Source organism: Hemitrygon akajei, chromosome 30 (genome assembly GCF_048418815.1).
Source record: "Hemitrygon akajei chromosome 30, sHemAka1.3, whole genome shotgun sequence".
Taxonomy (NCBI): domain Eukaryota; kingdom Metazoa; phylum Chordata; class Chondrichthyes; order Myliobatiformes; family Dasyatidae; genus Hemitrygon; species Hemitrygon akajei.
In genome coordinates this window covers 32,643,282-32,715,370 of record NC_133153.1, presented here as the reverse complement: position 1 = coordinate 32,715,370, position 72,089 = coordinate 32,643,282, and positions in this window count along the sequence as shown.

Here is a 72,089-nt window from a genome sequence, read left to right as displayed (position 1 = left end):
GTACTTCCTTAGAAGGTTGGCGTCATTCAATGTCTGTAGTGAGATGCTGAAGATGTTCTATAGGTCAGTTGTGGAGAGCGCCCTCTTCTTTGTGGTGGCGTGTTGGGGAGGAAGCATTAAGAAGAGGGACGCCTCACATCTTAATAAGCTGGTAAGGAAGGCGGGCTCTGTCGTGGGCAAAGTACTGGAGAGTTTAACATCGGTAGCTGAGCGAAGGGCGCTGAGTAGGCTACGGTCAATTATGGATAACTCTGAACATCCTCTACATAGCACCATCCAGAGACAGAGAAGCAGTTTCAGCGACAGGTTACTATCGATGCAATGCTCCTCAGACAGGATGAAGAGGTCAATACTCCCCAATGCCATTAGGCTTTACAATTCTACCGCCAGGACTTAAGAACTTTTTAAAAGCTATTATTAATGCTTTTTGAGATAGTGATTTAGATGCATATCATATTCTTTACTGAGTTAAGTATTGTATGTAATTAGTTTTGCTACAACAAGTGTATGAGACATTGGAAAAAAGATGAATTTCCCCATGGGGATGAATAAAGTATCTATCTATCTATCTATCTATCTATCTACTGGCTGTGTGGTGGAAAAGGCATGACAGCACCTAAATAAATAGACAATAGGTGCAGAAGTAGACCATTCAGCCCTTCGAGCCTGCACCGCCATTCTGAGATCATGGCTGATCATCTACTATCAATACCCGGTTCCTGCCTTGTCCCCATATCCCTTGATTCCCCTATCCATAAGATACCTATCTAGCTCCTTCTTGAATGCATCCAGAGAATTGGCCTCCACTGCCTTCTGAGGCAGTGCATTCCAGACCCCCACACCTCTCTGGGAGAAGAAGTTTTTCCTTAACTCTGTCCTAAATGACCTACCCCTTATTCTCAAACCATGCCCTCTGGTACTGGACTCTCCCAGCATCTGGAACATATTTCCTGCCTCTATCTTGTCCAATCCCTTAATAATCTTATATGTTGCAATCAGATCCCCTCTCAATCTCCTTAATTCCAGCATGTACAAGCCCAATCTCTCTAACATCCCTGCGTAAGACAATCCGAACATCCCAGGAATTAACCTTGTGAATCTATGCTGCACTTTCTCTATAGCCAGGATGTCCTTCCTTAACCCTGGAGACCAAAACTGTACACAATACTCCAGGTGTGGTCTCACCAGGGCCCTGTACAAATGCAAAAGGATTTCCTTGCTCTTGTACTCAATCCCCTTTGTAATAAAGGCCAACATTCTATTAGCCTTCTTCACTGCCTGCTGCACTTGCTCATTCACCTTCAGTGACTGATGAACAAAGACTCCTAGATCTCTTTGTATTTCTCCCTTACCTAACTCTACACCGTTCAGATAATAATCTGCCTTTCTGTTCTTACTCCCAAAGTGGATGACCTCACACTTATTCACATTAAACATCATCTGCCAAGTATCTGCCCACTCACCCAGCCTATCCAAATCACCCTGAATTCTAAATTGTTGACGTAAATCGTAAACAGCTGTGGTCCCAATACCGAGCCCTGTGGCACCTCACTGGTCACCACCTGCCATTCCGAGAAACACCCATTCACCGTTACCCTTTGCTTTCTGTCTGCCAACCAGTTTTCTATCCATGTCAATATCTTCCCCGCAATGCCACAAGCTCTGATTTTACCCACCAATTTCCTATGTGGGACCTTATCAAATGCCTTCTGAAAATTGAGGTACACTACATCCGCTGGATCTCCCTTGTCCAACTTCCTGGTTACATCCTCGAAAAACTCCAATAGATTAGTCAAGCATGATTTGCCCTTGGTAAATCCATGCTGGCTCGGCCCAATCCTATCACTGCTATCTAGATATGCCACTATTTCATCTTTAATAATGGACTCTAGCATCTTCCCCACTACTGATGTTAGGCTGACAGGATGATGGTTCTCTGTTTTCTCCCTCCCTCCTTTTTTTAAAAAGTGGGATAACATTAGCCATTCTCCAATCCTCAGGAACTGATCCTGAATCTAAGGAACAATGGAAAATGATTACCAATGCATCCGCAATTTCCAGAGCCACCTCCTTTAGTACCCTAGGATGCGGACCATCTGGACCTGGAGATTTGTCAGCCTTCAGTCCCATCAGTCTACTCATCACCGTTTCCTTCCTAATGTCAATCTGTTTCATTTCCTCTGTTACCCTATGTCCTTGGCCCATCCATACATCTGGGAGATTGCTTGTATCTTCCCTAGTGAAGACAGATCTAAAGTACTTATTAAATTCTTCTGCCATTTCTCTGTTTCCCATAACAATTTCACCCAATTCATTCTTCAAGAGCCCAACATTGTTCTTAACTATCTTCTTTCTCTTCACATACCTAAAAAATCTTTTGCTATCCTCCTTTGTATTCCTGGCTAGCTTGCGTTCGTACCTCATTTTTTCTCCCCGTATTGCCTTTTTAGTTAAGTTCTGTTGTTCCTTAAAAATTTCCCAATCATCTGTCCTCCCACTCACCTTAGCTCTGTCATACTTCCTTTTTTTTAATGCTATGCAATCTCTGACTTCCTTTGTCAACCACTGTGGCCCCTTCCCCCCTTTGAATCCTTCCTTCTCCGGGGGATGAACTGATTTTGCACCTTGTGCATTATTCCCAAGAATACCTGCCATTGCTGTTCCACTGTCTTTTCTGCTAGGATATCCATCCAGTTAACTTTGGCCTGCTCCTCCCTCATGGCTCCATAGTTTCCTTTGTTCAACTGCAACACTGACACCTCCAATCTGCCCTTATCCTTCTCAAATTGCAGATAAAAACTTATCAGATCGCTTATCAAATCCTGTTCATTACACAACACTAAATCCAGAATAGCTTTGTCCCTGGTCGGCTCTCGTACAAGCTGTTCCAAGAATGCATCCCATAGGCACTCTACAAACTCCCTATCCTGGGGTCCATCACCAACCTAATTCTCCCAGTTCACCTGCATGTTGAAATCCCCCATAACTACTGCGACATTACCTTTGAGTGGACTGTCACACAATCACTTTCTCCAGCAAGACAGAGTATACTCATCCCTCCTTAACATTCAGGAACATTTTAATTGTCAAAGGCTGTCACTGTAAATTAACTGGACTCTGATAACTGGCACACGTTCATCAATCACACTTTATTTTCTTGTGCACAGTGAGAACGGCTTGGCCCTGTTGCCAAAACATTATGAAGTTTGAATAAAGAAATACAGTTCTGATACAGAAATTGACTAGGTGTATGCAGATATTGATCCAATACAATCATTGTACAGTTCTGAATCCTATCATTTGCATATTTAAGTACCAGTCATAATACATATTTCAGATGTTAAAAGACAAGTAAATCTATGTGTTATAAGCCAATTAATCTGAGAATTAGTAAAATAACTGTCCAATAATAAGTTTTGCCCTAGAATTTTCATTTGCATCTTTATCTTCATCTCCAGCACGAGAGAGTTGCCTCGTTATTCCCTTACATTCAATGACACTTTGATCATCAAACTTTGACCTCCAAAGACAGTCTTGGAATGAGGATGTAAGATATGTAAGATTTATTTAATACTTAAGATGTAAAGTCAGAATAAGAATCAGATTCAGAATCAGGGTTATCACTGAAATCCATCATGATTTTTTTTGTTTTTGCAACAGCGGTACAGAGCATTATGTAAAAAAAGTTCCTCCAATCAGCTTCACTGTAACCTTTCTACTAAAGTCAAAAGTATTTAACTAGTGGGATGGTGGAAGTGTTCAAAGTAGGATCCTGGGAGTGGGACAGTGATTATAGGATCCTCCCAAAAGGGGGGCTGTGGTCACAAAGGTTCCCAAGTATGGAAATATACTCAAGGCATCAGCAGGGAGTGGGTCAGTGTTTACAGGAACTCAGTTTCAGATTCAAAATCAGTTATTTATCACGTGCAAAGAACCATACAGTGAAATGTGTTAATTTCATTAACAACCAACACAACCAAAGGATGTGCTGGTACAGCCTGCAAGTCATCAGTAACATCACTGTGTTTTCCAGGGGACTGCAGGCAGTGCGACAACGTTCACAAGAAGTCTTCGCAAATGTCCTTTCCATAATTCATTCATGTTTCTCTCTACAGTATTCCACTTTATTCCAAACTCATTAAACTGGGAAGAATGATTTAAATATTTTCAGCAAAATCTCAACCCAGAGAAGTGAACAAGGAGAATGAACAATCCTATCTCCATCTAGGAGATGCAATTCATTCCCAAGGTCACAGCACAGAGACACCATGGAAACCAGTTACTACTTACACACATTTCATCTCATCATAACTCAGAAAATGACATTGTGACCCGGAAGGGACTTTTACTAAATATGGAGGTGTCAAGGTTTAACCAAACAGAGGGAGGTCAAACCTTGACATCACAAAGCCACTGTGACACCAGTGGACACATCACAATAGCATTATAACGGTTTTCAAACTCTGGCCACCTAGTGACCAGAGGCAGAACGACCACCTTCTGCACAGCTGGAGAATGGTTTTCTGATCTGGTGGCTGGTGTAAACATGATGAGTTAGAAATGCCTCCTTCTGGGCTGCAGATTTCACTGAACTTCTGATGGTGACATTGAAATTTGCCTGGCCCCTAAGTGAGTAATCTGGTCCTAGGATCTTCCTGCTCACTGGCCGTCCCAGCGAAGTGGCTCTGATCATGTCAGGGCTTGGTGAATTCAAGGACCTAGTAGCACCACAATGGGATGAAAAGCCTCCTCTTAGACTCTGGAATTATTTTTCTCAGTGAGATTTTATTGTGGCCTTGATTACTTATCTTGAATAGAAATGTCCATAATGGATGTCTGACACTTGGAAAGATTTGACAAGTAGAGTGGAAGAGAACACATCCTGTTGAAAGAGGAGGAACTGGAAAAGGGAGGAAATGGGCAGAGCAGGAGATGGAGCATTTATTAGAGCATTACCACAAGGGGCTGAAATTTAGAGTCCTGGTCCTTGGTGAGATTTTATCCCAGCCTTGACTGACTTTTTTGATCCTCTGTTTTTGTGCCCTCAGCCTCCATGTTGCTCACAATGTGGATTGGTTTGGCTATGGAAACACTGGTTGGTGATGTCATGGTCTCCAATCTTCCACATCAAGAGAGAGCCATCCTGAAGTCTCAGAATGGCCCTCCCTCCACTGGCAATGTGTCCATGGATCTCCTGTGTTGCTCCACCCAAATGACCCGGGGTTCTGGGAGCCCAGCCTTCACCATGCTATGTCCTTTGGGCTCTTTAGAAGTTTTAGCATCTATGTGGAGGCCACATTTAGGAATGATGGCCTTCTGAGTTGCTGGACCTGGATGTGCTCAACTGGCATTTCCACAGGCTCGGAGAGTGAAGGGAACAACACATCATTGTCCAATTACAGACTTGGAGCAGGGTTAAGTCAGTGTATCTCCAGACAGAAAGAATGACCAGAGTCCTGGAGTCTGCTGATATGGCAGGACCCCATCCTTGATGTCTCTGTCTAGGCGACGCATTGCGTCTCATTGGTGTCTGAGTGAAACGGTGAAAAGGTAACACCTTTGGGCACATCTGCCGAGGTCGGACAATGCAACAGCTGGCTCCCTAAGCTTCTCTGACCTTCACCTTCATGAGTGGATGATCCACATGGAGGCAGGCCAGAATCCCTTCTGGACTCAGGAAGGGGTTACCAGTCCAGCGAGCTACTCACATCCCTGGACAATCACTGTTCAGCTTGGACCGCTGGTGGACAGGTTGGAGGCTCCATAGTCTGGTTACTTTCCAGCTGCTGTTACCTGATCTCCAGGATGTTACAGAAAGCTGAAATGGTTATCCCTTTCCTGGCCTCACACACTGTTGTCATGCACCCTTCAGCTTCATTATTGCTGGGCCAGCTTAAGAGCCTGCAGGAGAATGCCAAGTCAGCTGACATTTAAAGCTTATCTTCTGCAGGGAATCTCTTCATTGCAAAATACCCCGTACAGTGCTGGGCACAGGGTGAGAAGGATGGACACTATGAGGGAACTGATTCTGGCTCATGGGATAAATTGATGTAAGAGAGGGTTATTCCCAGACACAGTCACCATAACCTAAAAGGATCTGAACAGTCAGCACATGCACATGGACCTTCCATGTGAACTAATGATCTACCTGTCCTAAGATGGAACTCCCATCAAATTAGGAAACCACAGCCGTGTGATGTTGATGGCAAACACTAATTTTGATCATGTCTGTACAGGACGCTTTATGTGTCTCCCCTCATCCACTGGGCTGCTTGGTTAGTCACCAGCGGTGTGTGAAGAATACCTGCGCTGAAGATCAGGTCCTTCTCTCATTGTTCTCTTGTAAACGTCTCCTCTTTCAGGTAATGCGCCATTTTCTACCCACCTGGATGTCCAATTGAGTGTTGTGGCAGGTGATGGTTCTGATCAATTTGATCAAAGTAAGGGTCAGGATGTGAACCTTGACTTTTCAGCTTCTGACTGATGCTCTGGCTACCTTAAGTTGGAACATCCATCAAATAATGGATTTCTGGTTGTGTGGCAGTTATGGGAATCGCCCACTCTGATCATTTTGGTCCAGGACACTTTAAGCCTTCCCAGTCAGGTTCTCCTCACTCCTCATCCTCCGGGCTGTTTGCTTAGTTGCCAGCAGTGTCAGGAGAATGTCTGGGGTGAAATTTAGCTCATTTGTAAGCTGGTTCTTTGCTCACTGTTCCCTTGTAAAGTTCTCCTCATTCTTCAGGTGATGCACTATTCCCACCCAGATGGATGTCTCTTGGGGATTCTGGGGAGTGTTGGGTCTGTTCCTCCTCCTGGGCTGGCTTTGGGCATCAACAAGCTGAGTTCTGGAGCGGGCTCACAGTTCCTCCAGCGTTGGAGTCGCAGAGCTTAGTTAAAGAACAAGGGTGTGGCCTCCAAAGAAAGAGCATCAAAAAATATGTCTTCCAACAGAGGTCACACCTGGAGACTTTTCCCCAAACTGTACCAATGCTCTCCTTCTCCCACCTTCCCACCCACCAGTCTTTAGGAGCTGATGTTTCATTCAATCACTGCTGGCTCTGGAGTTCTGGTCCATTCAGCCCAGCCTTTCTGAATGAATGGCATCAGTCTTCTGTCAATCACCGGCTGTCATCGTTAACACCATGAGACAGGATGGGGAAGGTTTCGGACCGTCGATAGACATTGAGCTTCTGTCTTGCAGTTGGCGGAATAGTGGGACTAAGACCATTAAGCTCAGATGGAAAGAGTTTGGAACACATCACATGCAATATCATTTTAAAGACCCATTGTAATTTAGCATCAGGAAGCAAAGTGGACTTTACTTCTCTGGAGTGTTTGCTGACTTGTACACTTTTACATGGAGCCATGAGAAAGCAGTATCCATCATCCAGACCATGCTATCTTCCATCAGGCAGGAGGTGAGGGAGCCTTAGGTCCTACACCACCAGGTTCAGGAACTATTATTACCCTACAACCACCAGGCTCCTGAAATGGTGTGGATAACTTCACACACCTCAACTCTGAACTGAATACACAAACTACAGGCTCACTTTCAGGGCTTTCGGCTCAGTTTCTCAGTATTATTTTTTTTAATTTGCACTATCTGTCTTCTTTTGCACATTAGTTGTTTGTCAGTCTTTGTTTATGCATTGTTTTTTTAATAAATTGTAATATATTTCTTTATTTTCCTGCAAATACCCACAAGATAATGAATCTCATGTTAGTATACAGTAATGTGTGTAGTTTGATAATAACTTTTACTTAGATTTTGAATTTTCAGTGATTGGGGGTGGCAAACGACTGCTGACTGACCCAGAATCAGCTGACTTTCTAAACAATAGGACCAGATCCAATCCTCAGTCTATGCAAGTGTTGATGCTTAAACACACACACACACACACACACACACACACACACACACACACACACACACACACACACACACACACACACACACACACACACACACACACACACACACACACACACACACACTCACTTTAGATCAGCATAAAAGAGTCATCAAACTGTTGCTGTTCTATTCTAGTGACATGCGACCACCCAAGTTGAGCATGGTGTTCTTCTAAGGGGTTGTCTCTTGGTGGGTCCTCAGGCGGCTGTAGATGTTGAACTGGGATCTGTATATTCTGGTTCGGCGTGAACAAGGGTTAGTGGTGGCTGTTGGCAGTGGTTGGATCTTTTTGTTGGTCAGATTCTCCTTTCACTGCTGACATTTGTTCTCTGCAGCACAGCGGAGATCATCCTCGTTGATCAGATTTCTCCAAGTGGATCTATTGAGTGCAATGTCTTCCCAGTTTTGGGATGTAATGTTGAATTTCCTCAAGCTGATTTTGATGCTATTTTGAAGTTATCTTAACCCACCAGGGGCTCGCTGACCTTCCTTCAACTGGGAGTAAAGGACTTGTTTGGGGAGATGTGAGTTAAGCATCCGGACGCCATGACCTTATCCATTGGAGTTGGTACTATTTTATTGTGGTGGAGGTGCTGTTCAGGTGGGTCTCCTCCATTGCACTGGTGTTAGTGAGTCTGCCTTCCAGCTGATGTTCGAAATCTTTTGTAAGGATCTTAGGTGGTATTGTTCCAGTGCTTTCAGGTACTCATTGTAGGTGGCTCATGATTACACTCCGTAGAGTAATATAGGAAGGTTATCTGCTCAAAAATCTTTGGTTTGTCCTGTAGGCGGTGGTCTTCAAAGAGTTTTTAGATTTAATGTTGAATTTCTTCAGGCTGATTTTCATCTTATGTATGAAGCATTTCCTGACCTTCCTTCAACTGGGAGTAAAGGACCTGTTTGAGGAGATATGAGTTAGGCATCTGAATGAAATGTCTTATTCATTGGAACTGGTGTTGCTGTATTGTGGTGGAGATGCCTCTCATTTTAGCCTCCTCCAGTTCCCTGATGCAAGTGTTCGGTCCTTCCAGCTGATCATAAAAAATTTCCATAAGGCTCTTTGTTGGTACTCTTCCAGGGCATTCAAATGCTTTCTGTAGGTGGTCCATGATTCATATCCGTACAGTAATGTGGGAAGGATGACTGCTATATTGACTGCAAAGTTTTTCTTTGAACATGTGGGGCATGGTTTTCTAAGACTCTCTTCATCTTCAATAGCACTACTAAGTACATTACCCAAATAAAAACAGTGGACTGTTACACACTCACTATCTCCAGCAAAACAGAGTATACTCATCTCTCTTTAACATTCAGTAACATTTTCATCATCAAATGCTGTTGTCAGCAATTAACTAGACTCTGACAACTGGGACCTGTTCGTCAATCACACTTTATTTACTTTGAACCATACTTCATTTTACTTGCGCACAGTATGGCCCTGTCACAACACTGCTTTGAATTCTGAACAGTGAAATGTCATTTTTATACAGAGTTGACTACCAGTCACAGCTATTGGCCATTTGCTAAACAGTGTATATTTGATTTCCTTACTTGAAAGGAAAATCACCATCATAATGCAGCTGCTAAAAGTCAATAAAAACTACAAACTGACAATCAATGGTAATTTCAAGTTAGTAAAGCAATTTTCCCTTAGATAGTGTGCGCCTTGGATCACTTGTCTCCCCTCCAACCCCTAGTGTGCAAAAGGAAGCTATGCTCTTCAAAGGTATTTCATTCCTGGGTTGTCTTCCTTCACCTATCGCCTTCTAGCTATCCTCCTTCTCCTCCCACCCCCTGCCTTTTTAATTTGCAGTCTTCTCCCTTTCTCTTCAGTCCTGAGTAAGTGTCTCAGCTGAAAAACTGTTTATTCATTTCTATAGCTGCTGCCTGACCTGATGAGTTCTTCCAGCATTTTGTGTGTTTTGCTCTGGACCTCCGGTATCTGCAGAATCTCTTGTGCTTTTTTAATTAGTTCTAATGAACTTTGGATGACAAGTGGGGAGCACCTGGAGCTTCAGAAAGTAGGAACTCTGGGTCAGAGTTCATCAGAATTCAGAGTTCATAACAGCACAGTATGGCCTTTTGAGTTCATGCTGGCCTAATACTACCTATGAGCAGAGCCCTCTAACCCTCTCTCATCCATGTGCCTATCCAATAATCGCACCAGCAATGAAGAAGATCCCCCTTAGATTCCCCTTAAATTTTCATCTTTCACTCTCAACCTAATGGCTTCCGTTTCAAGTCATACAAAACCTGAGGGGAAAAAGCCTGCAAACATTCACCTTGTCTATACCCGTCATAAATTTGTATTACTCTATACAATCTCTCCTCTTTCTCCAGTGTTCCAGGGAAAAAAGTCTTAACCTTTCCAGCCTCTCCCTATAACTGAGGTCCTCAACTCCCTGTTACATCCTTTTAATATTCTCTGCCCTCTTTCAAGCTTATTGATCTTTGTTATAGGCAAGTGACCAGAAATACACTCAATACTCCAAATTTGGCTTTACCAAAATATTACCGTATACTATTTCTACATGACACCCCAGATCTTTTACTCAGTGCTTTGACTTTTGAAAGCCAATGTGCCAAAAGCTCTTTTTACCATCCTATCTACCTTTAGTAAGACTTTCAATGAATTATGGATCTAGGTTACCAAGTTAACACACACAAAGTTCTCAACAGGTCAGGCAGCATCTGTGGAAATGTATAAACAGTCGATTTTTTCAGGTCAAGATCCTGCATTAGGACTGGAAAAGAAGGGAAAGATACAAGAATAAAAAGTTGGGAAGTAGGGGACAAAGGACAACCTCTAGCTGCTGGAAGGTGATAGGTGAAGCCAGGTGGGTGGAGAAAGTTAAGGGCTGGAGAAGAAGGAATCTGATAAGAAAGGAGAGTGGAACATTGTAGAAAAGAAAGGAGAGCAATGGGGAATGTGATAGGGAGGTAGGGAGAAGAGGTAGGAGACCAGATTGGGGAATAGCAGAAGAGGGAATGTGAAGGAATAAAGAAAGAAAAAATACCAGAAGGAGAAATTGATGTTTGTCCCATCAGGTTGAAGGCTACCTAGCTAGAAAATGAGGTGTTGCTTCTCCATTCTGAGTATGTCTTCATCATGGCAAAGGAGGATGTCATGGACCAACATGTCAGAACAGGAATGGGAATAGAAAGTAAAATGGTTGGCCACCAGGAAATTCTGCTTATGGTGGATGGATAATCCCTGGTCACTTTGTTCCAAGCAAATCTCAGTGACCTGCTATTCAATGTGTAAGTTTTCTACTGGTTTTGCCAGACAAAGTGCAATTATAAATCTTCTTACATCTGCTATTTTCAGCCTGTTTCCCCAGTTGGTCCAGATCCTACTGCAAGTTTTGATAGCCTTCATCCCTGGTCACTGCACTGTCAATCTTGGTATAATCTACAAATATGATGATCCAGTTTACTGCATTACCATCCAAATCATTAATATAGATGATAAATGACAATGGACCCATCACCAGTTCCTGTGCCACTCCATTAGTCATTAACCTCCAGTCAAAGAGGCAACTTACTACCACTCTCACACTTCGCCTGCTAAGACAGTGTTGAATCCAACTGACTACTTCATTCTGAATGTCAAGCAGCTGAACCTTCTGGACCAGCCACTGATCTCATGTGAGATCATTTAAGATCTTCCCCATTTCTTTTGACTCCATGTATAGATGACCACACTGATCTTCCTCTAGGACTAATCTTGTCCCTTGCTTTTTTTTCCAGAATCAGAATTAGAATCAGAATCAGGTTTATTATCACTGGTATGTCATCAAATTTGTTAACTTAACAGCAGAAGAAAATAATAATAATAAAGTAAATCAATTACTGTATATGTATATTGAATAGATTAAAATCATGCAAAAAGCAGAAATAATGTATATTAAAAAAGTGAGGGAGTGTTCACGGGTTCAATGTCCATTTGGCAGAGGGGAAGAAGCTGTTCCTGAATTGCTGAGTGTGTGCCTTCAGGCTTCTGTACTTCTTACCTGATGGTAACAGTGAGAAAAGGACATGCCCTGGGTGCTGGAGGTCCTTAATATTGGACGCTGCCTTTCTGAGACACCACTCCTTGAAGATGTCCTGGGTACTTTGTAGGCTAGTACCCAAGATGGAGCTGACTAAATTTACAACTCTCTGCAGCTTCTTCCGGTCCTGTGCAGTAGCTCCTCGCCCCCCATATCACACAGTGATGCAGCCTGTCAGAATGCTCTCCACCATATATCTATAGAAGTTCTTGAGTGTATTTATTGTCAAACCAAATCTCTTCCAACTCCTAATGATATATAGACACTGTCTTGCCTTCTTTATAACTGCATCAATATGTTAGGACTAAGTTAGGTCCTCAGAGATTTTGACACCCAGGAACTCGAAACTGCTCACACTCGCCACTTCTGATCCCTCTATGAGGATTGGCATGTGTTCCTTCATCTTACCCTTCCTGAAGTCCACAATCAGCTCTTTCATCTTACTGACGTAGAGTGCAAGGCTGTTTGCTGTGACATCACTCCACTAGTTGGCACATCTCACTCCTGTATGCCCTCTGATCTCCATCTGACATTCTACCAACAATGGTTGTATCATCAGTGAATTTATAGATGGTATTTGAGCTATGCCTAGCCACACAGTCATAGGTATAGAGACAGCAGAGCAGTGGGCTAAGCACACTTCTTGAGGTTCACTAGTGTTGATTGTCAGTGAGGAGGAGATATTATCACCAATCTGCACAGATTGTGGTCTTCCAGTTAGGAAGTCGAGGATCCAATTGCAGAGAGAGGTACGGAGGCTCAAATTCTGTAACTTCTCAGTCAGGATTGTGGAAATGATGGTGCTAAATGCTGATCTATAGTCGATGAACAGCATCCTGACATAGGTGTTTGTATTGTCCAGGTGATCTAAGGCCACCTTAATGAACAGTAGCATAGTGGTTTGTGTTACACAGTGCCAGTGACCCGAGTTCAATCCCTGGCACTGCCTGTAAGGCAGGGGTTCCCAGTACGAGGTCCACAGACCCGCTCAGTTAATTGCAGTGGTCCATGACATTAAAAAAAAGGTTGGGAACCCTTGTTGTAATGATTGGGTCTACTGCAAGGAAGGAAGTTTTCAAGAAAAGGATTGGAGAATAATGTCTCGGGAAAAAAAAGGGATATGTTGCAGAAGATTGGGAATAGTAGAAATGAGCAAAAATTGAAAGACTCCTTTAAACTCTGTCATCAAGGAGGCAGAAGTGGGAACTTATGACCTTCATTGCAGGTATCAGGCTGAAGTGCACCAACATTTTTATTCTTTTGAGGACAACTACGTCAGAAGAAGAATGGAGTTTGTGTGGCAATGTGGAAGAAATAACATGGCTCCTTTACAAACACCAAATTTGTTGATGCAAGTATCTTCAAAAATTGCCACAATTTTACCATCAATTAACATTCATATTTGCTAACTCTAAAGGTAATATTCAAGTACAATATACATGAAGCAGCAATCATATGCATATCTGTTTTGACTGGTGTGGCCACCATTGGGAGCTATGCCTGCTCAGTTGTTCAATAATATTTTTAATGTCATACACGATTTAGCTATTTTAGAAGTACATTTGGCAGTCCTGAGGGCTTGGTGACATCATTAGATGTCAACTATAACCTTTCAAACTAATTAGGCCTCAACATAATCATTTAGGCTCCCTGTAACCATGGTGATAACTGTCAAGATGGAAGATGTGATCTTGGGTAATTGAGAAGAGAAGTTTACAGAAAGGTTGTTGAGAAAGGGGAGATGGAAAAAGCTGTGTTGATGTCTCATTCAGCAAAATATTACATGGATGACCTGTGCTCTAAACATTTGACTGGTTTAAAAGCAAAATAAGATACAAAATGTAAAACAAAAGCGAAAGATAGCAAAAATATTCAACAGGTCAAGCAGCCAGTTCTGTAAAGCAATACGCTAACTGTTATACTGGATATGGTTATATAATGGTTAATTCTAATTTCCTGGATTTCCAACTATTCTATATATAAGGCAAGTTGTCAGCATATATTATCTGAGATTCATTTTCTTGTGGACATTCATATAAACAGAAAGAAATACAACAGAATAAATGAAAAACCAGACACGTCAGAGAGGGACAAACAACCAATGTGCAAAAGAAAACAAACTGTGCAAACACAAAAGGAAAAGAAAAATAATTAATAATAATAAATAAATAAGCAATAAATATTGAGAACACGAGTTGTAGAGTCCCTAAAAGTAAGGTTGTGGAATCAGTTCAGTGTTGGGGTGGGTGAAGTTATCCCCTCTGGTTCAGAAGCCTGATGGTTGAGGGGTAATAACTCTTCCTGAACCTGGTGATGTGGGACTTGAGGTGTCCTGTCATTCTTTAATGAATGCAGCAGCGAGAAGAGAACAAGAGTAGAGAACATTGGTTGGAATCCGGGGGGGTCAATGATGGACGCTACTTTCCTGTGACAGTTCTTCCATGGAGATGTGCTCGGTGGTGGGGAGGGCTTTACCCGTGATAGACCGGGATGTAACCACTGCTTTCTGTCAGATTTTCTGTTCAAGGGCATTGATGTTTCCATTCCAGGCCATGATGCAGTCAGTACACTCTCCACCACGCATCTATTCAAGTTTAAGATGAGATGCTGAAACTTTGTAAACTTCGAAGAAAGTAGAGGCACTGTCATGCTTTCTTTGTAATGGTAGTTATATGCTGGACCCAGGACAGATCCTCTAAAAGTATAATGCTGTGGAATTTAAAATTGCTGACTCTCCCAACTTCCTATCCTCCAATGAGGACTGGCTCCAGGATCTCCGGTTTGCCCCTCCTGTAGTCACAATCAGCTCTTTATTGAGATCATTGTAGGACCATTCAGCCAAGTTCTCAATCTCCTTCGTACTTGCTTATTCGTCACCACCTTTGATTCGGCCCACAGCCTTCTGGTTTCCTCCTCCTGTAGTCAATAATCAGCTCTTCGGTCACACTGACAGTGGTGCCATCAGTAAGTTTAAATGTTGCATACAGCCACACTGTCATAAGTATAAAGCGAGTAGAGCAGGAGGGAATTTAAACAGTCTTGTGGTGCACCTGTGCTGGTGGAGATTGTGCAGGTGTTGTTGCCAATCTGAACTGATTGCTCTTTGCAAGTGAGGAAATCATGGATCCAGTTGCACAAGGAGGTGTCGAGGCCTAGATCTTGGAGCTTATTGATTAATTTTGAGGAGCTGATAGTATTGAATGCAGAGCTGTAGAGTCAATGAAGAGTATCCTGATGTACGCATCTCACTGTCCAGAGCTGAGTACAGAGCCAATGAAATGGCATCTGACGTTGTCGTTAAGCAAATTGGAACGGATCCAAGTCACTCCTCAAGCTAGAGTTGATATGCCTCATCACCAACCTCTCAAAACGCCTCATCACAATGGATGTAAGTACTACTGGATGATCACCATTGAGATAGCAATTAAGGAATTGAAGTGCAGTCTGTCACAATTTTATCTGTAAATCATTTAACAAGTCAAACAAAATCACTGAGAAAATTTATACCACGAGCTGTGTGACAATTGGAGCAGGTTTCAGTTTCCCTTGTGTATCTTACTCAGTATTGTCTGTATTCGACATGATCACTTCCAAAAGATTCCTTGGACGTTAGATTGTATGGGGAGAGATTGAATGGAGCAGGCCTGAATACGCCCACTTTCAAAGGGCGATCGAGAATGTCCAGCATCCTCTCTTTTTTCTCTTCTACCTTCTTGGAGATGTTACAGGACGTCCGGACTCCAGGGCAATGTCTTCCCAGCTGCTGGAAAGAGTTCTGAAACAATCACCTCATCACACCCACATCCTGGTGACGCAGGCACGTTCTCGCTCCCTACATTGTTATTGTCACTCGAGCATTTCTCTTTGCACTGCTACGGGCTGCACCATTCCATTGTTTTGTGCTCTTTATTGTATTTATTTTTATTTTTATTATTATAATTATACATGGACATAGATCCAGTGGGCTGCCAGAGGCTTCTTCCCAGGGCAGAAATGGCCCATTGACAACGGCATAATTTTCAGGTGATTGGAGGGAAGTATAAAGGGGATGTGGCAGATAGGATCTTTACAGTGAGAGTGGTGGTTGCATGAAATGCACTGCCGGGGCGGTGGTTGAGGCAGATAAATTAGGGACATTTAAGAGACTTGTAGATAGGTGCGTGGATGAAAGAAAAATAGATGTCTATCTCAGAGGGAAGAGTTAGATTGATCTTAGAGTGGCCTAAAACATTGGCACGATGTTGTGGTGTGAAAAGCCTGTACTCTGTTGTACTGTTCTGTGTCCTGTGTTCTCTATTGTTTATTTAGTGAGCTTCACATAAGCAAGGAAATTCATTGCATTGTAGTGAACACAACCATAAGCTAATCTGACCTGATCCGATCTGATCTCTTTATAGTTTACACAATTCAGGAATGGCTTGACAGGTTGGATCCAAGGGACATACTTTTCCTGGCTCGGAGTCTGGAACCAAGTCTCGTTGTCACACATATGAGTCCAGACGTTCACTCAGGGGATACCAAACTTCTGGAATTCAATACCATAGAATGATATGGAGGTCAGGCTGCTCAAGGAGAAGGTAGATGGATTGATCTATACAAAGGACATCAAGGAGTATGGAGAAAAGCAGAAGTATCATATAGTGAAAACCATGAATAGGTATTGACAGTGCGACAGGGCCAAATGGACAACTCTTCTTCCATAACACCGTAACACCATAAGACATGAGCAAAATTAGCCCATTTTGGCCCATCGAGCCTGCTTCAGCATTGCTGATTGATTATCCCCCGCCAAGCTCCATTGCTAACTGATACCATCCGTCAGGAAACAGCACTGGAATTTCTGGGACATGTACTGAGGAAAGAGAAGCTCGAACATTTTGCAGTGACACGAAAACCAGATGGAAGAAAAAGTCGCGGTCGACACTGCATGACATTCATGAGTTACATCAAAAGTTTTGACAGGCTAAAGTTTTGTAGAGCTTATTAAAACTTCTCAGATTTAAGACAGATGGAAGGCCATAATCGCCCATGTCATACGACACATGACGATGATCAACCCCATTTTCCTGCCTTCTCTCCATGTGCTTTGATACCCTTACTAATCAAGAACCTAGCAACCTCCACTTCAAATATACCCAATGACTTGGCCTCCACAGCTAGCTGTGGCAAAGAATTCCACAGATTCTCCATCCTCTAGCTAAAGAACTTCTCATCTCTGTTCTAAAAGGCCATCTTTGTATTCTGAGGCTGTGCTTTCTAGTCCTAGACTCCCCCACTATAACAAACGTCCCCTTCATGTGGACTTCATCTAGACCTTTCAATATTCAATTGTAATCTCCCCTCATTCTTCTAAACTCCAGTGAATACAGGCCTTGGGCCATCAAATGCTCCTCATACGTTAATCCTTTCTTTCTGGGACCATTCTCCTGAACCTTCTCTGGACCCTCTCCAATACCAGCACATCTTTTCCTTGATAGGGGACCCAAAATTGCTCACCATATTACAATTGATCCTGGATTTCAATGTTCTGTGTTTCCAGACAAATAAATGTGAGATCATGTCAGATAATGCAATAGAACAGTGGAATCCTATCTCAGATCTAACAAACTGGTGAAGACAAAATGACAGGTGTGAATAAACGGGTCTGCTTTGCATCTGAGTTTATGAAACTTTAATGTGTTTAAAAGTTTTTGAAGGTGACTGATAAAAGGTTTTGCTCTGTGATATCTGTCTCAAAATACTTGTATCTTCCATGTGAGCGGTGATGTAGCTTGAAGTGATGGGTCATCAATGACATATGCTAAATAAATGTTTGGTAAGGAATGAAAATGAGTCAGGAACAGGTCATGCCACAAGATTTAATGCATAGCTGCTGAAAACCAACTCGCTGCTAAAATTGCATCTAATCTGTATGAACAATCTGAACAACCAATTGATTCAGTATAGTAATTGGCTGTTATTGATGCAGCACAAAGGCATTGTTAGTTGCACCATTGCCTTGCAGTCTTAGTGACATGGGTACAATCCTGACCTTTGGTGCTGTATATGTGGAGTTTGCATGTTCTTTCAGTGACTACTTGGGTTTCATCCAGGTGTACTGACTGGCCCCACATCCTAAGGATATGCAGGATGGTAGATTAATTGACTTCTGTAAATTGTCTCTGATATGTAGGTGATTGGTCAGATATAGTGAGTACATGAGAACATAGGAGAATTTTTTACACGGGATAAATGTACAATTAATATAACAGTGGCATTTAAGGCCGGTTAGATAGACACACTTCACGTAACTTTAATTTCCCCATTATTGAAATGTTCCACAGCCTATGAAGTCACTTTCAAGGACTCTTCATCTTATATTCACGATAATTATTGCTTATTTATTTATTATTATTATTTGCTTCTTTTTATATTTGCACAGTTTGCTGTCTTTTGCACATTGGTTGAATGCCCACGTTGGTGCTCCCTTTCATTGATTCTATTATGGTTATCATTCCATTATGGATTTATTGAGTATGCCTGCAAGAAATACATGGTTGTATATGGTGACCTATATGTAGTTTGATAATCAATTTGCTTTGAACTTTGAATGGAATCAGGCACAGGCAAAGGAGATTTGGGTTAATTCAACATCATGTTCATTGTGGACAAAATGATTGAGATGGCAAGAAGAATCCCTGATTCTGTGCTGCTCTAGAAGAACACTCGCCTTATCCATGAAGTTCTCTGCACTCTTATTCTTGTTCTATGTTCGCTTTATTGTATAATTCCTTTGTCTAAACCAAACTACTCACTTTTCGCAGCAAATTGAAGCCAGATTTTCTCTCTTCTCTAGTTCTGATTACATTTGAAACACTAACTCAGATTTTCTGTCGACAGATATTGCCCGACGTGTTGAGTGATTCCAGCATTGTTGATTTGTGTTGTGAAAGGTGTCATTATTTGTGTCATCTGATGGTGTAACTTCAAAGCTGGTTGCTCAGCCACTGGTTTATGCATCCATTACCTGCACCAAAGGAAGCCATGAGGGGATGTCCAATCCCTTCTTTCAGAAGGACAAAGGACATGGGAAGCTACCAGTCCAAAGTTTCATACCATGTCTTTGTCCATGTATATGTCACCATACACTCCCTAGGATTCATCTTCTTGCAGGCATTTACAGTTGAACAAGGAAATACAATGTCCGTGCTGGTGGCGTAGAGGCATCCACACCTGGACTTTGGGGCGAGAGGTCCCACGTTCGAATCCAGCTGGCTCCTTGCATGAGTCCCACCCGTGCTAGGTTGAGCTAGCAGCTCAGCCTCTTAACACAGACAAACATGAAAGAAACAACAAAGTTGCAGCCCAACGCACCAAATGAAAAACTAGACACAAAGACTGACGAGCAACAAAAGACAAACTGAGTAAATGCAAAAATATAATTATAATGATGATAACAATAACAACTAAAACATACTTACAGAAAAGCAGAAAGGATATTGTAAGGGTATGAATGGATATAAGGAGCAACTGATAATAGATTCTGTACTTCTAAATTAAGACCAGCGGGAAAGCAGAAATTTTTCATTCCATATATTGAGTACCAAAAGGCATTTGATTCTGCCCACACTCATGGTTAATAGAAGTTCTTAATATATATAAACTACACCAATGCTTGTGAATTTCCTACAACATCTGGTGAAACATTGGTGTACCATAATCACCATATCTAACAACCAAAATGAATAACCACACCTATCAAAATAAACCAAGGCATTTTCTGGGCTGAACCCATTATGACTTTGCTTAGCTTTATGCTTGCTCTCTTAATTTACTGAATTCGACAAAAGTAGGATATCGAATCAGGAATAACCAAATAAGTTATACCTTGACACATCTTCTATACATGAACGATTTGAAATGTTCCCTCTTTGGTAAAGCTGAAACAATTAATTTAAATAGTAGAGCTATTTTCTAAAGATATAAACATGAACTTTGGACTAGATAAGTAATGAATATTAAAGATAAAGAAAGGTGCAATAGAACTAGCAGAATATAAAAAGAGCAGCAGGATACAATACAACAAATAGATGAGTATGAAACATATACTGTAAGTATCTAAATCAACAAGCAACAAAAATAGGTCATAAGTGAATAAAGGGAAAACGTTCAGTAGAACTTACTTCAAGGCTTAAGAAAATCTGCCATACAGAGCTTAATAGTAAAAACATAACAAAGGCAATAAACACTTTCTCTACACCCATATTAATGTATTATTTTGGCATATCTTTGTCCGAAACCGATCTGGAAAATTTACAAAGAAAAATAAGAACTGAAATTACAAATTTTAGGAAAGATTATGTACTTTTGAATGCACTTAGATTAACACCACCTATGACAGAAGGAGGACGAGAAATAACACAGACATAAAGAATTTACACAACACTCAGAAAAAATAATTCTAAGGATACACTTCCATCATCGAAAACAGGAATCAGCGCTCCACGCAAGCATATGCAATTTTGATAAGAAGTAAACACCACTAAGCTTAAATGAAAGTGCAGCCCAGAGAAATGAAGAAATTATCACTACAGAAGGAAAAGTTAACCATTGGAAGAGCATGGAAGAGAAACCAAGACGTTACAGGATTCTGCAGCAGTTTAACTCAGTCTGTTACTTCCACAAGCACAATCAAGAGGCAAACTTCATTCACCAAAACCTTGCCTTAAAACACAAACCCATACAAGACACTGTTCCTTATTATATCCAGATCAAGTTTTAGAGTCAGAGTCCTACAAATTATATTAAGACCAATCTATTGATGCAGATAGGACAATCCAATCTAACCTTCCGGATATAATATTACAGGATAAACAAGCAAGCACAACTTCCTTAATAGATTATAGCCATTCCAAACACACACAACTGTAATGCCTTGGCTATGCTGTGAGGTAGTTTATATTAGCAGTTTTCTGTAAAAGCAGTGTGCCATGCGGGACAGTGTATTTTGGCTTCAGCTAAGCACCCATGTTGTCCAACTTGGGCATGTGTGTGATGCACCATCAATAACTCTTGGAGACGTGAGGCGAGATATAGGCTTTGATTGGCTGGAAGAAAGAACAAGCAGCAATTGACCACCACACTGCATCCTGGAGACTGAGGCCGGGGCGGTGTCCCCAATCGCCTTTATACCGGGGTCCGTGGGAGGGGCCACGGTCAGTGGGAGGAGCCACAGGAGCAGTCAGCGGGGGGGGGGGGGGGCGTGTTCAGACAGGTATATGTAGTTCACCACAGTGTGTCAGCGAATCAGGATTGTGGGATGTGAGAGAAGGTTCTAGAGAGTTGTGGGGAAGAGATTCCTGAAGGACAGTAGTCCGGTTTGGGGACTTTTGCTGGGAGCTGTGGAGGGGGACAGAGGACAGTCCCCGTTTCAAGATGAATGTTGCAGATGAATGATTTCTATGTGTATACCTCAGATAAATATTATGTGGAGATTTGTGGCAAATATGACTCTATGATATACATGTACAATATCTGAAATACATCTTATGGAAATGTTTGATGATGAACTCCAATAAAAAATAAATTACAAAAAAAAAAGAATCCCCTACCATGGGAAACAACTTTGCCATATTTAATCTGTTCAAGCCTTTTAACATTTGGGATGTTTCTATGATATCCCACCTCATTCTCCTGAACTCCAAGGAATACAGTCCAAGAGCTACCAGACATTCCTCATACGGTAACCCTTTCATTCCTGGAATCTTTCTCGTGAATCTTCTCTGAAACCCCTCCAATGTCAGTATATCCTTTCTAAAATAAGGAGCCCAAAACTGCACACAATACTCCGTGTGGTCTCACGAATGCCTTATAGAGCCTCAACATCACATCCCTGCTCTTATATTCTATACCTCTAGAAATGAATGCCAACATTGCAATCGCCTTCTTTCTGTTTGTGGCACTGTAATAATCTGGAAACTCCTTTAAAGAGACAACATTTAAGAGATGAGCTGAATAAACTTTTACTGTTCTGATTGTATAGAAGCTGATCAGAATTGCTGCACAGTATTTCCTAGAAATAATTAAGCTATTGTTAAGAATTATTGTCAAAGAAATGATAGATAATGTAGCTTGGGATGCAGGGGTGACATTACTTTCATAGCTTTTCTTAGAATAAGGCTTCCATGGAAAATGCTCAATGAAACAAATATTATTTCTTGGAAGTATTGGAGTACACCAGTAGAAAGATACACATGAAGAATTTAATTTTATCTCCGAGGAGTCCAAGATCACATCACTACTGAAGCAAAGAGCTGAGATTAGATATCAAGATTGGACTGGGAAAACATTTACATTTTTATAAAGAGATGAGCAACAAGAGACCAGTGTTTAATTCAATTACTCCCATCTGATATTCAGCAACTTTAATTTAATTTCACCTTACTTCATGCAAGATCATATTTATGCATTATAATCGCAATAGCAGTTGATGGATATAAGCAGAGATTTAACATATTGTTACTTTACATTCAAGTCTAGTCCTATCAAGCGATTAGCGACCTTTTATTGTTACTGATAGTGAGCGTTAAAAGAACAGAACAAATCTAACACAGCACAAGCTTATTATCCCTTCCATAGTATTCAAAGCTTTGATACTAACCTGTCATTGGTGATGAGGGTTGATTGATGAGTAATCACCAATCATGACCAATGACTGGTATGTCAACAAATACACTCAAAAAATTCTATAGATGTACTGTGGAGAGCATTCTGACAGGCTGCATCAATGTCTGGTATGGGGGGGGGTTGGTACGGGGGGGGCTACTGCACAGGACTGAATGAAGCTGCAGAGGGTTGTAAGTTTAGTTGGCGCCATCTTGAGTACTAGCCTACAAAGTATCCAGGACATCTTTAAGGAGCGGTGTCTCAGAAAGGCAGCGTCCATTATTAAGGATCCCCAGCACCCAGGGCCCTTTCTTGCTGTTACCATCAGGTAGGAGGTACAGAAGCCTGAAGGCACACACTCAGCAATTCGGGAACAGCTTCTTCCCCTCTACCATGCAATTCCTAAATGGACATTAAACCCTTGAACACTACCTCACTTTTTACTATATATTATTTGTTTTTTGCACAATTTTTAATGTATTCAATATACATACACTGTAATTGATTGATTGATTGATTATTTTTTTCTCTTCTATGTTATGTATTGCATTGAACTGCTGCTGCTAAGTTAGCAAATTCATTGACACATGCCGGTGATAATAAACCTGATTCTGATTCTGATTGATGAGTCTGGCTGAGTGAGGGTGATGGGGTGGCATCTGTTGTCTTTGTTACGTTAAAGGGACAACATACAGACAGGCTAAACTTGTTAATTTATTCAAATAACGTACACTGGTACATTATGTGCTTCCTCCTTCATCCCCGTTCAGGGAGCCAAACAGTTCTTCCAAGTGAGGCAACACTTCACCTGCAAATTTTCTGGGGTTGTGTATTGTGTCCGGTGTTCCAAACGCGGCCTCTTCTACATTGGTGAGACTTGTAGTAAATTAGGGGACTGCTTCGTCAAGTACCATCGCTCCATCCACCTAAAGTGGGACTTCCTGGCTTTAACCATTCCTATTCCTGTTCCAACATGTCCATCCATGGCCTCCTCCTGGTGTCAAGATGAGGCCACCCTCAGGGTGGAGGAGCAATACCTTATATTCCATCTGGGTAGTCTTTACCATGATGGCATGAATGTCAATTTCCCCTTCTGGGAAAGAATGTTTCCCTACCTCTCCCCTCTTCTTTTATTCCCCACTCAGGCCTCTTACCTCCCACTGTGTCCACTCCTCCTTCCCTTTCACTTATAGTCCACTCTCCTTTCCTTCAACTCCAGTCCTTTTCTCACCCATCTGGCTTCACCTATCACCTTCCAGCTATCCTCCTTCCCCTTTCCTCACCTTCTTATTCTGTCTTCTTCTCCATTCCTTTCCAGTCCTGAAGAAGGGTCTTGGCCTGTAACTTCAACTGTTGCTAAGGTGCTGCTGATTTCTTCCAGCATTGTATAGGTGCTACTTTGGACTTCCAGCATCTGCAGAATTTCTCATGTTTATATTGTACATCAGTGCCTAGTTCTAATTTTGGAGATTCAGTATGGGTATCACAGAGTTTAGAGAACCTGGCAGTAAAAGGAAGATGGAAGATGTCCCCTTCACCAGCTCTGTGCGTTAAAGATGCTACTGCATCTATGATCCTTTAAAGCTGACCAGACCTTCACTCTGAAAGTCACAATCTCTCTCTCTCCATACCAAAGCTGCAGTTGCTGAACTGCCTCCTTCTTTGATATCCTCCAGCTTTTCTAAATGTTAAATAATTATCTTTGCCCCTCCCAGTTGCCAGGGGCAATGCCTTTGGCCTTCCAGCTATAGCCGTTGGCTTGCTGGGTATAGCCAGGAAGACTGCCCTGCCTGTTGCAGCTTTGTAGATCCTCTGCAGGTACAAATGATATAAAATGGCCCTAGCGATATATAGCAACATTTTGTGAGCAGTTCACAAAACTACAAGATAAACATCTTCTGAACTGCTATCATTGCAATTTGCAGCCTGAGCAGAAACTACAGTACAGTATTGCTGGCACAAAAAAACACTAATGTCATACATATGTGAGTGATGATGAGCTTGATTCTGATACTGTGGACTGAGATGGACAATCCGCATCAGGGGTGCATAAAAAGAGCTACCGTAGATGTCGGATTATAAGCCGCTACTTTTTTCCCACATTTTGAACAGCTTTGAACACTGCGGCCTTTACTACGGTGCGGCTAATGCATGATTTTTTTTCATGCTGCCAAAAACATTTTGCCTCGTAACAGTAGACCAATAAAATTGATGAGTAGTTCACAGAGGTCCAATGAAATTGTACGATAAATCAAGCGCACTTTCACAATTAAATTATTGTAAATCAGTCATTTGTACTCACCCTCATCAACATGGAAAACACTCGAAGAAAAGCATTGTGCTGCCTTTATGGCAGTTATTTAGTTTATAATATTTTCGCTTAGTAATTCATTTGTTAGTAATTTCTAGTTAAAGTTAGAAGTGTTTTAACTATATTTGTTTTCTGTACTACATCGCGGGATGCTATGACGTCACACCCGGTTTCGCCGCGTCTTGTGGGAAATACCAGTTTGCGATAAACGGGAAGGTGGGGGGCGAGCGGCATTAGATCTGAGCGAACGCTGCTTTTAAGTTAAAGGCGATCAATAACTTTTACTGGTAGGCTGCAGTATATATATTTTTTACCAGTCGTTAGGAGATATTGGAATGTTGTTCAGTAAAAAAGTATACGCAACGTAATTTGTGTTACCGATACGTATGTATATTTAAAAGTAGCCGCGTTACAGGCACGGTTCGAAAAAAAGCATTTGCAATATGTATTTGTTTATGTTACCATACGGATTTAATTAAAAGTTAAAAAATCCTCACGTGTAATATCTTTCTGTGTAAATATCTCATATTACAACGTGGGACACCTGCGGCCGAAAATCCGGTGCGGCCTAAAATCCAGCGCGGCCTAAAATCCGGTGTGGCTTGTACAAGTACAAAATTGATTTTCTTTCTAAAATTAGAGCCAGCGGCTTTTAATGAGGTGCGCTCTGTAGTGCGAAATCTACGGTACTTTTTAATCAGGGTGGTGATCGAGCTTTGTAAAGGCAAAGTTCCGTGGCAGTTTCTCTGTGTTCAGGAGTGGCCAGTCAGCAAGAGCCAATGTATAAAATGAGCTACCTTTCAGTCAAGTCCACGTTCAAGATTTAAAAAGCAGAGCTTCCAGCCGGTTTTCTCTGAGTTGGACAATCTACATCAGGGGTGCATAAAAAGAGCTACTTTTTAGTCATGGTGACTTTAAAGAGATTTTAAAGGCAGGGTTTCACGACAGTTTCTCTGATTTCAGGACCTCCAGTCTCCCAGATAAACAAATCCGCTCCAGGTACACTGAGCTGGAGCTCCTGAGAGAACACTTTAAGGAACTGAAATCATATTTCAGTTCTTACTTGAGTGAGACCTTTGTCTTTGTTGTAATTCTTATTCTCTAGGCTTATTTCAATGGCTTCGTTCACCAGACAGTTGCAAAAAGCCATAGGTGCGGCACTGAAGTATTGTGACGTCAAAGTCGATCCTGTGGTCATTGCATATGCAATGTTCTAAATAAGAACTGGAATACGCTTTTAAACAAAGTGGAACAGTGAAAACCTGATTGGTTCAGGACTAACCAATAATGAGGGATGGACAACAGGAGTGAGTGTATATACCACTGGACTAGACATGCCTAGGCATCATATCTGATGAAGATTGCAGAGTTTGTCATCGAAACATTAGTTAAAATCAACATCTGGATCCAAATGGAAACTCAAGAAGAGTTTAATTGTTTATGGAGCTTACCTGAACAAGTCCCGTTTCCCTACATTTCGCTCCTATCCCTCAAAATCTTTCTTATTCGTGTATCTGTGCAAAGATCTTTTAAATAGATAGATAGATAGATAGATAGATACTTTATTCATCCCCATGGGGAAATTCAACTTTTTTTCCAATGTCCCGTACACTTGTTGTAGCAAAACTAATTACATACAATACTTAACTCAGTAAAAAATATGATATGCATCTAAATCACTATCTCAAAAAGCATTAATAATAGCTTTTAAAAAGTTCTTAAGTCCTGGTGGTAGAATTGTAAAGCCTAATGGCATTGGGGAGTATTGACCTCTTCATCCTGTCTGAGGAGCATTGCATCGATAGTAACCTGTCGCTGAAACTGCTTCTCTGTCTCTGGATGGTGCTATGTAGAGGATGTTCAGAGTTATCCACAATTGTCCGTAGCCTACTCAGCGCCCTTCGCTCAGCTACCGATGTTAAACTCTCGAGTACTTTGCCCACGACACGACGAAATGTTGAAATTGTACCCACCTCTACCACTGCCTCTGGCAGCTCATTCATATACCCATCACCCTCCGTGTGGTAAACATGGTCCTCAGTTTCCCTTTAAATATTTCCCATCTCACCTTAAACCTGTGCTCTCCACTTGTGTAGAATCTCCTACCTTGATTAAGGTGGCATGGAAGTGTAATGGTTAGAACAATGCTTTACAGTAGCAGTGACCCGGGTTCAATTCCCGCCGCTGTCTATAAGGAGTTTTCCCTGTGATCTCGTGGGTTTCCTCCGGGTGCTCCAGTTTCCTCCCATAGGCCAAAGGCATACGGGTTGGTAGGTTAATTGGTCATTGTAAATTGTCCCATGATTGGGCCGGGGTTAAGAACATAGAACATAGAAAACCTACAGCACAATACAGGCCCTTTGGCCCAGTAAGTTGTGCCGAACATGTCCCTACCTTAGAAATTACTAGGCTTGCATATAGCCTTCTATTTTTCTAAGCTCCATGTTCCTATCCAAAAGTCTCTTAAAATACCCTATTGTATCCGCCTCCACCACCGTTGCCGGCAGCCCATTCCATGCACTCACCACTCTCTGAGTAAAAAAAAACTTACCCCTGACATCTCCTCTGTACCAACTCCCCAGCACCTTAAACCTGTGTCCTCTTGTGGCAACCATTTCAGCCCTGGGAAAAAGCCTCTGACTATCCACACGATCAATGCCGCTAAATCAGGGGATTGCTGGGTGGCACAGCTCAAAAGGCTGAAAGGGCCTATTCCGTGCTGTATCTCAAAAATAAATATAGTGTGATCATTCACCTTATCCATGCTCTTCATGATTTTATGCACCTCTATATGGTCACCCCTCAGCCTCCTTCATTTCAGATAAGACGATCCCAGCCTATCCAGCCCCTCCTTATGACCCAAGCCCTCCAGTCTCAGCAGCATTTTCCTTCACCCTCTCTGTCTTAATGACTTCTTTCATACAGTGTGGCAGCCAGAACAGCTCACAATACTCCATGTGCAGTTTAAACAGTGATTTGTATAACTGTAACATGACTAGCAATCCTTGTGCACAATGCCCCAAAAGGTGAGGCCTATCTTGTCATGGTCAGTCCTAAATTTAATCGTTCCATATTAGTTTGGCAGTAGTGCCTTCAGCTACTTTGGGTTAAGGCTATGAATTCCTTCCCATATACAAACGTTTGTATGACTTTCCCCCACTTACTGTCTGTCCCTTTAAGTCTACATCTTCAGCCAAGCTTTTTGTGCTAAGTCTCATTGTGTAGCTCAAAAAGAAGTTTAAAGTGATACCCACCAAATATTATCTTCCCTCACAACTTACAAGGAGGCTATTTGGCCCATCAGGTCTAGGTCGACTCTCAGAGCAATCCTATCAATCCCATTCCTTTATTTTTTCTCCTATTTCTTTCACACATGCCCATTAACACACCCTAATTCTCCCAGCAGCTACCGGGGCTGGCATGATAGTGTAACAGTTAGCGCATCACTTTACAGTGCCAGCCACATAAGGTTAGGGTTCAATTCCCTCCACAGTCTGTAAGGAGTTTATACATTCTCCTCATGACTGTGCAGGTCTCCTTTGGGTGTTCTAGTTTCCTTGCACATTCCAGAGACATACAGTTAGTGTAAGTGAGTTGTTGGCATTCAACATTGGCGCTGACTCCGTGCCTATGGCATGCAGCCATCAGGCTCCTGGACCATCTTCACTTCCCTCAGCGCTAAGCTGGCTTTTTGGCGACAGACTCACTTTTAGAGACTCTGCAGTTAATATTTTTATATTATTGTTTACTTTTTTTATTGTCCACATGATTTATTCTTTCTTTTTGCTCATTGGGTGGTTGACGATCTTTTTTGAGTGGGTTCTATTGTGTTTCATTGTTTTGTGGCTGCCTGCAAGAAGATAAATCTCATGGTTGTATACAGTATACATACATCGATAATAAATGTACTTTGAACTTTTGATTTTTTGACACTCGTGGGCTGCACCCACCTCTCCTCGGACTATGTTGGTCATTGACACAATCAACGTATTTCACTGTATGTTTCGATGTACATGGGGCAAATAAAGCTAATCTTTAACCATTGTAAAATGGAGCTCTGACTATAGGCAGAGGCTGAAGACTGCCACACCAGTAATGAGGACCGAGAAAGTATGGACAAGCGAAGCACAGGAGTGCTTATGGGACTGCTTTAAATTGGTGGACTGGACTGTATTCAGGGATTCATCTTCGAATCTGGATGAGTATGCTGCAGTTGGTACCAATTTCATTAAAACCTGTATAATTGTGTGTGCACCTATGAAAACTTGCTGTACATTCCCGAACCATAAGCCATGGATGAACCAGGAGGTACGTTGTCTGCTGAGGGCTAGATCTGTGGCATTTAACTCTGATGACCTAGGTCTGTGCACGAAAATCAAGTATGACTTGCGGAGTGGTATTTCATGGATGAAGAGACAATTCTGAATGAGTTTGGAGGTGACATGCGAGGCACGACAACTCTGGCAAGGTCTGCAGGACATTACTTCCTACAAAGCGAAATCCAATAGCATGAATGGCAGTGATACTTCACTACCAAATGAGCTCAGTGCCTTCTATGTCCGCTTTGAAAGGGAGAATAAAGGTAACTACAGTTGTGAAGATCCCTGCTGCTCATGGTGACACTGTGTTCTCTATCTCAGAGGCTGATGTTAGGCTGTCTTTAAAGAGAGTGAACTCTTGCAAGGCAGCTGGACCCGATGGAGTATCTGGAAACTTGTGCCAACCAATATTCAAGGATATTTTCAACCTCTCACTGCTACAGTTGGAAGTTCCCACCTGCTTCAAAAAGGCAAAAAGTATACCAGTACCTAAGAAGAGTAGTATGAGCTGCCTTAATGACCATTGCCAGTAGCACTCATATACTGTATATGGTAATGAAATGCTCTGAGAGGTTGGTCATGGCTAGAATTAACTGCTGCCTCAGCAAGGATCTGGACCCACTCCAATTTTCCAGTCACCACAATAGTCTCTGGTAGATGCAATCTCAGTGGCTCTTCACACGGCCTTCGATCACCTGGACAATACAAACACCTACTGGTATGTCACGATGCTGTTTGTTGACTATAGCTCAGCATTTAACACAAATTGCACAAATTGATAAGTTACAGAACCTGGGCCTTTGTACTTCCCTCTGCAATTGAATCCTCGACTTCTTAACTGGAAGACCCCAATCAGTGTGGATTGGTGATAATATCTCCTCCTCACTGACAATCAATACTGACACACCTCAGGGGTGTGTGCTTAGCCCACTGCTCTACTCTCTCTATCCCCATGACTGTGTTGCTAGGTATAGCTCAAATATCATCTATAAATTTGCTGATGATACAACCACTGCTGTTAGAATCTCAACTGGAGTTGAGAGGGCATACAGGAGCAAGATATACTGTGTGCTGTCACAGCAATAACTTTGCACTCCATGTCAATAAGATGAAAGAGCTGATTGTGGACTTCAGGAAGGATAAGATGAAGGAATATGAACCAATCCTCACAGGGGGATCAGAAGTGGAGAGAGTCAGCAATTTCAACTTCCTGGGTGTCAAGATCTCTGAGGATCTTACCTGGTCCCAACATATCAATGTAGCTATAGCAGTGCCTAAGAAGAGAAGTGTGAGACAGTGGCTAGATTTCATTAGGATTTTGAAGAGATTTGGTTTGTCAACTAAAACACTCAAAAACCTCTATAGGTGTACAGTGGAGAGCATTCTGACAGGCTAAATCACTGTCTGGTACTGGGGTGGAGGGGGGTGGCTTCTTGCACAGGACCAAATGAAACTACAGAAAGTCATAAAATTAGTCAGCTCCATCTTGGGTACTAGCCTCCGTAGTACCCAAGACAACTTCAAGGAGTGAAGCCTCAGAAGGCGACGTCCATTATTAAGGACCCCTATCACCCAGGACATGTCCCCTTCTCATTGTTACCATCAGAAAAGAGGTACAGAAGCCTGAAGGGACACACTCAGCAATTCAGGAACAGCTTCTTCCCCTCTGCCATGATTCTTAACACTACCTCATTTTTATTTAAATATATATTATTTTTATTTTGCACAAATTTTAATCAATTCAATATATATAAATATGATTCCGATTCTGAAATACTTGTCAGACGAGCTTATCATTGCTGTTAACAGCTCTCTAACTTCTATGCCATTGAGAAGAATGGACCCTGTGGGCTGCTCAACACAATCCTTGTTGACTTGATTTGACACAAAACTACTGCTTTTTAAAATTCAAAGATCAACGTACATTTATTATCAAAATACGTACACTATATACAACCTTGATATGTCTCCTTACAGGCAGCCACAAAACAAAGAAACCCAATAGAACCCTTTAATAAAAAAGAAGGCCATTAAACACCCCATGTGCAGAAAAAAAAATCATACAAACAACCAAAGTAAGCAAATAGCATTCAGGAATGCAGTTCACGAAGGTGAGTCCACATCCACGAAGACCGTCAGAGCCGATCCTGGAGCCTGCTAGTTGCAGGCCACAGCTTCCGTTTAGTGCAGAGACAAGTAAACCTCGCTGAGCAGTGAGCTGAACACCCACCCATCCCTCATCTTCTGTCCCAACACCTTGACCCTTTCAATCTGGCCCAGTGTTTAAATCAGCCAAACATTGGGTCATTCCTCGCTGGTCATTCCACAGTATGTTTTGATGTACATACGACAAAAGAAGCTAAGCTTTAATGTTTACAAGAGGCACAGTTTACAGTACTCAATTGACGTGCATGTTTTTGGATTGTGGATGGAAAGAAGAGCATCTGGGGGAAAACACAAATACTCACAGGGAGAACGTGCAAACTCCAGACAGACTAGAGGTCAGAATCACACCTGTGTCTCTGGAGCTGGGAGTGAGCTACTTTACTGCAGTGCACCGTGCCCCTCTATGTGAAGCAATTTGAGATATTTTATGAATTTAAAGTTGTCAAATAAATGAAAATAGTTCCCCTACTGTGACATTTCTACGATCTCTGTAACAAGGAAGCTGCATTTTTCCAGGTAGCATTGTATCCTTTCCAACTGTACTTATCCTAAACCTTCCTTCCAAATATGTGACTATCTTGATCTTTTTAAAAATTTTCTTCTCCTGAAGCCATGAACAGTGTTGATTGGAGCTTCACTGGCCCCCACGTTAAGAGGTTGATCTTTGGGAATGAGTTTAAACAGTGAATCCAGGCAGAATATTCATCAGATTAAACTATTACCTCTCTGTCCAATCCCGTGCCATGTGCCAATTCTTTGGTAAAGAATTCAGGACCTAAAACGCATATTGTGTAAAATACAAGTCGCATTGGTTCACCTTTACCGCACATCGTAGGCCCTTGATGCATTCCTTAGCTTCAGAATTCCTGCCTTCAGTAGAGGATATTTTGTTGAAAGATCTTGTTGAAATGTTTGGTGAAAGATCTTGTGCAGAACCATGTTGAAGAGAAAATTAGTTTTTTTGTTGCAGAAGGAATGAGAGGAATGCTAAGGACCAAGATTATCTCTGAGGCCAGTTCTGTTATGGTGTAAACTGCTGAAAACATCATCTATTTGATATGTTAATTATGTAATGTGAGAGGACTTGTAGAAGGATTAGATTAGCCCTGCAATGAATATACTAGCACCTAAATTACTCTTTTTGCCACCTCTTTATGCTGGTTCTGTTCTTATTTTCCAGAATCCAGTAGATTGTATTCTCTGGATATTAATTATTTTATTGTGTTTAATGAATTCCTAATGATCACATTGTTATATTGTCAGTATATCAACAAGCCAATAGCAGCTAAAAAAGTTGGACACATCAGCCCTTGTTTATGAACCTTGCCCATTAATATAATATATTAATATAACCCCTTGTACACAAGTGTGTCCAAGGAAAATCATAGGTTTTCCCCAACCAGAATCTTTGATTGAACCATAAGATCTGCGATCTGTTAAGAGCCAGACCAGAGGCATTCAAGTCTGGAAACCAAGAGTGTTACAAGAGATCCAGCTATGATCTCTGGAAACTCACCTCACATGTGAAATGGCATTCTGGACTAAACGTGAATTGGTGAAGAATGCTCGACAGCAGTGGCAGGGCTTGAATGTTATTATGTCCTACAGAGTGAAATCAAGCAACGTAAGTGACTAGAGCGCTTCACTTCCAGATAAGCCCAATGCCTTGTGTGCTCTCTTTGACCATCAAACCATGGACAAACCATCACAAACCCCCACAGCCCCCGATGATCCTTTGATTTCAGTCTCTGAGGCTGACATGACAGCATCTTTAAAAGGGTGAACCCACAGAGAGCATCCAGCCCAGATGGGATACCTGACCGAATACGGCAGTCCTGTGCTGATCAACAGGCCGGAGTGTTCACCGAGATCTTTAACCTTTCACTTTGGTGGTCTGAGGTACCCTCTGCTTCAAGCAGGCTTTAATTATACTGCTGCCTAAGAAGAACGTGGTAGCCTACCTATAGGACTATCCTCTAGAAGCACTTATGTCCACAGTGATGAAGTGTTTTGAGAGGTTAATGATGAGACATATCAACTCCTGCCTGAGAAGCGACTTGGATCCTCTCCAATTTGCCTACTGGCACAACAGGTCCACAGCAGATGCTATTTCATTGGTTCTTCACTCAAACCTGGAACATCTGGACAGTAAGGATGCTCTATATCAACTACAGCTTGGCATTCAATACTATCATCCCTCCAAAACTAATCAATAACCTTCTTTCAAGACCTTGGCTTAAATACCTTCGAGTGCAATTGGATCTCGATTTCCTCGCTTGCAAACTCCAGTCAATTTGGATTGACAACTCCTCCACAGTCTCCATCAGCACAGGTGCTCCACAAGGCTGTGTACTTACCCTCCTCCTCTACTCATTTACACTGATGACTGTGTGGCTAAGCACAGCTCCAATGCCATAATCAAGTTTGCTGATGACACCACTGGCACTGGCCAAATCAAAGGTGGTGATGTATGAGGAGATAGGAGGGAGATTGAAAATCTGGCTGAGTGGTGCCACATCAATCTCTTAATGACAACGAGACCCAGGAGCTGGACATTGACTTCAGAAGGAGAAAACTGATGGCCTATGAGGGTCAGCAACTTTAAATTCATCAGTGTTATCATTTCAGAGAATCTATCTTAATGGATTACTCTCATCATCTGTGGACTCTCTTTCCTCGTCAGCTTGCATACTGAACTGCCTGATAGTTTGATAAACAGTCATGTTATAAGGTAGCAAGTGATCTCCTATGTAAAACTGTAGTCTGTGCCTTATACTCCCCAAATTCTAGAACTGGGAAGCCAATGACTCATCAATTTCATCATCTGAGCCATCATCATCACTATCTTCATCTTCCTCAGGTATTCTTCCATACCCTCTGACAAGAAGAGAACGCTCAACGGCCTGTACTAAATCCAATGGATCAATCTTCACTGGACCACCCTTCCACTGCTTGACATTGGTACTGTCTGCATGTCTCTGCAACTGACATTTCAATTGGTGTGTATTGAAGAATTTCAGAGCTTGTGATCCCCTGCTTCCTGTTCCATTACCACTTTGGAAATCATGCACCTTCACTGGAAACTGCTCCATCTGACTCAGACAATTGTTCATTTTGAGCACAAAGGCCAGCAATGGCCCGTTTCCAAGGGGTTCAAGTCTACCAAGAGGTTCATCTCCTGAAGGGGGACAACCATAGAATACATGTCAGTTCACAAGGCCTTTGTCACTTTTAGACATCAAATGCAACAGTAATTGCTTTACAAAACCTCTGTGCTGAATTTCAAAGGATCACACATCAGACTCCGAGACTATTGAGCGGATTTCTAAAAGGCTATCAACTCCATTCACCTGCAAACTTAGTTATTCACTGACAGAGCGAAGACTCTGAAATACATCCAATGCTGGATTATTTGCATCCACATTCTCCGAGGTGAAGTAATGGTCAACAAATTTATGGGCTTGTTCCTTTATCCACACTTTTATCTTCTGTCTGTTCGACATTGTATCCTTTGAGGTGACCCATGCAATGCCAATTACTCCGGCAGTACATGCTGGTTCAGCGTTGTTGCTAGTTGACTGTGTACTTCACCTTCCCCACGTTTCTGGATTCAAACTTGCAAGGAAGGAAGATTTGGGAGACTGGGCAGCTGTGGGGCTCTTTGCTTGATTGATAGGTACATGGAGCTTAGAAAAATAGAGGGCTGTGGTAACCCTAGCAATTTCTAAGGTAGGGGCATGTTCGGCACAACTTTGTGGGCCGAAGGGCCTGTATTGTGCTGTAGGTTTTCTATGTTTCTATGTTTCTATCCTGGGTCCAGCACACAAGTGAAATTACAAAGAAAGCATGGCAGTGCCTCTACCTCCTTAGAAGTTTGCAAAGATCTGGCATGAAATCTAAAGCTGATGAACTTCCATAGATGTGTGGTGGAGAATCTATTGACTGGCTGCATCACAGACTGGTATGGAAACACCAATGCCCTTGAATGGAAAATCCTACAAGAAGTAGTGGAAATGGCCGAGTCCATCATGGGTAAAGCCCTCACAACCATTGAGCACGTCTGCACGGAGCATTGTCACGGGTAAACAGCATCCATCATCAGGGACCACCACCACCCAGGCCATTCTCTCTTCACACTGCTGCCATCAGGAAGAAGCTCCAGGAGTCTCAGGAATCACAATCTCTCTCTCTCTCTGGCTATCCATCCCATAGGATAATGATGGTTCCTTTCAGTCAGTTAGTGGGGTTTGAAAGGAACAGCGTGTGCGTGAAGGGATTTTAGGTGAGTAGGGGGTTGCACAGGTCCAGAGCCACCCTCTCGACATCCCCTCCCGGAACCAGCAGCATGGTGGGTCCAAGACGGCTGGGGTAAGTTCTGTTGCAGTGAATGGCCAGACCAAGCTTCGATGCAAGGGATACCCTTTATGTGCTTCACAGCACATGTTTGCTAGATGGCTGTTGACCCTACGAGAAGGTCCATCCACCCTTTGACAGGTATTGTTTTTCGTCCTGCAGGGTGTCTAGCCACCCTCCTCACCAGGCAAGCCTGGTAGGGGAGCTGGTTTAGTCGCTGACCACCCGACCGTGCGACCGGTAGTACTGGGTTACATGGTAGCGGTAGCACTCAGACGAGTGACCTGACTCATGCTACCAGGTTCAGGAACAGTTATTACCCCTCAACCATCAAGCTCTTGAACCAGAGGGGCTAACTTCACTCAACTTCATTCGCCCTATCACTGAACTGTTCCCACAAACTATGGACGAGCTTTCAAAGACTCTTCATCGCATGTTCTCGATATTTATTGCTTGCCTGCTTATTTATTTATTTATTTATTTATTCATCTTACTTATTTATTTATTTGTTTGTTTGTTTATCCATTAATTCATTCATCCATTTATTTATTTATTTATCTACTTATCTGTTTATTTATTTATTTATTTATTTATTGTTATTGTTGTTGTTATTATTATTATTATTATTATTATTATTATTATTATTATTATTATTTCTTATTTTCCTTATTTGCAGTTTCCTGTCATTTCATACTGGTTGTCTGTACTTTGGTGTGGACTTTCATTGATTCCATTAAGATTATTGGATTTATTGAATATCATCATCATCACTGTGTGCACCAGCTGCTCATACGACCATCCACCACCTGCTCCCATGGCTCCACCTACACCTTGCTCATGACGGCTCAGCGGTTTGCCTTTTGTGCCATTATCAATACCCTTCAGAAATTGTCTGCCTGGCATCATTGTCGCATAACCAGGACTTGTGTTATGCACCAGCTGCTCATATGACCATCCACCACATGGCTTCACGTGACCCTGATTGGGGGTGGGGGTGGCACTAAGCAAGTACTAGTGGAGAGAAGGAGGGCCTTCAACCCCACAAGAAAATGAATCCCAGGGTTGAATATAGTGACATATATGTGTTTTGACAATAAATTTACTTTCAACTTTGAAATTTGATATGAGATTACACTTTGTTAAATCTTCCAACTCATTCAGTATCAAAATGGCAATTTCTCAAATTGTGGATTGTGGAAAAATGCAAAGACCAAGTTAGGATGCAGAGAATATTACATCATAAGGATCAAGTGCTTTTTGTCTGTAGACAATTTTCTGACATGAACCTCACCTAGTGCATTTGTAAGCCGTGAATGTTCACTGTATCCTCAGGAATCTCTCTTCCATACTGCCTCCCCCAGTCTCAATTAGGAATGAAAGATTTGAATGTGTAACTAGTTCCCTGAACAGGAAGCTTCCTTGGCAGAGGATTCTTCCAACATGAGAGAAAACAGATGCCTTCATAGTTTCACTGAATTTATGTATTCATAATGATATTGAACTAGATTTGCCAAGCATGTGATTCAATGCAGCATCCTCCTGAGACTACAGAACCCCTTCATCAGCCAGCTGAAGTTAATATCAAGAAATAATATCAATATCTAAGGTGTGGATACAACAAAGCCAAGGATTAGACAAATTTTCACTGAAGATCGAAATTATAGATATGGGAGTGCTTTGAGCCAAGCTGCTCCAGTACTGGAATTCATCTAACAACCTGAAAATTGCCCAGGTATATGCTATGCACTAAAAACGGAAGAAATCCCATCCTGCTTAATTAATTCCTAACATAGAATAGAATCATGCCCTCTTCTCATTGCTACCATCAGGCAAGGAGGTGCAGGAACCTAAGGACGCACACTCAACATTTTACGAACAGCTTCTTCCTCTCTGCCATCAGATTTCTGAATGGACAATGAACCCATGAACATTACCTCATTATACCTGCTCTCTTTTGTGCTACTTATTTAAATAATGAGGGAGTGTAATTATATCCGTATTTTATACATATATATTTCTTGTTGTACTTCAAAGTTTTTTTATGTATTGCTCTGTACTGATGCTGCAAAACAACAAACTTCCCGGCATATATCAGTGGTATTAAACCTGATTCTGACACTGGTTCTAATACTGCATGCTTACTAAATTTCCATATAGAGCATAAAAACAGCCCGTTTGTTCAATCAGTCCACTATCCGTCATCAGTAAGGTGATGGAATCTGTCATCAGCAGTGCACATTTTCCCCATAGCCTGCTTACTACTGGAGATTTAGTGTTTCACTTACACCATTCATCTCCAGATCTCATTAAAGCCTTGATCTAAATATCAACCCAAGAGCTAAATTCCAGGCAAAGAATGAATTTTTTTTTACAGACAGTGGCATTGAAGTGCCTTGTGTATGATTAGAGTGTATATTTTTCCTCATAGTTTAATCTCTTCTGTGCTTGCTTGTATCTTTATATAATCACCTCTATATATATGCATAATGTTCAATGAATTTTCCAGTAATTGTAGCTGATTCTGGTTTTATTTCTAGAAGCTTCTTAGCTTTACCATAGCAGGTGCCACAGCACTTGAATCTGGCTGTTTCATAGGCTAATTCTGATCATAGTTTTCTTTCTTTCTTGTTTTCTTTCTAGTCTGAGCTAGTTTTTGCATAAGACAATCATGACTTCTTTGCTCTGGCTTTTCTTCTTTGTCTGTTCTTTTTTCTTATAACACTCAATAAATGGCCAAAGATGAGTCTTATGCCTTATTCTTGACAGCTGAAGAACCTACAGATCAATATCACCAGATCCTGCACTTAGTAAAATTGAAGTTAATGAGCACTAATGGAAAAATGCTCCAACGTGACAAACAACAGCAAAGTAATTTATTATCCACACACACAAAATGCTGGAGGATTGCAGCAGGTCAGATGGCATCTATGAAAATGAATAAACTGTCACTGTTTCTGGCTGAGACCCTTCTTTAGGACTGTAGAGGAAGGGGGAAGATGCCAGAATAAAAAGGTGGGGCAGCGGAAGGACGCTAATTGGAAGGTGATAGGTGAAGCCAGGTGGGTGAAAAAGGTCAAGGGTTGTGGAAGCAAGAATCTGATAGGTGATGAGAGTGGACCATAGGAGAAAAGGAAGAAGGAAGGGACCCAGGGGTTAGAAAAGGTAATTAGAAAAGGTAAAAGGTCAGAGTGGGGGAATAGAAGGGTGGGTGGAATTTGAATATCAGAAGGAGAAATTGATATTCATGCCATCAGATTAAAGGCTACCAAAACAGAATATAAGGTGTTGCTCCTCTACCCTGAGGGTGTCCTCACTTAGCACAAGAGGAGGCAATGGACCAACATGTTGGAACGGGAATGGGAATCAGAGTTAAAATGTTTCACCACTGGGATGCCCCACTTGTGGCAGATGGAGCAGAGGTGCTCAACGTCCCCTAATTTACGCCATGTCTCACCAATGCAGAGGAGGCCATCTCTGATGCCCTGAAATGGAAGCTGTGTCCTGGGAACAGATGTGGCAAGGCAAAGAAACTGACAAAAGGTAACTTATTTTCAAAAAAAGTAATTTGTTATCAAAGTTTGATTACAGTCAGTGGCCATTATATTATGTACACCTGCTCGTTAATGCAATATCTAAACAGCCAATCATCAGGTAGCAACTCAATACATAAAAGTATGGAAATGTGGTTGGGCATTAGGTTCAGACAAAACATCATAAAGGGAAATAAATCTGATCTAATTGACTTTGACCATGGAATGATTGTTGGTGCTAGATGTGATGTTTGAGTATCACAAAAACTGCTGCTGATCTCATGGTATTTTCAAACACAACCACTTCCAGAGTTTACAGAGAATGGTGTGAGCCCCAGAAAACATTCAGTGAGTGGCAGTTCTGAGGGTGAAAACACCTCGTTAAGCAGAGAGGTCAGAGGAGAATGGCCAGACTGGTTGAAGGTGACAGGAGGGTGACAGTAACTCAAATAACCACAAGTTATAACAGTGGTTTGCAGAAAACCCTCACTGAACCCACAACAGGCCAAACCTTGAAGTGAATGGGTTGCAGCAGCACAAGATCATGAACATACTCACAGTGGCCACTTTATTAGCTGTAGAATCATCTGCTGGCTGTACTGTACGACACCACACACTACCTGAGATGCATTTTCTTGCAGGCATTCACAGTAGAACTGTGAAATACAATAGAATCCATTCAAAACCACACGCACACAAAGATTGATAAACAACCAATGTGCAAAGAATATAACCTGAAGGAATGTGGTTGTAGTTATCAGGAAGCCTGAGACCAGCCAGAAAAATGCAGCTTCCTGGATCAGCACCTTAACAACCATCTTGTGCATTTGTTTCCTCTGGTGTGTACTTTTTACACAATATGTTCCAAGGAATAACTCTATCAACTTCAATGGTAGCTTCTAAATCCACGAAATCTACTATTGAGAGGAACAAGGGTTTCAAATATAAGTGAACACCACCTCCTGCAGATACCCCTCCAAGCTTCATACCATTGTGGCTTGAAAATACACTGATGGTCCTTCTTCATAATTGAGTCTAAATCCTAAAGCTCAGCATCTAACAGATTACTCAAGGGTTCAACAGTTCAATTTAATATCAGAGAATGTATACAGTATACAACCTGAAATTCTTACTCTCCATGGACATCTGTAAGTCAGAAAGAAATAAACACCAAAAAATAAACGACAGAAAAATGTTAGCTCCCCAAAGCCCCCACCACCCTACATGCACAGGCAGCAGCAAAACATCAGCCACCCTGCTCCCCGACTTTATCCAGCAGAAAGCACCAGCCCCCCATCGCCCACTATGCATTAGCAAGTCCCTAGAAACAATGATCTATAGTCCATCACAAACTACAGTCCATCCCAACACTTCAACACCTCAAGAAGCCATCTTTCTCGTTAATGAGGGAGAGAGACATCAGTCCGGCCGCAGCAAGAGGGCAGGCCAACAGCTCGCAGTTTTGATGTTACAATCTACAGCGTCAGTTATTCCAAATGCCAAAAGTATACCAAATGTTTCTGTGGATACCAAAAGTTTCTTCGGATACATAAAGTGTAAAAGACGGGAGAGAGTGGATATCGGTCTGCTGGAAAACAATGCTGGAGAGGTAGTAATGGGGAACAAGGAAATGCCAGAGGAAATGATTAAGTATTTTGCTTCTGTCTTCACTGTAGAAGACACTAGCAATATGCTGGAAGTTCCGGGTGTTCGGTGTCATGAAGAATGTGAAGTTACCATTAGTAGAGAGAAGATTCTTGGGATACGGAAAGATTTGAAGGTAGACAAGTCACTTGGACCAGATAGTGTACATCCCAGGGTTGAGATAGAGGCAGAACCTGAAGAGATTGTGGAGGTATTAGTAAAGATCATTCAAGAATCACTAGATTCTGGAATGGTTTGGGAAGGCTGGAAAATTGCAAATTGCAAGTCACTCCACTCTTCAAGAAGGGAGAGAGGCAGAAGAAAGGAAATTATAGGCCAGTTGGTCTGACCTCAGTGGTTGGGAAGAGTTGATTATTAAGGATGACGTCTCAGGGTACTTGGAGGCACATGATAAAATAGGCCATAGTCAGCATGGTTTCCTCAAAAGAAAATAGTGCCTGACAAATCTGTTGGAATTCTTTGAAGAAATAAGAAGCAGGATAGACAAAGGAGAATTGGTTGATGTTGCGTATATGGATTTTCAGAAAGCCTTTGACAAGATGCCACAAATGAGGCTGATTAACAAGCTATGAGCCCATGGTATTACAGGAAAGATTCTAGCATGGATAAAACAGTGGCTGCTTGGCAGGAGGGAAAGAGTGGGAATAAAAGGATCCTTTTCTGGTTGGCTGCTGGTGTTTTGGGATGTTCCACAGGGACCTGTGTTGGAACTGATTCCTTTTACATTATATGTCAATGATTTGGAGGATGGAATTGATGGCTTTGTTACAAAGTTTTCAGACAATAAAAAGATAGATGGAGGACCAGATAGTTTTGAGGAAATAGGGAGGCTAAAGAAGGAATTAAACAAATCAAGACAATGGACAAAGATAGAATACATGTCAGGAAGTGTATGGTAGAAAAAATTTAAAGGGTTGACTATTTCCTAAATGGAGAGAAAATACAAAAATCTGAGGTGCAAAGGGACTTGGGAGTCCAGGTGCAGGATTCTCTGAAGGTTAATTTACGGGTTGAGTCTGTGTTTAGGAAGGCACATGTAATGTGAGCATTCATTTCAAGAGAACCAGAATATGAAAGCAAAGGTGTAATATTGACAACTTATAAAACACTGGTGAGGTCTCTCACTGTGAGGAGCTTTGGGCCCTTTATCTTAGAAAAGATGTACTGAGACTGGAGAAAGTTCAAAGGAGGTTCAGGAAAATGTTTGCAGGATTCCAGCTTGTCATATGAAGCGAGTTTGATGGCTCTGGACCTGTATTCACTAGAATTCAGAAGGATGAGGAGTGACCTCATTGAAAATTATTGAATGGTCAATGGCCTTTGTAGAGTGGACGTGGAGTAGATGTTTCCTATGGTGTGGGAGTCCAAGACCAGGTGACAAAGCCTCAGAATAGAGGGGCATCCTTTTAGAATGGAGATGAGGAGGAATTTCTTCAGCCAGAGAGTGGTGAATCTGTGGAATTCATTGCCGCAAACAGCTGTGGAGGCCACGTCTTTACGTATATTTAAGGCAGAGGTTAATAGATCCTTGATTGGTCAGGGCATGAAGGGAAACAGGGAGAAGGTAGGAGATTGGGGCTGAGAGGAAAATTGGACCAGCCATGATGAAATGGTGTAGTAGATTCAATGGAGCAAATGGCTTAATTCTCCTCCTGTGACTTATGGTCTTATGGTCTTATTCAAGATCCCCTGACTTGAAAATAAGCCGATTCTATTTCACTGTTTGGAGAGAGAAAGATTGTTTGCATGCACTGGCCTCCACCAGCTGCGTCCCCTGTCTCCATGTTTTGATCTCCCTTGACACTTCCGTCAGTGACACCGGCGAGGAATCTGGTCATCTACAGGGCCACACCTTGAAGGCGCACATCTTCCAAGCCTCCCCTGAAGATCCCAAAACACGAGCTGCTTGGCGAGTTCCGAAGAGTGAGAACCCATGCCTGTGAAGAACATAGTTTGAGCGCAGCTATAGATCTTGGATTCTGACAGGACTCTAGCCACCTTGAAAAGAAAAAAAAGCCATGGGAACAGAAGATTTAAAATGTTTCATGGATGAACTCAAAAGAATTTGCCGAGGTCCACAACAACCTCTGGCAACATCTTTCGCTCATCCCACTCGAGCCTTTCACCAGAAGAGCTTCAGTAGTTCAAGAACTCTGCACACCACCACCTTCTCAAGGAAAATGACAGAACAACAATAAACATTAGTTTTGTCAATGATGACTTGTTCCTGAGATATGAACAAATAAAAGAAAATTATGCTTTTTTTCTGAACTGCATATATCGAGGATTAAATTACAATTTCAGAAATCTCAGTCATGCCAGTATCAGGTAACAGTACCAAAACGCTTAGCTATACACAATATCTCCCCAGCTCATTATCTCCAATAAATCTGTGTACACTCCTCCTAGAAGGCAGCAATGGTAATGTAAATAAGCAACATTCATCTTATGCAGATTAAGGTCTCATTTCCTTTCTCTGGCAGATAGATAGGATCCTAGGGAACTATTTTGATGGAGTGAGTGAGTTCTCGGCAATAACGCCGGGCCAGATACACGGAAAAGCAATGGTGTTGGGACCAGAGGCGGTGGTGGAGCCAATTCTGCTCTGCAGTGTTTTCTCTGCTCTCCTCGGCCCTGAGGCTGGGGCAGAGAGACTGCTCTGTTTGCTCTGGGCTTTGTGTCTGTGAGCTTCGCGGTGATTTGCCCCGCTGTGTGATGAACCGAGGCTAAGGCTATGGACCTGCTCCGGCTGTTCCAGGCTGCGGCCCTGTGGATTCACTTTCATTCCGAGTGCTGATGCTTGCTTTTATCATTTTGTGTGATTTGCGGTTTTTTTTTCCCTCTCTCTGTGCATTGGGTATTGGCCTTATTTTTAATGTGGTTCCTTTGGGTTTCCTGTTTTGTGGCCGCCTGTAATCAAACAAATCTCAAGGTTGTATAATTGGCAACTATTTTGAATGAACTTTGAACCTTGGAAAAGAACCAGTGCAAAGTAAGTTACAGAAAATAATTCATGCTCTCATTTCAAAAGAAAGATCAAACTGCACTTGTGAGGGACCTTTCATATCTCTACTGGGACATCCCAAAATGCCATCCACCCAACCAAGTACTTCTGAAGGGTGGCTCTGTTGCCATTTGCAATTTGCATCAATACCCTCTGTGACCCCAGTTACAGCCAGAGTTTTCTGGATGGTCTGAGGAAACATTTCAGGGGCTTCCTCAAAGGTTTGAAAAAATCCTTATTGACTCCTGGGAACACTCAAGCCCATGAACATTCACATTGCAAAATGAACATCTGGAACATCTGAATACATCATTTCTCTTCAATGGTAGCATGCCAGTGCCAAACTAAGACAGCAGGAACAAAATGCCTCCTTATCTACCCATCCACCTGCAATGAAAAGCACCTCCTGTTCCGCCCATGGTAGAGTCTGTAAATTCGACAGCAATGTCTAGACCAGGGGTTCCCAGCCTTTTTTATGCCGTTGACCCCTACTGCTACGTTTTGTAACTTGGAAACATTAAATTAATTCACAGGAAAACACGGAATCTGGGAATGCAGGTCTGGCTTTGAGTTTACTTTAAACAAGGCACGCACATATCACATGGTAGCGCAATGACGTATGCAATTCATTTATTTATATATATAACCTGTAATGAATTATTTAAAGAACAGAAGGATTAATTAAACTATATATATATATATATATATATATATATATATATATATATATATACACACACATATATATGATTACTCAAATATTATTGAAATATTAAATACACAGCACCTACCATTAACCGAGTGGTCTGTGGACCCCAGGCTAGGAACCCTTGCTTTAGATCCATAGAATTGGAGCAGAAGATGTGCAATGGGACAAGAGAGGCTCATTCAAAAACTAAAGGTCACAGGTTAAGAGTTAAAGGTGAAATATTTAAGATGAACATGAGGGGGAACTTCTTCAGTCTCAAGGTGTGGACCGAGCCGCCAGCGGAAGTGAAGGATTTGGGTTTGGTTTCAACATTTAAGAGTAATTTGGATGGGTACATGGATGGGAAGGATATGAAGGGCTATCCGGGTGCAGGTTGATGGGACAAGGCAGATTAATAGTTCAGCTAGGACTATGTGAGCCGAAGGGCCTGTTTCTGTGCTGTAGAGCTCTACGACTCTAAGAATGTTAAAACAAGGTCATTACAGTGGTGTAGTGTGGTTATCATAATGCTTTGTATCACCAACAACTGAGGTACTGCAATCTGTAAGGAAGTGGGCAGTATGATAGCATAGCAACTATCATAATACGTTACAGGACCAGCGACCTGGGTTCAATTCCCGCCGCTGTCTGTAAGGAGTTCAGATGTTCTCCCTGTGACCTCCAGGTGCTCTGGTTTCCTCCCCCATTTCAAAGACATACAAGTGAGGGATGGTAAGCTGTGTGCATGCTATGCCAGAAGCACGGTGACACTTGCAGGCTGCCCCCAGCACAAGCACAGTCTATGTTGGTCATGGATGCAAATGACTTCACTGTACATCTTGACACAGACAGGCAAATAAAGCTCATCTTTATCCGTTGCAGAACGCTTGGCAAATGAGCTCACCGTTCCCGTTAACAGCTCTTCTAACTTGTATGACATAGAGAAGAAGGATCAGCTGGACCATGTGGGTAAGTGTGATCATTAATATCGTCACGTTGGATTTCATTGTCTAATAAAAATGCTCGTAAAGAAATGCTTGACCTGCAAGGGTTATCTAAGTGATGCACCATCAATAACTCTCGGAGATGGGAGGTGAACGATAGGCTTTATTAGCTGCAAGAGACCACCACACAACATCCTGGAGACTGAGGGAGGAGCAATGACTCCAATCGCCTTTATACAGGGGTCTGTGGGAGGAGCCACAGGAGCAGTCAGCAGAGGGGCGTGTCCAGACAGGTATATGTAGTTCACCACATTCAACCCCCCCCCCTTTGTTTTAAAAGAGAGTCCCCATGGGGCGAATTTTCTTACCAGTATATTTACAGGTTAAGTCTATTAGGCGGTCGAATCTGTCGCTGCAATCTACGTAGCACCGGCTGTGATTGCACAGGTGCCAGAGGTGGTGATTGCACCGGAGACTGTGGTTGTGCTGGTTCCGGCCTGTCTTGAGGTGTCAGCCCATTAGGCGTCAGTAATCCCTCATGCGTGTGCGAGGCGCCTGGTATGGGAGTGTCATGAGGAGTCTGTGTAGGGCTTGGTGTGCGCGGCGTCTCATGGGTATACACCTCGGTGGGTACGGAGTTCATAGTCACGGTGGAGTGTTTGGGGTAGGGGTCTGGTGCTCCTGTGGGCACCAGTTCGTGGACGGAGACCGTGTCCTCCCGCCCATCAGGTAAGACCATGTAGGCATTCTGGGGGTTCGCATGAAGTAGGTGAACCCTCTCGACCATCGGGGAGTATTTATTGCTCCTCGCGTGTTTCCGGAGCAACACTGACCCTGGGGACGTCAGCCAAGCCGGTAGGGTGGTCCCAGTGGCAGACTTCCTGGGAAAAGAAAAGAGTCGCTCATGAGGGGTGGCATTGGTGGACGTGCATAACAGGAAGCGAATGGAATGGAGCGCCTCGGGGAGGACCTCCTGCCAGCGAGAGACCGGCAATCCCTTTGACTTAAGGGCTAAGAGTGTGGCCTTCCACACTGTGGCATTCTCCCTCTCCACCTGTCCATTTCCCCGGGGATTATAGCTCGTGGTCCTACTAGTGGCAATACCCCTAGCCAGCAGGTACTGGCACAGCTCGTCACTCATAAAGGAGGACCCTCTATCACTGTGGATATAGCAGGGATATCCGAACAGAGTGAAGAGCTGGCGCAGGGCTTTTATGACGGACGTGGCAGTGGTATCGGGGCAGGAGATGGCAAAGGGGAACCGCGAGTACTCGTCGATTATGTTGAGAAAGTAGACATTGTGGTCAGTGGAGGGAAGGGGGCCCTTAAAGTCGACACTCAATCGCTCAAAGGGGCGGGTGGCCTTGATAAGTTGTGTCTTTTCAGGACGGTAGAAGTGCGGTTTGCACTCAGCGCAGACTTGGCAGTCCCTGGTCATCGTCCTGATGTCCTCAAGGGAGTAAGGCAGGTTCCGGGCTTTCACGAAATGGTAAAATCAGGTGACCCCCGGGTGGCAAAGATCTGCATGGAGGGCGTATAGCTGGTTGAGCTGTGCACTGGCACACGCTCCCCGGGATAGGGCATCAGGGGGCTCATTGAGCCTTCCAGGCCGGTACAGGATATCATAGTTGTAGGTGGAGAGTTCCATTCCAAAATTCCAAAAATTTTATCATTTTTGATTTTGCCCCGCTGTTGGTTGCTAAACATGAACGCAACGGAGCACTGGTCGGTCAGCAAGGTGAACCTTTTGCCGGCGAGATAGTGCCTCCAGTGTCTAATAGCTTCCGCTATGGCCTGGGCTTCTTTCTCCACCACAGAGTGCCGAATTTCAGGGCCTTGAAGGGTATAAGAGAAGAATGCTACAGGCTTTCCTGCCTGATTGAGGGTAGCAGCCAGCGCGAAGTCGGAGGTGTCACTCTCTACTTGGAAGGGAATGGTCTCGTCCACCGCATGCATCATTGCTTTGGCAATGTCCCCTTTAATGCGACTGAAGGCCACGCAGGCCTCGGCTGAGAGGGGGAATGTGGTGGACTTGACCAGGGGCGGGCCTTGTCTGCGTAGTGAGGGATCCATTGGGCATAATAGGAAAAGAAGCCCAGGCACCGTTTGAGGGCTCTGAGGGTGGTGGGAAGAGGGAGTTCCAACAGGGGGCGCATACGGTCAGGGTCATACGGACCCCGTTCTCCACAACATACCCAAGGATAGCAAGTCGGGTGGTTCCGAACACACACTTGTCCCTGTTATAGGTGAGGTTAAGAGCTTTGGCCGCTTGGAAAAATCGTTGGAGGTTGGTGTCGTGATCCTGCCAGTCGTGACCGCAGATGGTGATGTTATCCAGATATGGGAACGTGGCCTTCAGTTGGCACTGGTCCACCATCTGGTCCATTTCCCTCTGGAAGACAGAGACACCATTTATGACACTGAAGAGGATGCGCAGGAAGTGATAGAGCCTGCCGCCCACCTCGAAGGCAGTGTAGGGGCGGTCCTCCGGGCAGATGGGGAGCTGGTGATAAGCGGATTTCAGGTCTATGGTCGAGTACACCTTGTACTGAGCTATCTAATTGACCATATCTGCGATGCGGGGTAGGGGGTACACGTCAAGCTGCGTGAACCTATTGATGGTCTGGCTATAGTCCACGACCATCCTATTTTTCTGCCTTATCCGAACAACGACCACCTGGGCCCTCCAAGGACTTGTGCTTGGCTCAATGATCCCCTCCCTGAGCAGCCGCTGCACCTCCGGCTTAATGAAGGCCCTGTCCCCCGCGCTGTACCTCCTGCTTTTAGTTGCCACAGGTTTACAGTCGGGGGTCAGGTTGGCGAACAGCGGTGGGGGAGGGATCTTGAGGGTGGACAGGCTGCAAGTGGTGTCAGTAGCGCAGCTGTTGGCATGGTGCTGGGTGGGATGTGTGGGTCGGTGTGTGTGTGTGGTCAGTAGCGGGGTATATGGCGAAGCCCCACAAAACTGAGGATTTCTGACAGTGATTGGTGGGAGGGGCCCGTCATACTCCATTGTCACACTTTTCAGGTGGCTCTGGAAGTCGAGCCCCAATAGCACAGGGGCACACAGTTGAGGCATGACCAGTAACGCAAAGTCCCAATATTCTGTGCCCTGCACCACCAATGTCGCTACACAACCCCCTCGGATGTCTGTGAAATGCGATCCAGAAGCCATGGTGACCTTCTGGCTTACCGGCTGTGTCACGAATCCGCAGCGTTGCACTGTGTCCGGGTGAATAAAACTCTCAGTGCTGCCCATGTCAAACAGGCAGCTAGTCCTGTGCCTCTCCACCAGGATGTCCATCATTGACCTTGCAAGCTGGTGTGGAGCGCCTTGGTCGAGGGTTACGGAGGCCAGAGTTGAATCGCTGTCTTGGTGCCCAGTAAGCACCCGTGGGTCGGAGGTGGGGGCGAGGTGGCACCGACAAAGATGGCCGCCCCCATGCCTTGCACGAAGCAGGCAGGCAAGATGGCGGCGACCCCCATGCCTCACACGCGGCACTGCTCGACCCCACTCGTGGTTTAGACTTACAGGCCTTGGCGAAGTGGCCCTTCTTTCCGCAGCTGGAGCAGGTCGCTTCTCGGGCCGGGCAGCGTTTTCGGGGGTGCTTTTCGAGTCCGCAGAAGTAACACTGCGCGGACTTGCGACTGGCAGGAGCCATGGTCGATTGCGGGGAGTTCACAGACTCGCGAGTGGCAGCAGCTGTGGTCGATACGCCAGCGGGTGGTGGGGTCTGCAGCGTCCATGGGACTGGCGGGAGATTGAATGGCTGGATAGTGTCAGCATTGTGCAGAGCAGCCTCCAGCGTGTCGGCCAGCTCGATCGCCGACTGTAAGGTAAGATCGGTGTTTTCCAGCAGCCGCTGGCGCACATACACTGACCTGATCCCCGTAATGAAAGCGTCTTGTACCAGGAGCTCTGCATGCTGTTCCGTCGTCTGTCCCCTGCAGTCGCAGGCCCGCATGAGAGTCTGTAGGGCCCGGGCAAACGCAGCGCTCGACTCTCCGGCCTGCTGTCGCCGCGTCGCTAAGCGATGTCTTGCGTAGACGGTGATCACCGGCCGCAGGTACTGTCTTTTGAGGGCGTCCAGTGCCCCTTGGTAGGTCAGCAGGTCCCTGATTAGGGAGTATACCTGCGGACTGACCCTGGAGAGGAGAACTCTGTGCATGATAGCAGGCTCAGTCATGTGAATCTCTTCCAGGTACGATTGGAAGCACGCAAGCCAGAGTTCAAAGGCAATGGGTGCTTCGGAAGATTGAGGATCAATGTCCAATTTTTCTGGTGGTAAAATGCTCTCCATGTTTTAAAATTGCAGCTAATAAAATTGATGCACCATCAATAACGGAGACGGGAGGCAAACGATAGGCTTTATTAGTTGCAAGAGACCATGATTAGCAGCAAGAGACCACCACACAACATCCTGGAGACTGAGGGAGGAGCAGTGCCTCCAATCGCCTTTATACAGGGGTCTGTGGGAGGAGCCACAGGAGCAGTCAGCAGAGGGGCGTGTCCAGACAGGTATATGTAGTTCACCACACTAAGAAAAACATTATTTCAAAAAGTTGGTATAAAATGATTCAGCTCTAAAAGCATGGCCATGCTGCAGAAACTCCTACAGCGATGATCCAGATTTAAATAGAAACAAGTGTTCACTCCCTCATTTGGTAATTCTTGATGCGTTGAACCCAGTTAATCAATATTCAGTAAACACCACATATCCTTGTATCAGTTTGAAGCCCACACGCATAAATATTCCTAACAAATACCAGCTGTGTGTTTTATGAACGGTTTTATAAATTCAACAGAAAATTAGCATTTTTTTCTGTAGAGAGAATTCTGTGAACCATACAACATTTTAAAACTTGACAACTGGGAAGGACAGAGATAAATCCATGAAAACAATGACACACGTTAATTGTTATTAATAATAATCAAGATAAATTTATTATGAAATTACATATATGTTTACCATATACTACCTTGAAATTCATTCTCTTTCAGCCAAGAAAATGCAAGTTAGTTAGCTCACTGTAGAAGTATTGATTAGAGGCCAGAAGTTAGTTGGGCCACGATGGGTATTTCAGGAGGCAGAGGTAGAGTCCTTAGATATACAAGGGTTTCACATGAATGTAAGTTGAGGAGATGTTAAAGATACTGCGAGATCAGAATCATGATGGCACTGAGACTGCTGAAAGGAGCCAGTTAAGATTCACAGAAAGGGTGGCAGAGTATCGTAATGGTTAACATAACACTATTACAGTGTCTTTGACCCATGTTCTATTCCGCTGCTGTCTGTAAGGAATTTGTACGTTGACCCTATGACCGCATAGGTTTCCTCTCTGTGCTCTGGCTTCCTCCCACATAATGTAAGGTCCTAGTAAATTTTGAAATCGACCAGCAACCCACCTATTTGAACCTGGCCTAACCATGGAACAATATACAATTATCAATTAACCTACCAACCATTACATCTTCGGACTGTGGGTGTCATGGTTCCGGTTGGCTGTTCCCCTTTAATGCTTCTTCCTCCCTGATTATTCCCTAATTTCAGTCATTAGATCTCCATTGCTGCTAGTTTACTCAATTACAGTACACCTGGTTTTCATCAGAGACTGAAAAATAAATACAATGGCGTCATGATCACAGGTTGCCAGTTTGTTGGTCTATTTCCATGTGATACTTCGTTTCTCAACTGCTTAGAACTGTTTGTCCTAAGTTCAACTCCAGTTTCAAGATATTCCATGAGATCTCCATGTCAGGACTCCATACCAGACCTCCGTGTCAAGATTCCTCCGGTTTGCTATTCAACTTTCACACCTGCGGCCTCATCCCGAACTCAATCTCGGTGCCCGTGTCCTGCACTTGGGTTCAACTCAGTTGCTCTGTGCAACAGAGGGAGGAAACTCACGCGGTCACGGGGAAGTACATACAAACTTCTTTCAGACAGGAATTGGTTTATTGGTCTCCTGGATATAGGCTCATTGGGCTGCATGAATATGGTATCACGCTGTATCTCTAAATAAGTAAACATATGCCACCAAAAGAGGCCAATTGGCCCATCATGTTTACACTTTCCAATGAAGGAATTTAGTTTAATATTACCTTCTCAGCTCTTGGTTCTTATCCTTCACAGTTAGACTCCACAGTGGTTATCCAGCAACTTGCTAAATGTGAAGCAACACGCACAAAATGCAGGAGGAGCTCAGCAGGTCAGGTGGCTTCTATAGAAATGAATAAACAGTCGATGTTTCAGGTCAAGAACCTTCTTCAGAACTGAAAAGAAAGGGGAAAAACACCAGAAGAAAAACCCCTTCCCCTCCCCCTCCCCCACCTTCTTATTCTGGCATTTCCCCCATTCCTTTTCAATCCTGAAGAAGGGTTTTGATCTGAAACGTTGACTATTTATTCATTTCTGTAGATGCTGCCCGACCTGCTGATTTCCTCCCCCATTTTGTGTGTGTTGCTTTGGATTTCCTGCATCTGCAAAATCTCTCATATTTATTGTTAAATGTGAAGATTCTTTCTGCCTCCACCAGTCTTTCAGTCAACTATTTCAAAAACCAACTACTCATTATGTAGATTTTTTTTGACTCTCCTCTTATACTTCTAACAATTAAATTAATTGTGAAGGTTTCCTAACTTCCAGATTTGCATTTATCTTGCAACCTCATACTGGCAAATTGGTGTTAACTTTCCACGCAGGTCCAGACTCAATCAGATGTAATGAAGCAAGGAGAAAGAAGGGATAATCAAGATAAATTCAAAGGATTCAAACTACATTTATTGTCAAACTATGTATAAATTATACAACCTTGAGATTTGTCTGTTTACAGCCAGCCACAAAGTAAGAAACCCAAAAAAACCCAATTTAAAAAAAAAGGCCAACACCCAATACACTGAGAAAGAGAAAAAACACACAAATCATGCAAGCAACAGCATTCTGAACCAAATTGAGTCCATAGACCCAAATCCTGGAGCAGTTGGAGTAGGCCCAAAGCCTCGATTTCAGTTCATCATATAGTGGGGCAAATTGCCGCGAAGCTCTCAGGCACAAAGCACGTAGCATCCAGATCAGTCTCACAGCCTCAGCACCATGGAAGGAGGAGTGAAGATCATGGGAGAGTGAGTGAAATTGGAGCAACCTCGCCTCCAGTCCCTTGCAGCACCATAAAAGGATGCTTCTGTTCCTGAACAGAACCCACAAGCAATGGACCAATAACACAGGTTGTAAGAGTTACAGTCCCACCATGCGGAAACAGCAAGTTTTGAGATCAAAACTGACAGTCATAAACATCCCACCTGGGATAGTAATCTTCTTTTGAGGAAGTAAGCTCGCATTTTCACAAGGCTTGGTCTAAATCTGTTTCCAATATGTTTGAAGCTTAGCTGCCTCTGAACCAGCAACGCAAGCCACTCAGTTACATAAAACCACTGGTTAACACATTGACCCAGCACTGCCTCAAGTCAACCAAGGGAATAAATCTGATCACCTGGGAACCTTCACATCCCTTGAATAAAAGCTGTTATTTTTGCCATTTCATTTTATAGGATCTTGCTGTGCATTAATTGCCCTGGTTCTTCAAGGTTGAGCACTTCAATGATCTTGCAGGGACTGTTCACATTGCAAAACTGAATGGCATTCCAAACTTCCAGTCTGGCTGTGAAATTTCAGAGGCATTCTCTAAATGCATGCTCCTTTCTCAATCCTGAACCCAAACTGCAGGTTTTTAGAACAAAAATTATATATCTGATGCCAATTATTAAAGAAAGGTGTAATCTTCTTTAAATCCTTATATGACATGGATAATAACAAATCACAAAATAAATGTTTTATATATTGTTCCTGATAAATTGTATTAATCTATACACAATAATGCTTTGTGATGAGAATTAGCTTATATAATTTCAAAGAAGATAGAAGAGAACTGGTGCTTTGAAGGTAATAAATTTATGACTGGTAGCTTCATAGAGTCAGAATCACAATCAGAATCAGGTTCATTATCACCGGCATATGTCGTGAAATTTATTAACTCAGTAGCAGCAGTTCAATGCAATGCATAATATAGAAGAAGAGGAAAAATAATTAGAATAAATAAATAAATTATGTATGTTGAATAGATTTAAAAAATCATGAAAAAAATACATGTTTAAAAAGTGAGGTAGTGTGTATTTAGTAATCGGATTGCAGAAGGAAAGAAGTTGTTCCTGAATCGCTGAGTGTGTGCCTTCAGGCTTCTGTATCTCCTACCTGATGGTAACAGTGGGAAAAGGGCATGCCCTGGGTGCTGGGGCTCCTTAATAATGGACAGTGCCTTTCTGAGACACCGCTCCTTGAAGATGTCCTGGGTACTTTGTAGACTGGTACCCAAGATAGAGCCAACTGAATTTATAACCCTCTGCAGCTTCTTTCAGTCCTGTGCAGTAGTCCCCCCATATAGGACGGGGATGCAGCCTGACAGAATGCTCTCCACGGTACATCTAGAAGTTTTTGAGTGTTTTTGTTGACATATCAAATCTCCTAATGAAGTATAGATGCTGTCTTGCCTTCTTTATAGCTGCATCGATATGTCATAGAGTACTGCAGCAAAGAAACAGGCTCTTGAGCTCATTCTGTCCATGCTGACCTGGTGTTCTGCCTCATGCAAATCTACCTGCACCTGGACCATAGCCCTCTATAATCACAGCCTGTATTTATCCAAACTTGTCTTAAATGTTACAATTGAAACTACACCTCCTTTTTAGACTTCTGTAAGTATCTTTTACCTAACCTAGGATTTTTATTCTGTCATATATATGAAGAAATTTTTGAATCAACATTATCACGGTGTCACGGTCTGACACGGTGGTCCCTTCCCAATCTCAATCCAAAACAGTGACTCATATCAAAATCAGATTTATCATCACTCACGTATGTCATGAAATTTGTTTTTGTTTTGTGGCAGCAGTACAGTGCAGTGCACGGAGATGGGAGTAGACTCTCACATGGTGGATTGGATAGTGGACTACTTGACAGATAGACCTCAGTATGTGCGGTTGGGAGACTGTAGGTCTGACACGGTGGTCAGCAGCACAGGAGCGCCGCAGGGAACCGTACTCTCTCCGGTCCTGTTCACCCTGTACACATCAGACTTCCAATATAACTCGGAGTCCTGCCATGTGCAGAAGTTCGCTGATGACACGGTCATAGTGGGGTGTGTCAGGAATGGACAGGAGGAGGAGTATAGGAAACTGATACAGGACTTTGTGATATGGTGTAACTCAAACTACCTGTGTCTCAATATCACCAAGACCAAGGAGATGGTGGTGGACTTTAGGAGATCTAGGCCTCATATGGAGCCAGTGATCATTAATGGAGAATGTGTGGAGCAAGTTAAGACCTACAAGTATCTGGGAGTACAGTTAGACGAGAAGCTAGACTGGACTGCCAACACAGATGCCTTGTGCAGGAAGGCACAGAGTCGACTGTACTTCCTAAGAAGGTTGGCGTCATTCAATGTCTGTAGTGAGATGCTGAAGATGTTCTATAGGTCAGTTGTGGAGAGCGCCCTCTTCTTTGTGGTGGCGTGTTGGGGAGGAAGCATTAAGAAGAGGGATGCCTCACGTCTTAATAAGCTGGTAAGGAAGGCGGGCTCTGTCGTGGGCAAAGTACTGGAGAGTTTAACATCGGTAGCTGAGCGAAGGGCGCTGAGTAGGCTACGGTCAATTATGGATAACTGAACATCCTCTACATAGCACCATCCAGAGACAGAGAAGCAGTTTCAGCGACAGGTTACTATCGATGCAATGCTCCTCAGACAGGATGAAGAGGTCAATACTCCCCAATGCCATTAGGCTTTACAATTCCACCGCCAGGACTTAAGAACTTTTTAAAAGCTATTATTAATGCTTTTTGAGATAGTGATTTAGATGCATATCATATTTTTTACTGAGTTAAGTATTGTATGTAATTAGTTTTGCTACAACAAGTGTATGGGACATTGGAAAAAAGTTGAATTTCCCCATGGGGATGAATAAAGTATCTATCTATCTATCAAAAAAGGATTTCAGAATAAAGATTGGTGCCGCTTAAAATATATATAAAAATTTAAGTAAAATAATCATCTTAATAGCATTGATCCAACCTATCAGTGAGAGAGACAGTGGTGACCATTTAGTGAACAAATGTTTAATCTGATCGATTAAAGGTAAGAGATTAGCCTTAAATAAATCCTTATGGTTTTTTGTAATTTTAACCCCTAAGTATATAAAGTGATCAGTAACCAATCTAAATTACAGGAATCTAAAAGGTAAGCTTCCATAAATTGGAACCTGCATATTTAGAGGAAACAGTTTGCTCTTATTAAAGTTCAATTTGTAACCAGAAAAATTACTAAACTGAGCCAACAAGGATATAACTGCGGGAATGGATTTCTCAGGATTAGAAATGTATAATAACCAGTCATCTGCATATAATGATGACTCTCTAACTCATATGTTTTGGTCATGTCCATCTTTGAAAAAATACTGGAAAGATATCTTCGATATTACTTCAACGGTATTGAGTATTGATTTACAACCTTACCCAATTACCGCAATTTTTGGTTTACCAATGAAAGAGCCAATTCATTTAACTCCTTCAGCTCGTCAGATGATTGCATTTCTTACATTAATGGCTAAAAGATCTATTCTGTTGAATTGGAAAGAGGTTAATCACCCTACCACATTTCATTGGTTCTCTCAAACTATGTTATGTTTAAACTTGGAAAAAATTAGAAGCGTTATATATGATCCTTCTATTAAACTTGAAAAGACTGGGAGGCCATTTATTCAATATTTTCATATGTTGTAATTTGACCTTTTCCAAACCTATTTCTATCTTTTTCTTCTGATTTTATACATGTAGAGAGGATCGGAGTTGATGACACATATGGTTCTTTTTCTTTTTTTTAGATATAAACAGCCTATGTTTTGTTTTCTTTTTCTTTTTTTTTGGTTAGTGGTTAGGTTTGGATAGATTAGTTTTTCATTTGGGGTATATAATTTTTTTTCGGTGTTCTTTCATATTATTATACTAATTTTTCTTGCTTTGTATACATTATGTTTGTATCATGTATGATTTTGGGAGACTTAATTCTCTTGTACCTTTCGTTTATATATCCATGTATCTTAACTATTAACAATGTAATCCCAATAATTATGTATCAATATTTGTTATTTTTAATTGGTTGACACTAATAAAAAGATTGAAAAAGAAGAAGAAACTACACCTACTACTTCCACTAGCAACTCATTCCACAAGTGCAGCACCCTCTGAATGAATAAGTTTCCCCTCAGATTCCTCTTACCAGGTTTCACAACTTCTTTCAAGATCCTCTGATTTATCCAGTTATTTTCTCTGCGGGGGTTTTGCCCCATATTTCTCCATTTTTCCTTCACTAGTATCTGTCTTACTGGGGTCCAGCTAGCTTTTCCACAACTCACCGAAGTAGTGACTCCAGGTGGAAAGTGCTAATGGCTATTTGGCTGCAGGAAGCTGTCGTCTTTCTAAAAAAACTGGTTACATATTGAACAGAAGTGAGATCTAAGTGACCGACCTCTTCCTTGGTAAACAGGGATCAATTACCCATCTTAACCATCACCTGGTTGATTATTATTTGACATATTGGACTGCACCTGAGAATCACTAGTGTGATGCTGAGCTCAAAAGATTTAATTTAGGCAAATATGTTTTTATTTTATTTGGAGACGCTGCATGGTAAGAGGCCCTTCTGGCCTATGAGCCTGCCCAATTACACCTATATGGCCTATGTCTTTGGACTCTGGGAGGAAACTGGTGCATCCAGAGGAAACCCACATGGTCACAGGGAGAATGTACAAACTCCTTACAGACAACCATGGGAACTGAATGAAGATTATTGATGATGCAATAGGGTTATGCAAACGGCTACACTACTGTGCTGCATCAAGTTCCACAGGCTGAGCGTAGTTTCATTTGAAAAGGGAATAATACAGTTGAAAAGCTTGAGATCTTTGAAGAAGTGTAGAGCTCCCCTGGTGGGAAATCCAGAATTGAAGAGCATAATATTAAATTTGGACCCAGATGCTGATATCAGAAAGCTTCTTTCACACAATATCCTCATCATCATGGGCCGTGTCTTTCTCACGCCATAAGTAGTGAAAATCTGCACTTCTTTCTCTCTCTCCTGAAACTAAGCCCGGAAGGCATTTACAAATTTCAAGGACAAGAGAGATGGATCTTTAATTATTGGATTTCAAGAGTTACAAACTGATGGAGTTAAGATACAGATCAACCACGAGTTAATTGAATTCAGTCAGCACACTCCAATGTGGAACGTTACCAAGAGCTTCCCAACATCTAAACACAAAACATGCTGGACACATCCTCAAAGAACTCCAATAGGTTCATCAAACATGATTCCCCTTTCACAAATCCATGTTCCACTCTATCCAATTGTGGTATTGTATTACTTAATGAGCATGTCTTGTTATTACATACGAGAGCAGGATGAGCTCCCTTAACAACTGTCGTCCAGTAGCACTCACATCTACAGTAATGAAGTGCTTTGAGAGGTTGGTTATTAGTAGAATTAACTCCTGTCTCAGGAAGAACCTGGACCCACTGCAATTTGCCTAACCCCACAATAGGTCTTCAGCGGATGCAATCTCATTGGCTCTTCACGTGGCCTTGGATCACCTGGACGATACTAATACCTACATCAGGACACTGTTTATTGACTACAGCTCAGCGTTTAACACCATCATTCCTACAGCGTCTGATTGAAAAGCTCCAGAACCTGGGCTTCTGTACCTCACTCTGCAACTGGAGTTTTGACTTCCTAACAAGAATACCACAATCTGTGCGGTTCAGAAATAACTTCTACCTCACTAACAATCAACACTGGTGCCCCTCAGGGATGTATCCTTAGTCCACTGCTCTACTCTCATTACACCCATGACAGTGTGGCTAGGGACAGCTCAAATGCCATCTATAAATTTGCTGATGATACAACTATTGTGGCGGAATTTCAGGTGGTGATGAAAGGGAGTACAGGAGCAAGATTTATCAGCTAGTTGAGTGATATTGCAGCAACAACCTTGCACTCATTATCTGTAAGACCAAAAAACTGGATTGTGGACTTCAGAAAGGGTAAGATGAGGGAACACACACCAGTCCTCATTGGGCGATCAGAAGTGAAATGAGTGAGCAATTTTAAGTTGCTTGGTGTCAAAATCTCTGAGGATCTACCCTAAACTCAACATATCAATGCAGCTACAAAGACATGAGAGCAGCTATATTTTAATAGGAGTTTGAGGAGATTTTGTATGTCACCAAAGACTCTCACAAATTTCTACAGATGCAGCAGGGAGAGCATTCTAACTGGCTGCGTCATCATCTGGTTTGGAGGATGGGGGTGTGGTGAACTACATATACCTGTCTGGACTGCTCCTGTGGCTCCTCCCACAGACCCCTGCTGACTGCTCCTGTGGCTCCTCCCACAGACCCCTGCTGACTGCTCCTGTGGCTCCTCCCACAGACCCCTGTATAAAGGCGATTGAGGCCTGAGCCCGGCCTCATTCTCCAGGATGTAGTGTTGTTCATTCTTCCAGTCAATAAAAGCCGATACCTCGCTTCTTACATCTCAGAGTGAGTTATTGATGGTGCATCAGGGGGCACTGCACAAGATCGAAATAAGCTGCAGAGAGTTGTAAACTTAGCCAGCTCCATCATGGGCCTCCATAGTATCCAATACACCTTCGAGGAGCGATGCCTCAAAAAGGCGGCATCCATCATTAAGGATCCCGATCCCCAGGTTTGTCTTGTTCTCATTGCTACTATCAAGAAGGAGGTACCAAAGCCTGAAGGCACACACTCAACAATTCAGGAACAGGTTCTTCCCCTCTGCCATCCAATTTCTGAATGAATGTTGAACCTATGAAGACTACCACACTACTTTTTGATTTTTATTTTTGTACTACTTATTTAATTTAACTATTATATATACAAAGTCATACAGTCACTTGTACTACAGTCACAAAGACAACAAATTTCATAACATGTGCCAATGGTATTAAACCTGATTCTGATTCTAATTCCTGTATTTTCCCTCCTTTTAATGACAGGCTAACAGGTTATTTGTTCTTTTTTTACATTTGATATCTTTCAATATGAAGCAAATACAGAATCTATAGAAGCTGGAAAGAAAATAAACAGGGTCATATTATTGCCATACTAACCCCTTTCAGAATATTGGGATGTTGTACATTATCCCCCTGGAATTTATCAATTTGCATGCTCTCTAATCCTTTTTAAATACTAATTTCTCTCAATTTCTCATAGCAGTTGAATCTTGGTTCTCCAAGATTTCATTGAGGATTTTGACACTTGCTTCTGTGAAAAAAAGAGTTGTAAAGCATTTGTTTAATTCCATGTGAGCATTTATAACTACTTTTCTTATTTTCTTGTAGGGGCATTTGTCCTCACATGTCTTTTCCTTTTCACATACTCTTTACAAAGCTCTTGCAGTCTTTTAGGATGGAGACAGAGGAGCAACATGGTAACATTGCAGTTAGTAACACTTTACAGTAGCAGCTGAAAGTTGCGTTGACAAGTTTTGGAGCTACTTCTAAGTCTTTATACTATTTTTAACTTCTCCTGTAATTCACGACTCAGCTACTTTTGCTATTTTGCCTTAAGGTCCAATATTTCAGATTTCAGATTCATTTATTTATCATGTGTACATCAAAACATGCAGTGAACTGGACTGTTTGCGTTGACAACCAACACAAAAAGGATGTACCGGGGGCAGCCCACAGGCATTGCCATGCATCCTGGTGCCTACATGGTGTTACGAACCCCGTAACTGGGTGTCTTACCAGCAAAGATAGAAGTGTCCGTTGGAGTCTGGTGATACTATTTTCAACAGTATTTATTAGTAAAAATACACAAAAATAATATCAATGCAAATATATAGATAATATACGTCATCAATACTAAACCTAAAAGTGCGGGTATAATAATAATCAATAAGAAAAAAGCTCTATCGTTGTCTAGGGGATAATGAATTGTCAGATGGAAATATAAAGTTCAGTTCAGTTCATGCAGGCTGCGGTAGTTGTTGGTCGCTGTGTTTCAATTGTTGGAGAGAGAGAGAGAGAGAGAACAGTAACAGCTATTGACTTGCCAACTTTCCTTTATGATCTTGATCCGTCGATGCGTTGTTGCTGTGGCCATTCACGTATGACCCCTCCGTCCTTTAGCTAGACCGTTCTTCCGTGGTGGACTCGTCACCCAGGCAAGGGTGGACACACACACAAGCCCCCACCGGTCTCGTAGCGTCTCACCTGGTGCGTCTGAGGGGTGTTCCCCAGACCCTACTTTTATCCCCGCTCACGGGGTCTCAGGTGTCAATCAGGTTGAGATGATGCAACCCATCAAACCAGCCCACTCTGGTTGGCCCCTGAGGGGTTTCAATGAATAGAACAGTACCAAGTACACAAACCTTCTCCAAAAGACAATAGCAGTAATCAATGGTTCCGTTCTCTTTTGTTAGCTGGAGCCATTCCACCTTAGCTGTGCCTCTCGCTCATTAATTTGTATGAGCTGTTATCAATAACAACTGTCTTGGCAGCTTTCTTGTGTCTCTCTCATCTCCCTTGATAACAGCATCGGAATAGTAGCGATTTACAATTCTCTTAAGGGGGGGCATTGCCGACTTTGTACCCTTCTGCCCATCAAAGTTGTTCATCATTCGTAACAATGGCATACCCACAATGTTCAGCAAAAAAAAACAAGCAACAAGAACAACAACACAACAACAGCAATAATACAACACAAAACAGGAAAACAAGCCACCTTCCTCTTTCCCACCCATCCACTCACACACATGGTCAGGCCTCGAGCCCCAGCACAGGTTCCAGCCTCGGGTCGACTTGTGGATTCACAGACTCTGTGGACATTTCGCCTCTGACTTCAGTCTTCGACCTTCAGGCTTTGATCTTTGGTTATCAACCCCAGGACTTGCTGATGACAGGACCCTGAAAACTCCAGGCCCATGTCCCATGGACTCTTCAAAATGGGGAATCACCGGCATCCGAGCCTCCTGCCTGCCAACCTTGGTCATTGATGATAGGAATTGCTGGCCTTCATCCACAACACTTGCCAACCAATCATCTTTCCACGGTGATTACAGGCCCATGTTCTAAACTGAACTCCAGCCTGACCTCTGTCGCCCCCTCATGTCTGTCCCTAAACCTTAACCTGACCACTAATTCCCTGCACTGACTCCAAAACCATCCCTACAAACGTTAGCTCCATCCTCAACATATGTCGCAGCTCAGCATCATCTTAACTGGAAGATTATATACCCAAAAATATTATAGCGAAGTTGACCTCTCCTTCCAAACTTGCCATTCTATCACAGCCAAAATGATGTAACTATGTTTCACTGAAGGGTAAAACCCAGCACTGAGGAAGGAGATGGCGGATTCCATTCATGATGACCGGTCTAAGTGAGAAATTAGAATGAAGTAGAAAGCTCTCGGGTTGGCAATCATTATTGACTCTGCATTTACTGGGCACTTTAAACTCCTGCCATTTTAGAGAAACTTAAAAAGAATTTCACATATAAGTGTTACTTCTATTTCAACTCTTCAATTCCGACTGCTTTTAAAAGAAGCACTTTGTGTGCCAACACCTCAAGGAAGCCTCAGGTCAGCTATCCTGCCCTTGCTCAGTGTCGATAATCCCTATGCAAAAGCCAACTGTGTGTCAGTTGATAGCCTTCCTATCCTGAACACGTGCCCAAACAGGAAGCTAATCCATGATTATAGACTGCTTTGGGATATATAGTGGTTGAAAAAAATCACATAAATTTAAATGTAAAATGATGGTAAATTCAGGCATTATTGGCAGAGAGAAAGTTTCTGATGACAACCTTCCTTGTTTTCTATATTTATTAAGGATTTTCCATGCACCAAACTGTGAAATAACTTAATATTTTCTGAAATATGTCATACAGATAAAAGTTGGGTGATTGAAATTCAATTTTATTGCATTTTTCAGATAGTACAGATAACCTTGCCTTTAAGTTAAGAATTCAAAATGACTTATCAAGGTTATCTGAGGGGTGAATAGTTAAGATTACAATTAATGACTGAGCCATAAGGGCCAGACAGACATCTGGATCGATTCGCACACTGCTGTGCCAGTTAGTCCACACAATGAGAAGCAAACAGGCTGGAAGGCTTCTGTGATAAACTTCAGTGTGACCCCTGCGTGAAATCTTTACTTTTGCTCCAGATCCACTGATGTGCCGAAACGTACAGCCAAATATCCTCCAGGTGATTGTTGTATAGCTCACACATGAAGACCAGTAGCCAATGAAGTACCCACTGAGTTATGCTTGTGATCTTCTGATGTTGTAGCCCATCCACTTCGAGGTTCAATATGTCGTGTGGTCAGGGACGCTCCTCTGCTCACCGCTATTGTAACGCATGGTTATCTGAGTTACTGTCATCTTCCTGTCAGCTTGAACCAGTCTGGCCATTCTCCCCAGACCTCTCTCATGAACAATACATCTTCACCCACAGAATTGCTGCTCACTGGATGTGTTTGTTTGTTTTTGCTCCATTCGCTGTAAACTCTAGAGACTGTTGTGCATGAAAATCCCAGGAGATCAGCAGTTTCTGAGATACTCAAACCACCCCAAATGGCACCAACAATCGTTCCAAGCGATCACATCTCTTCCCCCATCCTGAGGTTTGGCTTGAACAGCGACTGAACCTCTTGAACATGTCTCCATACTTTTATGCATTGAGTTGCTGCCACATAATTGGCTAATCAGATATTTATATTAATGAGGAGGTGTACTGGTGTACTTCATAAAGTGTATTTGCGACCTATGAACTTTATCCCACTAATGTCAAGATTTCAGAAGCAGAAGCGTGGGTACAAGAAAAATAAGCAGAGAACTTCTATATAGTTCCCATAAACTGATTGGAAGTTATTCCTCTCTCCTTTCCTAGAGGCAGGCACATTAGGGTAATTAAAGAGACTCTTAGATAGACAAATGGATGAGCATAAAATGGAGGGTTATGTAGGAGGGAAGTGTCCACTATTCAGTATTTTATTAACAATTCAGTGTAGAGTAGGCCTTCCAGCCCTTCAATTCACACCCCGGCAACCCCCTGACAAACCTGGTAAACCCTAACCAAATCATAAAGCAATTTACAGTGTCCAATTAATCACCTGGTATGTCTATGGATTGTGGGGGGGAGGGGACCAGACTTGGAGGAGACTCATGCATTCCATGGAAAGGAAGTACAGACTATCCTTACAGGCTCTGGAATTCAACTCCGAACTTCAGAAAGCCCTAAGCTGCAAAAGTCGCGCTAATCACTATGCTACCATGGCAACCAATCTAACCAAGGGTTAGATTGATCTTAGAGTAGGTTAAAGGTTCGGCACAACGTCATGTGCCAATGGGCCTGTGCTCTGCTGTACCGTTCTATGTTCTATATGCTAAGGGTGTCTCAGTTCTGCAGTTCAGTTTTTGATTACACATATAGATCTCCAAGCTTATAAGGAAAGAGTTCTTACAAGCTGCAGTACATTTAATATACCCAGAGTGTCCTTAGAAGCTTTGTAGCCAGAGAATTATATGTCAAATGTTCTTACTGCTGTAATATAGGAAAAGTAACATCCTTTTTCAGCTCTGCAAATCCCCCAGAAAATACAATGAACTAAAATCCAGAAAATCTTTAGTAATATTGAGTAAAAGGTTCAACATTAAAAGTTCAAAGTAAATTTATTAACAAAGTATGTACAGTATATGTCACCATATACTACCTTGAGATTTATTTTCTTGCAGATGTTCACGGTAGAACAATGAAATGCGGTAGAACCAATGAAAAGCTACACATAAGCAAAGACTGACAACAACTGATGTGCAAAAGAAGGCAAACTGTGCAAATACAGATTAATAGATAAAAACTACAGAGGAATGAGTTGCAGAATCGTTGAATGTGAGTCCATAGTTTGTGGGATCAATTCAGAACTGATGCGAGTGAAGTCATCCGTACTGGTTCAGGAATTTGACGTGGCAAACATTGGATAAAGGTTCTCTTTTGTCAGAATTTCTCATTGTTAATAAATGTACCAATGTTGTGTTCTTACATCTCCAAAAATAATTCAATCAATTTACTATTTAACAAAATAGCCATCTTCAAAAAGTCAGCTTCCAACTTTTTAATTTGCTCCATTCAAAGTACAGGATTTCCAATTCTCTGGAAAAGCTTGGTTCTCTGACAATATGAACCCTCTCTGTCCCTGCCTGTACTCCTGGAACCTAATCTCTATCTGAATTATTAAAGCAAGCGTCGTACTCTAAGTGCAGTATTACTCAATTACTGGAATATTTTAACCATCATCATCAACTTTGATACTCAATGCTTTAAAATCCTCGGAGGAATATTGAAAATCTTGTCGACTGGTGCCACAGCAACAAAATCTTACCAATGTTCCCTCGAATTTGTAATGACCAGTATGTGCAAAAATGTTGTGCTGTGCAATTCTTTGCTCAGTGATAACAATATGGCACACTGAGTATTTTCTCCAATAAAAACAGTATTCTGTAAATAAGTCCATTCTAAAATCTGCAGACATATCATCATAAACTCCACATTGTCAAAGCCATCCACAACAGAAACATGAAAAGGAAATGTGATTCCGTATGATTGTGAAATAAACTTAACATACCAATGAGATAGAGGCTGACAACCTTTTGTGTGCTAGTAGCAAAAGATGCGTGCACGCACACATGCAGACACCAAACAGGAACCATTGTTTCATTCTGAATATCAGGAAAACCAAAGAGCTGATTATTGATTAGAAGAGAAGGAAGGATTAGAAAAGAAGAAAGAGAATGTTTGAAAAGAGATAAATATTTAATGTATATTCTGCTGGTGGCTGGTAAAAAGACTCTTACTAGGAAATGGTTATCACAAGAGAGCCCAACTTTAAATACATGGATGGAAATTACAATGGACATTTACAAAATGGAGAAGATAACAGCATCTGTTAATCATAAGCAGGAACAATTTGATTCATACTGAGAAAAATGGTTTAACTACATAATGCCTCATAGGCCTGATTTTATTCTCACAAATCAATGTATCTGTTGTTTAAAAAAAAGATCATTCCCTACTTGTACATAGTTCTTTCCTTTTGTTTGTTTTTTCTTTCCACTCTTTTCTATAAGTGTATACCCCAGATAAATACTATGTGGAGATTTGTGATATATTTGATTATATGATATATATGTACAATGTCTGAAATGCATCTTATGGAAATGTTTGTTTGATGATGAACTTCAATAAAAAAATAAATTACAAAAAAAAAAGAAGAGAAGGAAGCCAATGGCCAATGTACCGATCCTCATTAGGGGATCAGGGAGGAAAGGGTCAGTAACTTTAAGTTTCGGGGCTCTATCATGTCAGAGGATCTGTCCTGGCCCCTGCATCATAAGTGCCAACACAAAGAAGGCATGACTGTCCCTATTTCCTTAAAAGTTTGCATAGATTCAGCATGTCACTAGAAACTTTGACAAACTTTTATAGATGCACAGTAGAGAGTGTCCTAACTGTTTGTATCATGGTCTGGTGTGGAAACACCATAGCTTCTGATCTAGCTTGTATAACTTCACTCACCACAACTTAGCAGAACACAACTTACAGCCTCGCTTTCAAAGACTTCTTGCAACTCATAGTTCAATTTCAATTGTATTTCAATTTCAATTACAAGTTCAATTGTATTTCTTTATTTTCCTGTAAGTGCCTGAAAGAAAGTGAATCTCAAGCTAGTATATGTTAATATATACATACTTCGATAATAAATTTGACTTTGATTTTGACTTTGACACAGAGATTGCAGGTTCTGGAATTGGGAGCACTTGAGGAACTCAACAAGTCAGGCAAGATTTTGAAGCAAGACCCTTCAACAGTGCAGATGAAGGGTTTAGATACGAAATGTGAGCAATCCATTTTTCTCCGTAGATTCTACATGACCTGCGGAGCTTCTCCAGGCTGTTGCAATATGGAACTAACATGTCACTGTTTTCTTTCCAGATGTGTTTTATAAACCTTATAAATGCAATATTTTGAGTCAACTGCTGTTGTGGCTTCATCTGATTTTCTGCTGAATTAAATCACTTTAGATCTCTTGTGGTGGATACAGGCATGATCTGTTGTTTATTTTTAAATTTTAATTAAACTCATAATGAAGCCAATGTCATTGCTATGCTGGGAAATCTGTCCCTTGTACTATCTTTGCCTGTCATACTTTCATGTGTTTGGCAGACCTTGCCATATCTTAAGTTGATATTAATAGAGAAAAGTGCTAGTTTAGGGATACCAGAAGACAACCAACACTTGCATTTTTACTAAAATCAATTTCCAGTTGACTGCTTATTCCATTAGACCATAAGATATAGGAGCAGAAGTAGGCCATTCGCCCCTTCGAGTCTGCTCTGCCATTCAATCATGGGCTGATCCAATTCTTCCAGCCATTTCACTCTCCTGCCTTCTCCCCATACCCTTTGATACCCTGGCTAGTCAAGAACTTATCTATCTCTGCCTTAAACGCACCCAATGATTTAAAGTCCACAGCCACTTGTGGCAACAAATTCCACAGATTTACCACCCTCTGACTAAAGTAATTTCTCCGAGAATTTTCTGCCTGAACCTCAACAACATCACCCTTTGTTGTTGTTCAGTCGTGTCCGACTCTTCGAGACCTCATGGTCCATAGGGTTTTCATGGCAAGAAACGGAAGTAAATCACCAGGCCTTTCTTCTGTACAGATACTGCTGCTGCCCAGGTTGGGACCCAGCTGGGTTTTGAATACATGGACTAGAGAGCACATGGAAGACTGTTGGAATTTAGATAATGTCAAGGATACAGGAATGTAGAATGTTGATTTTGAAACAAAAGTGATATTGTTAAAGTTAAATGTTCAACTGAGGGCTGATGTGGTTTAGGTGGAGCAGTGGGTTATGTGACCAGATTAGTAATCTAGGGGCCTGGATCAACAATCTAGATACAAAGTTCAAATCCCACCATGGCAAAACCTGCAATTTAAAGCACACTAGCCTTGGTAATGATGATTGTAACATGAATGAATTACTGTTATAAAAGACACTTTGCTTCACTAAAGTCCTCAGAGTAGGAAAATGTCTTTTTAACCAGCAAAGTGTTTCTCTGCAAACTCCTGACCTTCAACAATGTGGTTGACTCAACATGGTTCTTGAAGAGTCCCGGCAAGCTACTGAGTTGTCTGATAATGTTTGCACTATAGCAGTGGTCCAAGAAAATGATGACCACCTCCTTCACAACAACTGAACTTTGCAAAGTCAATGCTGGCCTTGATCACGACATCAATACTTTTTATCATATTTAAAGAATACATCTCAGGATGCTCTGAACACATCATCAGTGATGTAATCTGGTGTCACCGCGTGTTCCAGGTCTTTCAACATCAAATACCCTCACCCAGGTGACCCAGCACTGGTTGATCAAGCCAAGACTTGTGTTCAGGTAGCATGTGCTGCAGATCCCCATGGGCTTGCTCTCTTTATCCAGAGCCATCTTGAGTCTTTCTATGCTGCCTCAGTGATGTTGCTGATGGCTCTCTGCCTCCTTGTACCAGTAATACCCAATGCGCTGAAGGCTCTGTGAAGAGCAGCCCACTTCAAGGGGTATGCACTTTGCCTTCCATCCCTCATAAAAAATGAATAAAGGGGAGAAAAATAGGAATGATGGATCAGATTCCATCTTTTTCAACCCTTTACTTCTTACACCCATCACCTCCTAGCTTCTCACTTCACCCACCCACCTTTCCCCTCACCTGGTTTCACTTACCACCTGCCAGTTTATAATCCTTTCCTTCCCCCCATCTTCTAACTCTGGATTCTTCCCCCTTCCTTTCCAGTCCTGATGAATTGTCTTCGGTCTAAACATCTACTGCTTATGCTCCTCCATCAATGCTGCCTGACTTGCTGAGACCTGCAAACACCGGGTGTCCTCCAGCATTTTGTGTGTGCTACATAGGGGTGATGGGTGAATGGAACTTGTGAAGTAAGACCTGGCAGCGGAATTGAAGTTCACCTCAGGTATGTAGAAATTACAGCAAGTGCCAATCAGGAGTGCTTGAAGCAGAAAATCTCCTATTAGGATCTTAATTTCAACTTTCAATGTATGACTCCTCAACCCGTTTTAAGGTGAAGTTTGGAAGAAGTGAGCCACCTTCTCAACCTCAGGCTGTCTCACTGAATGCTTCAGTTTATTTCATAACTGGAGACTCCATCATTGTAGCCTGCGACAGAACGTTGAATCATTGACATAGGCATCCGTTAGTCTCGAGAGACCATGTATTTGCGCCTTGGAAAGTTTCCAGGGCGCAGCCCTGAGCGGGGTTGTATGGGAGACCAGCAGTTGCTCACGCTGCAAGTCACCCCTCTCCACGCCACTGATGTTGTCCAAGGGAAGGGCAAGGGCCGATACAGCTTGGCACCGGTGTCGTCGCAGAGCAATGTATTGTTAAGTGCCTTGCTCAAGGACACAACCATTGACAACAGCTTTGAGATTTCTGCATTAAGATTCACTTCTGCAGATAATTTAAAGTTGTTCTCAGTTTCCATGAACACTTCTAACTTCATAATTCTCATTAATACAACCTAACACACGGCTGCTCAGTATGTGTAAATATTGCCTTTGAGTTCTAATTTTGGCTGTGTGGCAAAATATCTTAAATGTAAGAGTTACTGATAAACCTAATAGAAAGTTAGGAGGAATTCTTTGACTAAGAACATGAACATGTAGAATTAACTATAATAGAGAACAGTTTTTGGCCAGAAAGAACTATAATCAGTGAATAGGAATGGAGGCAGACACTTTGTGAATCTGTCCTTGCAGCTGCTATTTTCTGAACTGTTTGATGAACTGATCCTTACTCTGGGATAATTTATCCAGAACAATGGAAACAAGCAGTTTCTGCTGACGGTCTGCTAAACCTGTGACTATTCTCAGATGAGAAGCTGCTTATTATGCAAGATGGAAGGGTTGCCGAAGTAATCTGATTGCCTGGGCCCAGTGTCTGCATGACCTGATTTGATTGGGTTTGAACCAGTACGAGTTGAATAGAACAAAAGAAGTCATCGAAGGCATGATGTTGAAAGCAAAGGCCATAAACAATGTCCTGGGGTACATCAAGTGGGAATTTGACACAGGTCAGTCAGATGATCTCAAACCAAAGAAATTGAAATGTCAGGGATTATCCTGATAAGGGAAGGAATGAAAATGAAGGATCTTGGGAGCTCAGGTAGTGACAACTCTGGGGACTAACCATTGCAAATGTGGAGGACCCCACATCAGATGTGTGGTGATCACTGGCCAGCACAGATTCTTTTGCCCGGCTATTACCTCTTCTATTCTTTGACTGTTCCTGGTGGGTCAGGGAAACCTAGGAGGTGTGCACTAAGGGGTAATCCTTGTAACGAGTTGACAAACATAGTGTGGCTCACTTAAGAAACGTTAAGCATGAGCATGAAGCACTGATAATATAAATTTAAGAGAAGGCCTGCATGAGGTTGGGGAAGCAAGAACTGTAGTCAGCTAATAAACAGCAAGTGGAATCTAAATTTTACCCTTTTCCAATCTAGATCAATAATTATATTTATTATTCAAAGGGGTCACAGTAGTGTCATGGTTAACATAACACTATTACGGTGTCAGTGATCCGAGTTAAATTCTGCAACTGTCTAAAATTTGTATGTTCTCCATGTGTTTGCATATGTTTCCAATGGGTGGCCTGGTTTCCTCCCACATTCAAACAACGTATGGGTTAAAGGATTAATTTATCACATGGGTGCAATTGGGAGGCTCATTGGGCCACAAAGGCCTGTAACTGTATTGTATCTCTAAATATATAAAAATAAAATTACACTTCAAAAGTTATTCATCTCTTGGCTCAGCATAGTTCAATCTGTGAGTTAAAACCTCATGTGAATTCATGTAAGTGTATTTATTTACTGATGCAAAGAAGTAATTAATAAAACCATCTCCGGTTGGATGAGGTAACTTTAAATAACACACAATGCAAGTAATATTTTATTCAATGAGAAGTTTATTCATATATTGAGAAAGCAGTCACTACTCATTTACAGAGCCATGGTAAACCTAGCACAGTTGACAGCAGAAGACAGGATTCAAAGGCAAACTAAATTTCCATCAGTAAAAAATAGAATTTATATTAAATACATTCCATATACTGATTGTAGACATCTGGGACTAGAAAGATTTTCCAAAGGGAAATGAATTTTCCACACCTGTCATACAGGGTGTGGATCAAAGCAGATAATTATATGCATTTACAAATTTTTGGAAAACATTTATTATCTATATTGATATTACGTAAAGTGCTTTAAAAAGATGAAATGGCATGAAGTGTATGAAATGAGCTGTGATATTTATGGACCAAGGGATGCAAGGCTCAGATACTAGGTGGTCTGGCTGAATTTGAATCTTTCTGCTGTGCCAGTAAATCAGGCTAGTCACCTACTGGAAGATAGGATCAGCATTCTGAAGCAGAGTATTCAGTTTCTGAATGCCTCCATACTCAGAGTTCAGGATTCAAGATTCAAGATTGTTTAATGTCAGTTCCAGTGCGCAAGTGTAACTCTACTATGGGTGGTCCCAAGCCCGGCTGCAAAAGGAGGAGAGTTTTAGCAAGGGGCTAGCAACCCCATCCCGTAAAAACCCAGAGCTACAGAAATGCCAGCAGAAGTTCTAAAGACCCCATCCTTCACAGAGGAAGGATCTTTGAAGATGGGCTACACCTGCAAACAACTTCAAAGACTGGTGAGCTGTTATTGACAGCCTATGCCCCAGTAGGGATGATGGGCTTAAGTAAGTAAGTCCAGTACACAAATGTAAAGTAGAATAAAATAATTGTTCCTCATCACACGTTTGTTGCCATTTTTGTTATTATTGGAGTTTCTTAGTTCTTATTTGTTCAGGGAGTAGATCGATTAAGTTTTATTTCAATTTCAATAATACATTGACAGATGGCTAAGGACAAGGTAAAATTCATTTCTTTTAATGTAAATGGGCTATTAAATCCAATCGAACGTAAGAGAATTTTATCCAAAATGAAAAAAGAACAAGCCCATGTAGTATATTTACAGGAAACTCATTTAAGTGATAATGAGCATAAAAAACTAAAGAGAATGGGCTTCACTAATCTGTTTTTCTTCTCATATAAATCAGGACATAGGAGAGGAGTTGCTATTCTTATCTCAAGTAAGCTAAATTTTGAAAAAATATTTGAAGTGGGAGATAAAGAAGGCAGATATATTCTGGTAAGGGGGAATATAGACCGGCAATTCAGTTACTCTATTGAATATATACGCACCCCCGGGAAGTGATATTGGTTTCTTTCAGAAAATTA